Source organism: Xenopus laevis, chromosome 1L (genome assembly GCF_017654675.1).
Source record: "Xenopus laevis strain J_2021 chromosome 1L, Xenopus_laevis_v10.1, whole genome shotgun sequence".
Taxonomy (NCBI): domain Eukaryota; kingdom Metazoa; phylum Chordata; class Amphibia; order Anura; family Pipidae; genus Xenopus; species Xenopus laevis.
This window is the reverse complement of record NC_054371.1, coordinates 29,354,591-29,415,538: the sequence shown is the minus strand read 5'-3', so window position 1 is coordinate 29,415,538 and position 60,948 is coordinate 29,354,591. Positions and strand designations below refer to the sequence as shown.

Sequence of the window (60,948 nt, the reverse complement as noted above, 5' to 3'; positions counted from 1 at the left end):
GATATGGATCAGTGATGCTAGCAGCCAATGAATGGTAAGGAGGATAAGTGTGAAAGGCTGGTGAGGGATCATGGGAGATATAGGCAGGGGAGTGCTGTCATTTCAAGTTAATGAAGTATAATGAGAGCTGTGAGCTGGCAATGAATGAGAGGTAACCTTAGTGCCTTTTTTGTAACAGCATATCTTGTCTATTCCATTTCTCACCACTAGATGTCAGTCCTTAATGCTAGATAAATTCCACACTTTATATTTACTCAATGTGGAACAAAACAACAGGGTAAGTAATATAATGAGAAGAATGATCCTTAATATTAGTATAACTATTTAGTCAGATACAAACACATTTGTGGGCCCCACAGCAAAATCATTTGAAGGGGTTCTGAATAATTCCCTTGCATTAAAAAGGGGTGTTCTCCTTTAAATTAACTTTTAGTATGATGCAGAGAGTGATATTCTGAGACAATTTGCAATTGGTTTTCATTTTTTATTATTTGTGGTTTTTGAGCTATTTAGCTTTTTATTCAGCAGCTCTCCAGTTTGCAATGTCAGAAATATTGTTGCTAGGGTTCAAATTACCCTAGCAACCATGCATTGATTGGAATAAGAAACTGGAATATGAATAGGAGAGGACCTGAATAGAGAGATGAGTAATAAAGAGTAGCAATAACAATACATTTGTAACCTTACAGAGCATTTGTTTTTTAGACCCCCCCATTTGAAAGCAGAAAAGAGTCATCAGATGAAAAAGACAAATAATTAAAATATTTTAAAAAAAGAAAAAAATGAAGGCCAATTGAAACATTGCTTACAATTATCCCTTCTATAACATACTAAAGTTGTACAGGACCTCATACTGTTTCCCCATATTTCTGCACCACACTATATTCTGCTGCCTGTATGAAGACCCTCAGATTTGGGGCCTCTTGAGACAAACTGAATTGTGCTAAATATTGGCTTTAAATGAACTTTTAGTATGATGTAGAGAGTGATATTCTGAGACAATTTGCAATTGGTTTTCATTTTTTTATTATTTGTTTATTTTTTTATTTAGCAGTTCTCCATTTTTGCAATTTCAGCAATGTGGTTGCTAGGGTCCAAATTACCCCAGCAACCATGCATTGATTGGAATAAGAGACTGGAATATAAATAGGAGAGGCCTGAATAGATACAGTAGATGAGTAATAAAAAGTAGCAATAACAATACATTTATAGGTTTAGAGAGTATTTTAGATGGGGCAAGTGACCCTCATTTGAAAGCTGGAAAGAGTCTGAAGAAGAAGGTAAATAATTAAAATAATCTAAAAAAAATAATGAAGAACACTTGAAAAGTTCCTTAGAATTAGCCATTGTATAACATACTAAAAGTTAACTTAAAGGTAGACCACCTCTTTAAGGGGTCTGACAGTAACCGGGGAGGTCCTTCAACTATATCCCCAGATGGCTGCTCTGCCCAGTACCAGATATGGAACATACCCAATACCATAAATGCTTCTCTGTCTGTCTATAACAAGAATTTGGTTTCCTCTGCAGGTGCAGCCACTGTACATGAGAAGTGTTAAAGGAGAACTAAAGAAGTAGCTAGAAATGTTATACATCATATTTTGGGGTTATGTACCAGCACAAGGCAACCACAGCCCTTTAGCAGTAAAGATCTGTGTCTCCAAAGATGCCCCAGTAGCTCCCCATCTTCTTTTCTGCTGAATCACTGCACATGCTCTGTGCTGCTGTCACTTACTGAGCTTAGGGACCCACTCACAATATACAGTACACATAGAATAGAAATGTCACAATATAAGGCTGATTAGTAATTAATACAGATAATTACTACATGGCAGCACAGAAACCAGCGCAATTAGCGTCAGAATTTAATAGTCAGTCCTGTAGCATCAGCTTATATTACAGGGGAAGCTCATTTTCTGCTGGATAATTAGTGACGAGCCCTAAGCTTAGCTTCTCAACAGCTGCTCAGAGCCCACTGAGCATGTGAGTGTCACAGACACTTTCCAAGATGGTGACCCCCTGTGACAAGTTTGAAGTCCTGGATCATTGCTGCTATTGATAAGCTGAAACTTTAGCCTCGTGCAATAAGTTCAGTATAAAAAAAATTTGCATTTTTGGCCATATTCATTTTTTGAGTTTAGTTCTCCTTTAAGAGAGCAGTAAAGGAGCAAGCTAAGGCCCAAACATTAGTGGTTTTATTCAGTGTTCTATGATTGTCTGTAATTATATGTGACGTAGGTGACAAGGTAGCAAATACGACTATGGGGATGGAATACAGAGGATTCTGGATCTAATGTTCTAACCCTAGGAGTCAGGTACTCTGCCATAAACAAATAAAGGTGATAGAGATGGACAGTTCTACAGCAAGGAGATTATTGTGGTGTGTTACAGTGTGACACGTACAACAAACCAGTTCTCTTATATGATGATGTCATGACCTTGATGGCTCTGTGCATATAAATCTAGGCTTGAGCTGAAGGTGCGGCTGCTTTGGAATGAGCTTTTGAAAAAACTGGGCTTGAGATTATTAATGGTAATTACGTCTGGTTGAACTCATTAACCACATTTCCTCCACAGCATACTGTATCTATTTACTGGGAACTGTAATAGCCGAGCCCATTGTTTGTTGTTCTTACCTGTTAGCTCAAGTTCCAAGGCACTCCCTCACTTTACTCATATAGGTGAGAAAGGCTTTGTTTTACTTGAACATTGTTATTAAGAAAGTCATTTTTATTTCCACTGCAGCCCATTAGACATGTCCCTGATGTTTCAAGTCATCTGGTGGGTCACCGTATCCTATTGTATTTATTCATTCATATTTTGGAAGATAGTGTCCCTTTAACATGGTAAAATGTAAGCAGTACACCAAGAAAGGCAATACCATGTTAAAATGTGTTATTTAATGCACAATTACAGCCAATAAAGGGAGCATTATGGAGATCCATAAGTGAGCGGAGCCCAGGTTACCAGTGGAACATTCAGGGTTGTCGGGGAAGTCCACACACTGCAAGAGTCTAACGGGTCTGTAAAAAGAACACGGCCATGTTCAGCACCATCAAAACAACACACAGTTTGCTGCCCCACACCAGGAAAGTCTGACTTAAAGGAAAACTTTACCCCAAATGAATACTTAAGCAACAGATAGTTTAAATCATATTAAGTGGCATGTTAAAGAATCTTACCAAACTGGAATATATATTTAAGTAAATATTGCTCTTTTGCATCTCTTGCCTTGAACCACCATTTCGTGATGGTCTGTGTGCTGCCTCAGAGATCACCTGACCAGAAATACTTCAACACTAACTGTAACAGGAAGAAGTGTGGAAGCAAAAGACAACTCTGTCTGTTAATTGGTTCATGTGACCTAACATGTATGGTTTGTTTGGCTTGTTTGTGTGCACCGTGAATCCTACCATCCCAGGGGGTGGCCCTTATTTTTTAAAATATCAATTTTTTATTTAGGATTACCCAATTTACATTATTTATATATATGAAGAAGGTTTTTACATATGAGCTGTTTTATGCAATGTATTTTTATAGACACCTACATTGTTAGGGGGTATAGTTTTACTTGGTTAAGCAAATACATGCACTATGGAAGCAACATGTTGCAACTACCTATCAATATATACTTTTTCTTGATTTATGGGAGATCTTTGCCATAAGCCATGGCTTTTCTGCTGTAACATAATTGGCAATAAATGCAATACAATGTTACCAAGCAAAAGAGATGAATAATTGTTCCTTCCGTGAGGGGGGAGATCGCAATAGCATATGTGGGCAGCACGGATGTGTGACTGCAGCCTCTTGGGATAATAATGAGAGGCAATATACTTCTTCAAGCGCATGTGTCCTCCTGATGATGGCCTATAGTGCACCCCGTACAGTTTTATGGCTGTTTTAATAAGGCACAGATGACTGAAATATTGTCATAGGGGTGAAGCGTGGCCTTTTTATATCTTAAGATATGTGATTAATAAAATACTTTTGACTGGCCTTTATTATTACGTTTTTTGCCCAAACTGAAATCAGGAAATATAGTTATTTGCTGCCTTCACCATTAGGGGAGATTTTTTTTTTTTTTAAAAAAAAAATGCTATATGTGAGATCTGTTTAAAGGCCTGTAAAGTAAAAAGGTGAAGCTGCACCAGAACCTACAAACAAACTATTTCTTGGCAGCAATTGGTCTTTTATAGAAGGTAATTATTGTATCGTTTTGAATGACTTTAAAACACTTTATTGTGTTACTGTTCCTTTTATATGTGTCCATGGGAAATTAAATATGTCATTTAGATTTTCCTGTGGAAAATATTTCTTGGGTCCATATTGCTGCAACTTGTCATTCTATATATTAAATAAATTACCCCCCCCTAAAAAAATATATATAATAATTGTGCTTAATTGCACATGCAGCTGTTTGGATCCTATTTTGAGGTGCCACTGCCCTTGGAGTATGTCCTGATAAGCTGTTGAGTGTCCAGTTGAGTGTAGCAGTTTTGGGACACAAGTTCTAATCACTCTAATGTTATTGGCTAAACTATCTGCTCTGACAGGAGTTAAAGGCAGACCTTTGTATCAGAATCACAGGGAGCGGGGTGCTTGTTCCAAAATCTGCCATGGGGGAAGCAGTTTTTCCCCCATTTAATTCATCGCTCAGTGCCACATTGTTAAGCCTGGGTCACACAGACACTTACACCATCTCATTCACTTGCCTGTAATTATCATAGCACTTAAATGAGAAGTTTCTCGATGCCAAGATGCCTTCTAAAACTGCAATACTGTTCTTCCCACACGAGTCTCTGAAAAAGGTAACAAAGTCAATAGTGACCAGTGTTGGACTGGGACACCAGGGGCCCACCCAAAAACCTTAGACCAGGGGCCCACCATAAAACCTTAGACCAGGGGCCCACTCTCAGTACTATTTTCTTCCTCTCCTCACTCAACGTCTATTCTCCTAGTCTCTTTTCTTTACATACTATAATCAATTATTCCACCCATTTAGCCTCTTTGTTCTCATAGAAATAGGGATTGGCCATAAAAAAGGCCAAAAGTTTAGCAGCATGAGGGCCCACTGACACCTGGGCCCACCGGGAGTTTTCCTGGTATTCCTGTGGGCCAGTCCGACACTGAGAGTGACTGCTCCAAAGTCCCCCCTCTCGACCCCCAGACTCTGCAGACAGGTAATTAGGAATCCAGTTATGGAGGGCAAGGGGCAGCTGTTTTTTAAGTCATTTCCTACTGCAAATGTGTTGCCTGCTCATTCCCTTGTACACAGGGCCGCCATCAGAAATCGCAGGGCCCCATATGAGAAAATTTCCTGGGTCCCCTGGGCTGCGCCCACCACAAGCCCCACCCACAGGTCTGCCCTCCCCACCCCACAGGTCCACCCCCACCACACACTTAAAAAACAAAACATTGGTGGCTATGGTTCCCACATGTTAATGAAAAAATATTGGTGGTCAGGGCCCCCCCATTAAAAAAACATTTGTGGTCAGGGCCCCCTATTACAAAATATTGGTTGCTATGACCCCACATGGGGAAAAAAATTGGTGGCCAGGGCCCCCCCCCACGTTATAAGAAAACTGGTGGCCAGGGCCCCCCTTAAACATCCATGTGGCCCACCTGCTGTCAGTGAGCTGCCAACTACAGAAGGGAGGAGGGGAGCACAGGTGGCTGCATCTTCCAGTGACAGCATTTTCTTCCCTTATTGGTCACAGAATTTCAAGTCCTGGTGAAGCTGCATGGTGATTGGATGAGCTGGAGGAGAAGTTCAAACCTCAGCTATCCAATCCCTAAGCAGCTCAACCGGGACTTAAACTCAGTGACCAATAAGGGGAAGTAATGGACAGAAGATACCTCCCCTTGTGCTCCCACCCTGCCTTCCCAAAGTCAGCAGCTCTCAGAAAGCAGGGGGCCCGGCTAATCAAGAAAGTGCGGAGTGGCTGCCCCCCCCCCTGATGGCTGCCCTGCTTGTACATACTGCCCTTACTTTTCTATCCTTTTCATTATTTAAATGGTAAATAGCCAGTAAATTAATTATTCCTGGAACAGGTATAAGAACTGTTTTCCAGATAAGGGGTATTTCCTTAATTCGGATCTTCATGTCTTAAGTCTACTAGAAAATCATGTAAACATTACATAAACCCAATAGGCTGGTTTTCCTTCCAATAAGGATTAATATATTTGAGATCAAGTGCAAGCTACTGTTTTATTATTACAGAGAAAAAGGAAATCACTTTAAAACTTTTACATTGTTTGATTATAATGGAGTCTATGGTAGACAGCCTTTCCATAATTCAGAGCTTTCTGGATAACGGGTTTCCAGATAACGGATCCCATACCTGTATTGTAATGTTCAGATGCCACGTCAATAAGTATAAAAATAATGAAAACATCTATTACGGTATGTTCTGCCTCACATAATTCGTTTAGCCAAGCTTTAATGAACCAGCCGTGTCTGAAATAATTAGACGTCAAGCTGAATTAGAAGTAAGAGGCTTTTGCTGAGTCAGAGAAATACTTGGTGAGTGGATATGGCTTGGTGTTTATGAACGCTGATCCTTGTTTGGACAAGTTAGCAGAGCAGCCCCAGATAAGGGAGTGACTTAAACTCTGGGCTTCATTCTGTGCCAAAATCCAAAGTACTTTTCCACTGTCTCTTTGAAAAGAAAAAATATTTGGGGAGGAATAAAGAAGCATAAAAAAGTGCTAAAGTACATATTTGCTGACCCACGGTTCAACAAAGCATTCTTATATCTGAAACCCAGTGCTTATTACAGGTATGGGATCCATTATCCAGAAACCCGTTATCCAGAAAGTTCCGAGTTATGGAAAGACCATCTTCCATAGGCTCCATTTTACTCAAACAATCCAAGTTTTTAAAAACGATTTCCTTTTAGGTTGATTTAATGTTTAAATAATTTTCTAGTACAGTTTAGATATGAAGATTCAAATCTATGGAAAGATCCGAGAATTCTGGATAACAGGTCCCATAACTGTGTTTGATTTTGCCACCAGCTGTACAGTTTCATAATATATTTAGGGGCTCATTTCTAAGAATTGGATACCTATCATCACAGGTGGGGTTCAACCCTAGCAATGCAATTTGTTTTAATACACATAAATTTCTGCTCTTAGTCCAGTGCACCAGTTATTATGGAGAGTGAGTATGATATTTAACAAGAGGTTTTCAGACTTTTGGGTACAGGTATGGGACCTGTTATCCACAATGCTTGGGACCTGGGATTTTCCGGATAAGGAATCTTTCCGTAATTTGGATCTTCATCCCTGAAGTCTACTAGAAAATCATATAAACATTAAATAAACCCAATAGGCTGGTTTTGCTTCCAATAAGGATTAATTATATCTTAGTTGGGATCAAGTACAAGATACTGTTTTATTTTTACAGAGAAAAAGGAAAACATTTTTAAAAAATTGGATTATTTAAATAAAATGGAGTCTATGGGAGACAGCCTTACTGTAGTTCGCAGCTTTCTGGATAAAAGGTTTCAGAATAACAGATCCCATACCTGTACAAGGCCACCTTTGTACTCCAATATTTGAGTGCATCGCCAATACAAAAAACATTGTATCAAAACAGAGTATCAGGGCATATAATTACTCACCCTAAGGGGCAAATTCACTAAGCACCGAAGCGCCGAACGCTAGCGTCAATTCGCTAGCGTTGGGCATTTTGTTACTTCGCAAATTCACTAACGAACGCTGGCGTAGATTCGCTAGTGGTACTTCGCACCCTTACGCCTGGCGAATTTTCGATACGGACGTAACTACGCAAATTCACTAACGCGCACAGTGTACTGAACGCTACCTTTTACACTAGACTTCCTTCGCCACCTCAGACCAGGCGAAGCGCAATAGAGTAGATAGGGATTGCTTCAAAACAAGTCAAAATTTTTTCTAAGTCCCAAAAAACGCTGGCGTGTTTTCTACATTATGGGTGATAGGCTGAAAAAGATCAAAAATTTTTTTAGGGCTCCCCTCCTTCCCCCCTACATTTCCTGACTCATGGCAACTTACCTATACAGTGGGCACATGTGTAGGGCAAAATAAATTTTTTATTTGATGTTTTGAAGGTTTTCTAGGCATTTGTAGTGCTGATACGTATTCCTCCATTGAAATTTGAATTTGGCGCCGTATGCAAATGAACCATCGCTAGCGAAACTTCGATTCGCTTGGCGAATCAACGCTAGCGCAACTTTGCAAACTTACGCTACCCCTGTGTGCAACTTCGGATTTTAGTGAATTTGCAGAGCCCTGGCGAAACTACGCCTGGCGAAGTGCGGCGAAGTTGTGCCTGGTGCAACTTCGAATCTTAGTGAATTTGCCCCTAAGTCTCATGCTGTTGTCCATCAGGTATATCTAAGTTGTCAAATAATACCAGGGGTGCTGGCGGTGAGATAGTACAATGTATATACGTTGTATTTGTCTAATCAAGAAATAAAGTAATTAAAGGAAAACAAATGGACACAATCTTACACTGCTTTAGGTTTTCCTCACTGTGATCACCCCAGGGAAGTTCTGCTATGATCAACATTTTTGGTACTTGTTCCAGAATTACCTGTTTTAAACTGTTTACAACAGCACAGTCTTTACTTACATGTCAGGTCCATCCATTTCATCCATCACCAAGATACTGATATTGGACACTTGGCCTCTTTGAAAATTTGGTATTTCGTAGTCTGCTAAAAAACTAAACACATCCCATCAATAAGTGAAAAAAAAAAACAGTTTTATTATTCTTACGAAAGATTTTAAATCCATTTTCAAAACAGTGGTCTTTTGGTAATATCTTATTTTCACAGTTACACTGATATTGCACAGCAAAATCCAATATCACATTTACTATGTGAGGAAGAATAATAAAACACAGGAATGCCTTCAGTTTTATGAGCTTTCTCTTTCACACTTTCTCCTCTTTTCAGAACTTTCTCCTTATTTCAGCGCTATTTTAGCTGACCATGCATCATGTTCAGATATTGCCTGTGGACTTTCTTTTGGAAGAGTCGGCAGCCTAGGGGCTCATGTATAGAATATCATCTTGTCCTCCCTGAGTGGTTACTGATTGGTGTTCATTCAGATATCGATCAGGAAAATCAACTATGTCTATGTCTATGCAAGGAGCCCCTTGTGATATTATGACCAACCACTGTCTAGGGGTGAACAATTTGCATAAAACTGCCACTTTGTTGGCAGAATCAGGCAAAGATTACTTACTATGTATGGCTAGGGTTACCACCTTTTAAAAAAAATACCGGCCATGACGCAAAAAGGGGCGGAGCCACAGGGTAGTCCTGCAAAAGGGGCGGGGCCACGTCGCCAGAAGCCGAATTTAGCTATTTGGTAGCCTCTATGTGGACGGGCAGCCTGCAGGAGGCTCTGTTTGGCAGTACACCTGGTTTTTATGCAACTAAAACTTGCTTTGAGGCCACTGGGAGCAACATCCAATGGGTTGGTGGGCAACATGTTCCTCCTGAGCCACTGGTTGGGGATCACTGCACTAAACTATTAATATTAAATTAAACTCTGCAAACTAGGCATTTGATCTGGTGGAGAATGTAAACGTAGGAATAATGCAGGCACAGGCATAAGTCTCTTAAATTACAGAGACTTTAGTGTTACCTTGGTACTGGAAAAGCTCCCCCCGGAGTAGACCCATTCAGCATAATCTTTATTTCTCCAGAGCTATGTTTGGCATACTGCAAAGAGAATTAGAAATGCATTATAATAAGATATTTACTTTTCTGAAGTTTGTATGTACAGGTATAGGATCCCTTATCCGGAAACCCGATATCCAGAAAGCTCCGAATTACGGAATGGCTGTCTCCCATAGACTCCATTTTATCCAAATTTTTCTCTGTAATAATAAAACAGTAGCCTGTACTTGATCCCAACTAAGATATAATTAATCCTTATTGGAAGCAAAACTAGCCTATTGGGTTTATTTAACGTTTAAATGAATTTCCAGTAGATTTAAGGCATGAAGACCCAAATTACGGAAAGATCCGTTATCCGGAAAACCCCAGTCCCGAGCATTCTGGATAAGAGGTCCCATACCTGTATATATCTGTGTCCGTGTATTTATATTTTATCAATTTGTAGGGTGTTTTAATACTATGACAATACAACTAAGGGTCCTCCATAGCTTTTAGCACCCCCTTTTGATATCAAAGAGGATATTTGCTCAATTATTGTTGAAAAAAAAAACCTTATTTACATAATAATAGGGCAGCTCCACATTCAGTTTTTTATTAGAAGAGGCTTAGATCTACAGGTGCCTATGCTTCGGTTGTCTCTATTATAGCTTTATCTGATGCTGGGGCTGGAAATTTGAATCTAGCAAAATATCGGTAATGTAATTATAATGTAATTATAGTAATTAAAGTGTCCTATAATTAGTTTTTAACCTTTTTCACTAAGAAACCACATGCAGTTCATAGTCAACATGCAGGGCTTACCCATCTACAAATAGAGGCCTATTTATCAACATTGGAATTTAAAAAAAAAAACTTGAATGTTTGCTTAGTTAGAAAAAAAATTTGAATATAAAAAACTCAGTTGAATAAAATTGTTGATAAAATACTAGAATTGCAGAAAGAGATGGTGCATCTAACCTGTATAAGCACTACTAAAGTAAATGCAATTTCAAAAATAGAATATGAATTGGGAGGACATACTCACAGTTCACCACTGTCCAAGGGTGCATATATATAAGAACAAAGTCAAGAATGTGAGTTTCTCCAAAAATTGATCAGGCAGCAAGTAAAAATGGACCAACTGGTGAGAATTTACTAGCTTCAAATTAGGTTTTTTGCCTTTCTCTGGATCAACTAGCAGTTAGGCAGGTTATATATAGACTTAAAATATTGAACTTGATGGACGTGTGTCTTATTTCAACCTAAATTACTATGTGACTATGTTTCAGCATCAGAAATAATAATTTGCATGTCGTCTCTTAATCATTCATCTGGAAAGGGTTGTCTCCTTATTCATATAGAAATATAACGCAAGATGAAATAATTCCATTCCAATGTCAAATGGAATGTTAAGGGGTCTCCCCTGTGGGCTGTATAAATCTAGCAACTTGATGCAGAATTATATTTCTAAACTAGAAAAAGTATCCAACCATGTTATTTATATTCTGGGAAATAGAAAGTAAAGTAGAAATAAAAGTAAAGTAATTACAAATATAGTTACAGATGGAAATACTGTAACTATTAGATTCCAGGGAGCACAATGAAATGGAACATAATCCCTAATTATAAGTAGGTTATATATTACTATAGAAAAGCAGTGATTGGCTCAGCTTAAGCATTGCTCCATGCAGATACATAGCAAAAACATTATTTATAATTACGAGGGGGCAGCTTAGGAATGTCTCCGTTGACGCAAGTAAAAAGGCAGCTTGCATTCATATGGATAACATGTGTTAAGCTGTTGCCTCATTCTGTTCTGTTTAGCTCATTGTTATACATTAATAAAGAAACCTGGGAAACCGAAAATAATTTCCCTGCAGTGATAAGATTAAGCGGCAGAGTTATCAAAATGTGCCATTAGAGCTCAGCACAGAAAAACTCACTATAACTATGGGATTTTTAGAATGGTATTTATCAAATGGTGTACTCTAATGCAATAAAAGACATTAAAAAAATATATAATATCCTTATATATTATAATATATACACTACAGGGCCTATTTCAGAATGTTTGCTAACATTTTTCATATTTTTCTCATAGTACATTAAAGGAGAAGGAAAGCTACTCAATAGATTAGCCACAATAGTGCAAGCTATAAAAATATATTTATTTTGCAGAATGCTTTACCATACCTGAGTAAACACCTCTCTGTTTATTTAGGATAGCAACTGCCATATTAGCTTGGTGTGACATCACTTCCTGCCTGAGTCTCTCCCTGCTCACTCATAGCTCTGGGCTCAGATTACAGCAGGGAGGGGGGGGAAGGGAATGGGGAGAGGAGCAAACTGAGCATGCTCAAGCCCTAGCCCTGGAGGTTTATGCTGAAAACAGGAAGTCTGATACAGAAGCCCATGAGTACACAATAGAAGGAAAGAAATGCTGTGTTTCTTTTGACAGAGCAACATTACTTTGAGGGTTTAATGGTGTATTTATATAGACCTTTCTGGTAAAGCTTACTTAATTTTAGCCTTTCCTTCTCCTTTAAGCTAGTATTTCTTGGATACTGGATTGTTTAATCCATTATTTATGGATACAATCAGGACCGCCATCAGAAATCGCAGGGCCCCATATGACAAAATTTCCTAGGCCCCCTGGGCTGCGCCCACTGCAAGCCCCACCTACAGGTCCGCCCTCCCCACCACACAGTAAAAAAACAAAAAAAATATTGGTGGCTAGGGTTCCCACATGTTAATAAAAAATAAAAAGATATTGGTGGTCAGGGCCCCCCATAAAAAACATTTGTGGCCAGGGCCCCCCCCCATTAAAAAATATTGGTGGCTAGGACCCCATATGAGAAAAAAAAATTGGTGGCCAGGCCCCCCCCCCCACATTATAAGAAAATTGGTGGCCAGGGCCCCTTAAACGTCCATGCCTTCCCAAAGTCAGCAGCTCTCAGAAAGATGGGGGGCACGGCTAATCAAGTAAGTGTGGCGTGGCCGGGGCCCCCCTTTCCCTCGGGCCCCCTACAACTCTCTCCCCTGTCCCCCTCTGATGGCTGCCCTGGATACAATCTACGAATGCAAAAGTCAATGGAAGCTACCCTTCTTTTCTTGTAGTTTTAGGGGAGATCAGTTCATGCCTTGTTGTTTAAATGTTGTTTAAATTAGAGTAGAGTTTTTTGGGGTTTTTCGTTCATGCCTTTAATAATCCGATCTTTTAATAACTTTCATGCCATTCAAGGTTTTTAGAGAAAATGAGTATTATCATGGTTTCCAAAAGCTCTAATACCACTCAAATTCAACCTTTTATAAATAGGCTTCTAATGGAATAAAATATCTTTATTTCAGAAACTTTATAAAAAGAATTGATCAAAGCAGGCAGATTCATCAATAACAAACAATATACAGGTATGGGATCCGTTATCCGGAAAGCTCCAAATTACGCAATGGCCGCCTCCCATAGGCTCCATTTTATCCAAATAATCCACATTTTTAAAAATTATTTCCTTTTTCTATGTAATAATGAAACAGCAGCTCAATTGATCCCAACTAAGATATACTTAATCCTTATTGGAAGCAAAACCAGCCTATTGGCTTTATTTAATGTTTACATGATTTTCTAGTAGACTTAAGGTATGAAGATCCAAATTATGGAAAGATTGTTATCTGGAAAACCCCTGGTCCTGAACATTCTGGATAACAGGACCCATACCTGTATATACATAAATATGTGTGTGGGTCAGATACACTTGTATGAGAGTAAATCTCGGGGGTGTGATATATCTCCGGCCCATTCTAGTAGCAATAGCAATAATGTTTATTGAATAAACAAGGCAAGAAGTCACCATTTAATAAGAGAAACCATTTCTACTACATCGATATACCCTAATTTTTAATTCTCCTTGTCGCAATGTGGAGGTTTCTTATGAGCTTTGGTGCTTTCTGCCTTGGTTTTTTTTTTTTTCATCCTCACTCCTCAGATATTTGCTTCCTGCCTGGTCTGATGTAGCTTTTCTGCATGGGACCCTCAAGTTTAAAGACTTGTAGTCTGGCCGTAGGAGGGATCACTGGTGAAAACCTTGTGATCGCAACTGATTTAAGCTGGCCAATACCAGCTGCCAATTCTGTCACTCCTGCCCATGTCAGCACTTTACTGGCCAAACCCTGGACCGTCTTGTGATACAAGGACTTCATTGGGGTGTATGCTGTCCTCTTTCTAATGGTCTGCATGGGGCCCTTAACGTGATCTGGTTGTTGGTCTGTGGGCTAGGGTCATATTAAGGTGGCCATACACGGATAGATCCGCTCGTTTGGCGATGTCGCCAAACGAGCGGATCTCCCTCCGATATGCCCACCTTGAGGTGGGCAATATCGGGCTGATCCGATCGTGGGCCCTAGGGCCCAACGATCGGATCCTAGCGTTCGCCAAACGGGCGGTCGGATCGCGGGACCGCATCAACGAACAGATGCGGCCGCGATCCGACGGGATTTTTAACCCCATCCGATCGAGATCTGGCCGACTTTCGGCCAGATCTCGATCGGGGAAGCCCGTCGGGGGCCCCCATACACGGGCCAATAAGCTGCCGACTTGGTCTGTCGGCAGCTTTTATCGGCCCGTGTATGGCCACCTTTAGTCTGATTTGTCCCAGATCAGTAGCCAATCACTGAGTAGATTGGGGGGACCAACTACAGGGGTAGCATGCAGATCAATTAAGTGTATCCCTGAAAGCAACCCTGGTGGCAAAGAAGAGATGTGGTGAGTGATAAAGGAGGTAAGATTTTGGCTTCTAGGTTAATCATTTACAGAGAAAGACAGACAGGTTGATAGAAAAATAGATCAACTAGACTTTAGATACAATTTACAGCATTTACTTTGTAAAAAAGTTTAAAGTTTTTTCTACCTAAAACACTATGACTATGATAGATAGAAATATACATAGATAGATATACAGATGATAGATATATGATAAATAGATAATAGACAGACACAGGCAAGTTTTTTTCTACCTAAAACACTATGACTATGATAGATAGAAACATAAATTCATAGATAGATAGATAGATAGATAGATAGATAGATAGATAGATAGATAGATAGATAGACAGACAGACAGACAGAGGCAGATAGATAGGTAGATATACAGATAGATAGATCAATAGATAGACAGACAGACAGGCAGAAAGATAGGTAGATATACAGATGGTAGATAGATAAGAAAGACAGACAGAGGCAGATAGATAGGTAGAAATAAAGATAGATCGATAGATAGATAGATAGATAGACAGACAGACACAGGCAGATAGATAGGTAGATATATAGATGATAGATAGATAGATAGATAGATAGATAGATAGATAGATAGATAGATAGATAGATAGACAGATATAATAATAAGAAACATACAGTGACAGATGCGATCCTCCAGAATGCCTCCTGTGGGTTATTTTCACATTCTGCCGTCGTGGGACAGGAGCTGTACTCTAACCCTAAAGGGAAGAAACCTTTATAATTGACATTACAATTTAATTTGCTAGTATTTTATATTACTGTAATTTTAAAGAGAGGCCAATGGCAGGAATATTTAATCTTTGGGTTTAGTGGGATGCTGGAAATTGTTGCTCAGAATCCTCAGGAGAGCACTGCACTGCATTTACTCATCCTAGTTACTATCTCCCAGCCCTTTGGAACTGTCCCACAGGTATGAATGTACTATACAACTGCAATTTCACTCACCAGGGCAAATGATATTTAAGTTCAATTAAGTGCCCTGTGGGACAATTATATGCGAGTCTACTGCGAGAGGTTGTATATATATGTATATCTAATACCTTTATACCACAAAGCTTGTACGTTTCTACGAGAATGAAACAGCAATGCTAATAACTATAAGGAAGCGCATTAAAAAAAAAAACATTACTGAAAACTCATGAAAATAATGACTAATGGCAGGTTTAAAAATTGAATAATGAGTTACTCCCAAGCCAATATTCATGGCGTGCAGTAAACAGGGATCATCCTCAATTAGTGGTGTGAAGATACATGATACATTTCTAACTCTTCTGTCTGTGTAACATTCAACCATCCAGACTATGGGCCATTGTAAATTAGTGGGTACTTACCATTATTTTCAACTAGGTCACTCCCAAATGTCTCTCACACCAGATGCAGCCATATATAAAGATTGCATTTTTTCCTTTTATCAGATTTTCTCAAGTCTTTTTTCCATACGACAAAATAAATTGGGAGCTAAAATTTGCTGAGATCACATCATTTATTGCCCTTCTTTATATAACTCTACTTACTCAAAAATTCAGAGCTGTTAATCATGCTCAAGAAAATTCAATTGGCAAACCAGGATGAGAAAAATTGCATGATCCACAATCACAAGAATGTGATTTGGAAGAAAATATTCTTTTCTCCTATCTAGATACAGGTGCAAGGATGAAATTTACAGCCCCCGATCTGGGATTCTAAGGAGCTGATTTGCTAAACCTTTCTATGAATCATGTTTTTTCTCTACAACATTTTTTTATTTCTCTAAAAATTCAATATTTGTTACTTGTAATAACCATAAAAAAATCTAATACAAAACACCCCCTAGAAAAAGCAGTTGAGGTCCCATAAAAGTCAATGGGAGCTGCGTTGATCCTGTTGGACCTTTTTTGTAGGCCATTCAGAGGTATTTGGATTTTTTCTGCTAGTAATTGTCGGAAAAAGTTGAATTTTTAGAGGTTTTAAAGATATTTATATTTTTAGCACATTGGATCTTTTAATAACTTGCATGGCACTTGTGGTTTTAGAGAAATAGAGTTTTAAGTGTTTTACAGGTATGGGATCCATTATCAGGAAACTGTTATCCAGAAAGATAGCTCAGAATTACGGAAAAAATCACTTGAAATGATCGAGTTTTTGGGCAAACCCCTCAGAAAAAAACTTGAACATCATGAAGGCTATTAACATCTTCAAATGATCTTCAAAGGGACCTCTGCCATCATGAACTCAACAGGTTTTAGCTGGTGTATTTCTGGATTCTAGCTATTTACAGGGTTGGGCTATAATAAATCTTGAAAAAAAAAGTTTGGACTTTTGACCAAAAAAAAACCTTGAAAACTTGAATTTTCATGGATTAATAAATAACCCCCTTTATTTCTAGAGAACAATTTGAAAATAACTGAGCTGAAAAAGTATTTGGGAGGTGAACAACTGTATGCTGCCAGTCTTGACTTGGGTGCTATTCATTGCACAATTGTTGTTTTTATGTCTTTCTTTGTAGGTATTTAAATTAAAGCCCCACTGTAGCTGGCATAGAGTTCAGTAAGGTTCTTCCAGGTCTACTCTCTCAAGAATAGACAAATGCATGGGCACAGTTACATGTAGCAGCAGACTCAAGTAATCTTCTTGGCCCAGCTGCCAGGATATATTAGAGATATAGGATTATATAATGCAAGAGAGCCCATATTATGTTGTACAGGTGCTTATATTGTGATCAGATGGTAGAAACAATATAACTTACCTGGGTTACCGAGTGCTCCGCACCAGTCTAAATTATCAGCAATCCAACCAGCGAGTGTATCTCCCAGAGGCATGTAGCGACTGGTTTTATCCGAGTATCTGTGTACCAGCTGCTTATTATTCTCCCAGAAAAGAGCCTAGAAGACATTGTAACCTGTGTTATGGAATATTATGTGCAGTGCAAGAAACAAAATACTGTATTTTTCTGGGGCTACAATCGTTGTTGTTGGATAAGTTGATAGGATGGGTAACAAATCAATTGATCATGCCCTAATATTTTTTAATATTCGGTAAGAAAAATATCCGGCATTTCCTATTAGTGGTTTAACTAGCGAGGGCAGCAGACAGAGCCTGCTAAGGACCCATGACCACCCTCTGCCACCAGCCTCTTATGTCTCCTCTTATGTCCTGTGATGTGATCCCTGTTGCCGACCCCCTGATCCCTCCTCTTATGTCCTGTGATCCCTGTTGCCAACTCCCCAGTCTTTTTCACTCTCATCTTGTTACACCACTGTTTCCTGGGAGAATTTGTTTAGGGTCAGGGCACACAGGCAGATTTGGAGAGATTAGTCGCTCATCGACAAATCTCCTTTTTTTCGGGGCGACTAATCTCCCCTAACTGCCTCCCCTGCCTTCCAGCCGGCTAAAATGCAAATCACTGGCGGGGTGGCACTAGGAGCGATTCGTTTTCCGAAGTTGCCCGAAGTTTCCTGAAAAAAGGGCAATGGGGCATTTTGTCACCCGTGATTAATCTTGGCTACAGAGGGAGCAAAACGTAACATGTGAATTGCCACTGGGGGAAAATATAGGATTCCACCAGTCAATATTTGATAAATCTGTCCCTTAAAAGTATTTACTAAGCCATGCTACAATGAACCAAAATCACAGTCTAAAGTACAGATAACATTTTCAAAGTGAAATCCTTCAAAAGTCTTGTGCATGGGGACACTTCCCCCTGGGATCAAGGTCCTAAAATGAACGCTGTCCCTAGGAAATGGGGACAGATGGAAACCCTACTCAAGAGTGCCGATTTTCAGCTTTTTTTCCACAAGTACCTGTAACAATTATAAATAGGAAAACAATTAGAAACCTTTCTCAAATCTTTCCTAAGCAGAAGAACATAAGAGCAGCCTCTTTCTTTCTCCTGACAACTTCCTTGACTACTTGGTGATCAAACTGGTCAGAAACTGACCAGCAGGTGGTGCTGTTGTAACAAAATACATTCATATTAACAGCACATGTATCCCTTAATATCTTGGAATAAAAAGAAAATAAATAATGAATGTAAATTGCTAAAGCAATTAGAATAGCACCCTCATAAATTCTACATTCACTTATTTTAAAGGTTTACTTATTCTTTAACTGAATCAAGCAGCATGGTAACTTCAAATCAAATGAATACACTCCGAACAAGAAAAATCCAGTACCTTACTCGCGGGGATGTCATGCAGTGTCAGATTAATGAACAGCTCATAATGTTCAGGTAACAAAGTACAGGGGTCTTTGCCGACAAACGCCTTCAAAAACGCCTCCCATATCTCAGAGCAATTCTTCTTACTGTACAGGCACAAGTAGAATAATGGTGTTCAGCACCAAAGACTTGTATGTTTAAATACAACATCAGCAGCTGATTGAAATGAGGCTTCTGCCCTACAATATGGATTCATTCATAAATGAGTTTTGTTTGGTAAATTTGAATTGGAGGTTTTATTCTTTTTCTGCCTACAGAAAAGCTGTGCATCAGCCCAAAGAGTCAGAAATATGAACTAGTTATTTTTATGTTAATTTCAAGTTCAATACTCTCCATTTATCATATGTAGGGAACACAACACTTATCTATTGAAAGGTCCAAAGTCCATAGAAGGGCATTATAGGTAGCACGCTAGGGCATTGTTTTTTTTTTTTTATCCTTTTTGAATTCAATCTCTCCTTTGAATTCCAACATTTGATCAGGGCCCCGCTTACCCACTAACCAATTTACAGATATATCATAACACTATTGTACAAGTTATCATAGACTGCATATCTTTAAGGGTTCACTTAAAGACCTTCAGACTGGACTCATGGAGTATCTAAGACAGAAGCCAGTAAGCATTCTCCCAAAATTCCATGAGGCTGCCCTCCCACCATGAAATACTTTGCCTACTTAAGAACTTCCATGGACCATTCCTTTTATTCTGATGATCTATTTGCAATGGGTTTCTCAACTGAGAACAAAATCATACCCTGCATAGAATAAAGAACACCTAAAGGGGTTGTTCACCTTTCAAACACTTTTTTCAGTTGAATTGTTTTCAGATTGTTCCCCAGAAATAAAGACCTTTTTCTATTACTTTCCATTTTTTATTTTTTATAGTTTTTCCAAAACCGAAGAGGTTCCCGTCTCTAGTGTTTCAGTCTGGCAGCTCAGTAATTCAGGTGCAGATTCTTTTCTAAACTGTTACAATTTTTCAAAATGTAGTTGATAAATTTCTCAGCAGTGGAGTATTAGCAACTATTGTATCAATTCTAACAGCTGCCTGTAATGAAACCCAGGGATTCTGCTCAGCATGGACAAAGGTGAGAAATGTATCAACTAAGTGTATCAATTTAGAAAAGATTACAGGGTCGGTGACCCCTTCCCTCCCAGAGCTGCTTTAGGCTAAGGCCACACTAGGCGATAGCGCCGCGATTTGACTCGCGGCGACTTTTCGCCGCGACTTTTAAGCCGCAATCGCTGGGGAAACTTTTGCGCTGGCGTCTATGGGGAATCGCGAAAAATCGCCAGCGTAAAAACACACGCGGCGATCTTTTCTCTACTGTCGCTCGAAATTGCCTCGCTAGGCGATTTCGAGCGACAATAGAAAAAAGATCGCCGCGTGTGTTTTTACGCTGGCGATTTTTCGCGATTCCCCATAGACGCCAGCGCAAAAGTTTCCCCAGCGATTGCGGCTTAAAAGTCGCGGCGAAAAGTCGCCGCGAGTCAAATCGCGGCGCTATCGCCTAGTGTGGCCTTAGCCTTAAGGTAAGGGCACATGCTGCTATTTTGGGAGATTAGTCGCCCAGCAACAAATTGGTTCTTCTTTGGGCGACAAATCTCCCCAAACTGCCTTCACGCCGGCTAGAATGTAAATCGCTGGCGAGATGGCACTCGGAGCGCTTCGTTTTCCGCAGGTGCCTTCCCTCGGTGATTTACATTCTAGCCGACGGGAAGGCAGTTCAGGGAGATTAGTCGCCCGAAGAAGAATCGATTTATCGCTCTGCGACTAATCCCCCGAAATAGCAGCGTGTGCCTTGGCCATAAGAAAGGTGAAAATTAGACTTTACACATCAATATTAGAAAAACAGTCATACAGAAAATAGAAAGTAATTGGAAAAAGTCTTTACTTCTGGTGAACCATCTGAAACCAAAAGTTTTGGAAGGTGAACAACCCCTTTAAGAACATTAGCTCTTAAACAAATGTAACTACAGGTATCGATCATCTTCTTGCTTCACCATCACCACAACAACAAGCATTTCCATTTAATATGGGAAACTCTACTCCTGTGGTTATTGATATGGCTCAACAATTTGATGTAATGTATATGATAACCTTGTGAATATGAATTCATAACAGGTATGAACAGTCAACAGCTCTCCAGATTTATTAAAGAAAACCCTGAGAGATTTTATGCTTGGAAAGTTCTCCTCCCATGGTCTACAAAAACCCTTCTTACAGTATGAAACTCATAGCTGGAACTAAAAACTAGCAGAGGACACTTCTGCCTTAGGAACGTTAACAAAGGGGGCAAACCGGATCTCTCTGCCTCTACGACAGCTTCTCCCACTGTTTGCTATGTATGATCAACTAATAATCTAATACACTTTTGTAAAAGAAACCATGCTGAAGACACAGCCGGCTGCACAGTGGTTGCCAGGCTGGCAACATTTAAGAAACTGCACCATAATTGTGGCAAACCAACAGTCCATAACAGAAATTGAATGGAGAAGAGATGCAGTTGCCTAACATTTTCATTTTCTCTGTGCATAACAATAATGCACCAATACAGTAACCCATAGACTTTGGTCATTCTGGCGCAATTAAAATTCTGAAAGCAAATCGTCTGATTGGTTGATGTCAGATATTGCACTCAAGCAAAACTGTACCTGTATTAGCGAGATTGCTTTTCTAACAATAGTGTTTGAAGGTACCAGCTGTAAGGTTTAACAAAAGGCTACGGCATTACATGTTGCATGACATGGGACCTGCCCTCTTCATTAATTAAAGTCTTTATTTGTCTGCAACGCCACTTATTAAAAATTTATCACTTGGCTCTCTTGTATAAGATGCCCTGCCCTAGGCCACTGCCTTGTGGTTATTATGCCTATATTTAGCATTGCATTTATAAAACTATAAAATACATACGGGCCTTTCCATAGTGATGATCGGACCCCTAATTTCATAACCTAAAATACAACTCCCAATGTCCTTATTTTAGTCTAACATTTGGCTAGAGCCCCCTTGATGGTCCAACCTTTGATAAATGCCCTCTTTAATTTATTAAAGGAGTACACACATAGGAAACATTATCATATTGGTCATTGAAGGGATTCTGTCATGATTTTTATGATGTCGTTTTAATTTATAAATTAGATCTGTTTGCAGAAATGGACTTCAGTGCAGAATTCTGCTGGAGAAGCACTGTTAACTGATGTGTTTTGAAAGAACAATATCCCTTTAAGTCATAATTTCAAGAATATCCAGGACTCCAAGCTCACATTCATATCATATCAAGTTCGTCTTCTAGGTGTATCTAAGAGAGCCAATGACCATTCTTGCCAGTTCTCACCCTTATTGACCTTCACACGGGTCCCTCCTGCCAAAGTTCCAAGCCCTCAGGGGGGACAGCCCCACAACATTGCCCTACAGCAGTTGGCCAGCAACATTTGGCAAACATTGTTCCTCTGTATATGATTTCCACTTTGCTGGATCCCTAGGGGGATCACTTCTGCTTGCACCCTCTAAATAAAATTTTGAATATATGTATAAGTAATTATATTGAGCAGTTGGAGATCTCACCAATGGCACAACTAGAATCTATGGGGTCCACAGCAAAATAATTTTAAGGCCCTATACTATGGCAATAAGACATTTTTCAGAAACATATAGTGAAAATGCAGTCAGTGCTCCACTGGGCTCCCTATATCTATTGGGCTCCATTAGATTTAAATCCCTTTTTAAAGCTCAGTAGAATGAATGAAATTAAGCTGGAGGTGCATGTTTACATTCAATATCCAGTTCCTCTTCCAGATCTTACTTTTCTCCGGAGCAGTGAACAATCAGATCAGCCAATAACAACACATACACCAGCTGCCAGAGCTTCCATTGCTAGACTGTGGGCTACGGGGACTGTTAGCGGTAGGGATGCACCGAATCCATTTTTTTGTATTCGACCAGACCCCGAATCCTTTGCTGAAGATTCAGCCGAATACCATTCTGAATCCTAATTTGCATATGCTAATTAGGGGTGGGAAGGGGAAAACTTTTTTATTTCCTTGTTTTGTGACAAAAAGTCACGCGATTTCCCTTCCCGTCCCTAATTTGCATATGCAAATTAAGATTCAAATTCCATTCAGCAGAGCAGAAGGATTCGGGAGAATCCTGTTGAAAAATACCGAATCCCGAACCGAATCCTGGATTCGGTGCATCCCTAGTTAAAGGCCCATTTATTAACATTCTGATTTTAGTGTTTTGGAGGTTTTTTAATTCCATAAATAAAATTATTTTCTCTAAAACCATGAATGCCAAGATCTGAATAAAAAGTACAAAGGAAAAAAAAACCTCAAACAATTACAAGTGCAGTGTCGGACTGGCCCACAGGGATACCAGGTAAACTCCCGGTGGGCCCAGGCATAGGCGGATTTTCTATAAAGGTGGCCATACACGGAGAGATGTCGCCAAACGAGCGGATCTCTCTCCGATATGCCCACCTTGAGGTGGGCAATATTGGGCTGATCCAATCGTGGGCCCTAGGGCCCAACGATCGGATCCTAACGAATGGGAATGGGGGTCGGATCGCGGGACCGCATCAACGAACAGATGCGGCCACAATCCGACGGGATTTTTTGTCCCATCCGATCGAGATCTGGCCGACTTTCGGCCAGATCTCGATCGGGGAAGCCCGTCGGGGGGCCCCATACACGGACCAATAAGCTGCCGACTTGGTCTGTCGGCAGCTTTTATTGGCCCGTGTATGGCCACCTTTAGGCTACGGGAGGATAAGCTTACCCAAACCTGTCTGACACTTTTAAAAGTGTAAAGTAAAAAAAAAAAAAAAAACGGACGAGAAAACATATAAAACCCTTTTCCCTGACCATTGCCGACTGTGTGATGAGAACCTCCCTCCATAGACGCCATAGACGCAAAGATCCGCTCGTTTGGCAACATCGCCAAATGAGCGGATCTTTCCCCGATATGCCATTAACGAGCATGGCTATATCGGGGGTAATCTGATTGTTCGGCCGTATGGCCGAACGATCCGATTAAGATGTGCCATGGGCTCCGGCGGGATCGGTCGGGTCAAAATCAAACCTGATCGATCGAACAAACGACGAACGAAAGATGTCGGCACACGCCACACACGATCCGAAAATCGTATGAATCCTCGATTCGTACGATAGGATCTGTGTATCTATGGCCACCATTAGACTTTGAGGGCAAAACCAGCAGCATGGAGAGGAGATGTCACAGAGATCTGGAATTTCTGTTAGATTTATTACATTTCTGCTGCTGACACAGAGATAATCACCCCTCCAACACTCTCCACTGTTAGTACCATAAATAATGCCAGTTTCAGACCTGAATAAGGCAAATGCTTTGATAATCTTGTTCATAAAACTACTATTTCTAATGCTTTCTCTCCCTAAACACAATTATTATTTAGACAAATTTTGCAGCACCCATGTGTTTGCGGCTTTCTAACTTCTCCCACCATATCAACATTAACCCTTATCATGCCATTGCAAACCCTGCTGTTTTTTAACTAAAACACACCCCATGTGGATTAAACATGTTTTTTTTCGTTGATAAATAAGGGTAAATCGTGTATTCTAGTTCGGTCTGACTTTTTTTATTTTGATAAGTAACCCCCTTGCTGTCTGCCCTTCAGTGAGTGCTGCCATATCAATAATAGTTGTGGCCTTATATGCGCGGTTGGACAACAAATCAGAGGGTATTTATTGAATTAAGCACTCCCTTGCACTTTGGCACAGTTCCCACTGAAGTCAGTTATTTGGTTGATAATTATTATACAAATCCTCTTTAAGTTAGTCTGTGTATGGCCTCCCCAAACAAAAAAGTCACCCTCCGCCTATGGGCCCAGGTGTCAGCGGGCCCTCTTGCTTCTAAACATTAAGTCTATTTCATGGTCATTCCCTATTTCTTTATGGGAAAAATGCTTATGAAAGAATATAGTAAGTAGACATTAAAGACCAGGAGAATAAAGAGGTTGACTGAGGAGTGGAGGAATAATAGTTTAAGGTTTTCTGGTGGGCCCCTGGCATCCCAGTCCGACACTGTACAAATGAAATAAAAATCAGAAAACATCTAAAAGTCTGAATGGCTAAAAAAAGTCCTATAAGAGTAACACAGCTTCTATGGCCCCTTGATTGCTTTTACTTGTCCAAGTTTTGTATTTGATTTTTTTTTGTGGTTTTTACACTTTATATTACTTTTTAGAGAAAAAATTTGATTCCTGAAAAAAAAAATAGAAATTCGAATGTTAGGAAACAGGCCCCTTTGTACTCTATCCAACAGAATACAGGTATAGCATCCGTTATCCGGAAACCCGTTATCCAGAAAGCTCTGAATTACTTCTCCCATAGACTCCAGTATAATGAAATAATCCAAATTTTTAAACATGATTTCCTTTTTCTCTGTAATAATAAAACAGTATCTTGTACTTTTTCCAAACTAAGATACAATTAATCCTTATTGGAGGCAAAACCAGCATATTGTATTTATGTAATGTTTACATGATTTTCTAATAGACAAGGTATGAAGATCCAAATAACGGAAAGATCCATTATCTGGAAAAGCCCAGGTCCAAGGCATTCTGGATAACAGGTACCATACTTGTATCCCAAAAAACAAACACAATGCAAAGCTGTAAACATATTTTAGTCACCAATACAAAACCTGCAGTTGCAAATATGCATCCTTTATATAACAAAACAAAAAAACACACATGATAATAAAAATGCTCGTGCCTGGGACTGAGTGCACACATAAACCACACTGGGATAGTGAGGTAGAACCGGTTGTGAGGATTTCACTGTCCCTCCCTAGTTACCAATGTTCAGTTGAATGAGTGGACTGCTAAGCACACAATTCACGTATCACTTCAACCTCTCACCCTGTGACTGCTGTCTCAGCTCAAGGGATATCTTGTAAAGCTGAAACTGCTGATGATAAGGAATCTTCCATTTTCCTCTGCCCACAATGGAGCTCAGGTGGACATAAACTGTACATGATGGTTATTAGGTAACAATGTTCTCACCCCACTAAAGGATTCACTGTTTCAATGTAATCGTAACACCTGCCCAGTACGATGCTTTGCAGGTTAGGGGTCGTTCCTTTCCCATTCCACCGTCTCACCGGTGCTTCTTCCAACTGCACGACAGAAATGAAGAAGAAGCTTCCAAGCAGGATATGGAAATTATTCATTGTGGCCCAACTGTGTACAAATCTAGGAATACAATATCAAAACTCAGATTTCTGTTTCTGTTCCAGGAAAGGATCGCATTACCTGATTTAGATGTTGTCAAACTAAAGTTTCCATTTTGGAAACAGAAAGATTTGTTGTTTGTAGCGCGGCAAAATTTGTTGACCACACCCGTTTTGTGGCCCACCTCCTAATATTATCATGTCCATTTTACAAAATTTGCCAGGTTATGAAAGTTTAAACACATTTCTGTGGTTTTTATGTGTTATTACATTTTTGCTAATGAAGGTGAATTGTGAGTCTTAGTTTGCCCAAGTTCGCCCAAGAAACCTCCTTATTTAAAACTGTTACAAAAGTATCAATCTATTCTAAACTCTCTGCCAAAAGCCAATTACGTTAAAAACTTTGTACCTTTTTCTGGCTGATCAGTACAGGAGATCAAATAGAAAGTCGGAACATTTCACTACAAATGCGGAACTACGAGCTGTCAAAAACGGGACTGTCCCGCTCAAAGCGCGACAGTTGGGAGGTATGTTCCCAGCATTTCAATGTTAGCCCAGTTATAGTGGTCAGGAACATCTGGAAGGCCACTGGTTTACAATATGAAACAAAATTATGCTGAATTACTGTCTATAGTTGTAATTCATCTGTATTCAAATCGTAAAACACAAATAGAGGCTTTCTTTAGTTGCATTGTAATATTTAGCATTATTTTTACTATGTGTTTGCACGCTAGCCAAAGGGAGATAGAAAGAGCTGTGACTTTTTTCACTTTTGTATCTGCCTGGTGCCTCAGTCAGTCTCCCTAAAGGGACATAGGTAAAAATAGTCTCTCCCAGATGCCAGACATGCCGCGTCAGTCAGTGGTAGAAATCCAGCATCTAATTATCTAGTCATGTATGTTGAACTTACCCAAGAGCCTTAGAGCAATTTAGTAAATTACTAATCGTTTAAGGACATAATATTGTCCCATAATTAGGGTGGGGTACGACGAATCCACTATTTTAAGATTCGGACGAATCCTGAATCCTTTGTGAAAGATTTGGCCGAATACAATACTAATATGTAAATGAGGAAAACAATGGGAAAAGAGGGTAAAAAAGGTTTTAACTCCATGTTTGGGTGATGAAAAGTCATGATTTTTTGGATTAAGATTCTGCTTAGCAAGGCACTTGGATTCGGCCAAATCTGAATCTCGATGCATCCATACCCATAATATCTTTAGAATAGAGAAAGGAATGAAACAAAGCTGCATGAAAAACAGTATATAAATTACCCCATTTCAATCCTACATAGATATCATTATCATAACCAGTTTTTCTTCCAACACTTATTGACGTCATGACACATTACATACTCTATTCAGGTACAATTACAAGAAAGCTTGGATGACAACCATTAAAACCCTAGTTTAAAAACATAACCCACTAATCCAAAAATCCTTCAAGATATCGTTGGGACGGGAAATCGGCAAACTGAAAATCAAAGTGCGGCTCTTGCGTGTGGCTTGCCTATAATTTCAGTCTAGTACCATAGACAAGAAGCAGATTAAGACAACATACATAATAATTAAATTACAGAACAAAGCAGCATTACTCACCACAGTTCTGTAGCTGTTAAGCTTCATTGAGTATAGAAACGTTTTCTATGAAGTAAGGAAATGTTGTACTTGCTTAGAGAAACCCCTGAAACTGCACTTTGATCCCCTCCTGCTGCACAAAGAAATGATTCACACACGAGAAAATCAGATTATTTAAAGGTATACACTATATAATTTAACATAATGTCAGAGGACAGGTGCCAGTTTTAGGCACAGTGACATGTGCAATATGTATACAAAAAGGTGGGTAACACAAGCAAGAATGTGAATCGCCGGAGATATGGCATACATATCACTACGGTTTTCCGAACTCGCCCGAAGTTGCCTCACGAGGAAACTTACAAGGCACTAAAGTCATTTTTTTTCTACAGTACGGCTTCGCCGACAAGGTACAGTGACAGTGTAGTGTTATAGGGTTGCCACCTTTTAAAATCATATTTACTGGGGGCTGGGGGGGGGGCTCCAGTGTTAGGGGCTGGACTGGTAATATCACTTGGGAAAATGATGATGCAAGTAAGTGGGGTGATGATGTAAGTAGACCTAATAATGACATAAGCTGGCTGCATGGATGGCAGTTTCTCCGCTGATTGAGCAGAGAAGGTGGTACTTGGATAAAGGCTTAAACGGGCAGGCCAGAGGTGGAACAAGGGGACATTATAAATGTACAACTATATTGCTGTAAAATCGTAATACTAGCCTCATATTTGGCTGCACTAGGGACAGCATTTACTGTCCTCTCTAGGGTTTTATGGAAAAAAATACCGGCCTTCCTATACATTTATCTTTTTACCCCTATTAATAACTTTGGGATAAACCATCATTTTTACCGGTCAGGAGGGAACCCTAGCCAGCACATACCTGTGTCTCTCATATCATTCAGGGTGGGGGAGGTCAGGGAGTGCTGGTAGTTTCAGGCAAGGAGCAGGTCCTAGGTCCCACTGGTAGGGTTGCCACCTTTTCTGGAACAAAATACCGGCCTTCCTATATATTTATCTTTTTTCCCTATTAATAACATTGGGATCATCCATCATTTTTACCGGCCAGGCCAGTAAAATACCTGCCAGGTGGCAATCCTAGTCCTCTCTGAAAATCCAATGCGCAACCCAATAAATGATTTTTGTATGGCCATAGGAGGTGCAAAGTAACTGAAATTTACAACTGGATATTCATGTTATTATCATTTTAACAGCTTAATATCTCTAACAATAACATTTGCAGATGTGATATAACTATAGTCCCACAGGTCCAGGTGCAAACATGACCCCTGCCTCCCCCATCCTCCTTACCAAAAAGCCTTTTTATATGGGGCAATGGTATCACCCTCGTTGGCTCCATGGTGGGCACCCCCTGAAGCCTCATATTTATGCATTTGTTTACAGGGGACAAAAAAAAATATCTTAAAGAAAACCAGGGCAATTCTTTGTGGTAAAATGCAGGGTAAAGTGGTGTTAAATCAGGGAAAAGCACCAACTGTTGTATTGGAAAAACATAAGGGAATGTAAACTCTAGGTTATGGTTATTTTTATTAGGCATTAGTTCTCCTTTAGTAACACATCCCATGGGGTTTTTACATTTAGGGGCAGATTTACATAGGGTCGAATATCGAGGGTTAATTAACCCTCGATATTTGACTGCCGAAGGTAAATCCTTCGACTTCGAAGGATTTACCGCAATTAGTTTGATCGAACAAAAATTGTTCGATCGAACGATTAAATCATTCGAATAGAACGATTCGAAAGATTTTAATCAATCGATCGAACGATTTTTCTACAACCAAAAAAACCTTAGAAAGCCTATGGGGACCTTCCCCATAGGCTAACATTGAGGTTCAGTAGGTTTTAGGTGGCAAAGTAGGGGGGTCGAAGTTTTTTTTAAAGAGACAGTACGTCGACTATCGAATGGTCGAATATTCGAACGATTTTTAGTTCGAATCGTTCGATTCGAAGTCGGAGTCAAAGGTCGATGTAGCTAATTCAATGGTCGAAATAGCCAAGAAAAAAGTTTTTTTTATTCTATTCCTTCACTCGAGATAAGTAATTGGGCCCCTTACTGTAGAAATATAGAAATGCTGGTGTTTTTTTTATACAGAAAAAGTGGCAACCCTAATCTCGTTACTGTTAATTGGCCATTTATTATGACTGAAAAGTTGTTGAGGCTGACCCAAGACTAACAATAAATAAATCCTACTGATAATAAATATGGAGTGTTTTTCACATTAATTATCCGCTCATCATCAACACAAATGCAACATCACTAGGGGGCAGATTTACATAGGGTCGAATATCGAGGGTTAATTAACCCTCAATATTCGACTGTTGAAGTCGAAGGATTTACTGCAATTCGTTCGATCGAACGATTAAATCCTTCGAATCGAACGATTCGAAGGATTTTAATCCATCGATCGAACTATTTTTCTTCGACCAAAAAAAGCTTGCGAAGCCTATGGGTCGTAGTTTATTTTAAAGAGACAGTCGAACGATTTTTAGTTCGAATCGTTCGATTTAAAGTCGTCGTGGAAGGTTGAAGTAGCCAATTCGAATTTTCAAAGTTTTTTTTTATTCCATTCCTTCACTCGAGCTAAGTAAATGTGCCCCTACCTGTTTCTTTGGGTTTGACGAATGGTTTTTCCCTGAAATGGCAGAGATTGCTAGGCGCATGCGCAAGTTCGTGAGGCTCGTCACAGGTGCGAATAACAATCCTCAAGGTGCCAAAAAGGACTGCGCGTGCGCAGTATATTACACTGCTGCTACGGTGGACGTTTTAGGTTGTCCTCCCCACATAATTGCATCGGCTTGTAATAGAGCGCATGCTCAAAGTATATTAGGTAACCGGCTAGCTAGGTAAAAGTTTGCGGCTGCGCAGTTGCTTCGCTTCTCTTTGTTTACGTGACAGGTTGGATTGCGCACGCGCGGTAGGGAAGTGTAGGCCGTAGTTGCGCAGTTGTGAGGAGGAGGAGGGGAAGGTTTGTCGTCGGGTTATTCTGCGTGAGTTCGTCGGTCAGTCTGTGTAATTGGGAGCACTTGCATGGAGAGGCGGACATGGCTCCATTTCCGGACGAGGTGGATTTGTTCACTGGGCCTCACTGGAGGATGAAGCAGCTGGTGGGCAGGTATTGCGAGAAGGTAAATTCTCTAGGCTGGAATTATGGGAAAGCTGAGACTACATCTCCCAGCATCCTCTTTGATTGCAAGTCAGTGGTACGCAATATGTTGGCGCTATATAAATACATGTTAATAATAATAATAAAGTCAGAGCTGTCAACTTACGTTATGTTATTAGAGTGACATTGATCCAGTCTTGGCTTTGTTACACAACTTTACTCCTCTTCCTCTTATATAATAACATGGAATAAGGTGTCAGCCATAGCTGCTCTCTGTTATTCACCTGTTTATATAGTGAATAAAGTACCCCCTTTTGTAAAATATAAGGATATTATAAGTTACCGAGGAGTTTCATGACCTTCTGCCTCGTGTTTTTATACAGGTCATGGAACTCCAAAGTAACTTCTAATATCCTCATATTTTACAACTGGGGGTACTTTATTTATTATAATACACAAGTTTCAGTGAGTCATGTGACAGAAATGACATCAGAACTCACCGTTTATAACTGATGACATCAGAACTCACCGTTTATAACTGATGACATTTGTCAGCAAATTGTTCACCCAGGTTAAAAAATTTTCATCGGTCACAGTGAAATCTATGTTTGCAGGGCCAAGCCCTCAGTTTTAATGGCTTCAACTAGACAACATCGCTTGAAATGGTCTTTTAAGTTGATGGACAAATCGTACATTTAAACGATTGTTTCAAGATAATCTTGGTCTCACGATAACAAAAAAATCTTTTAAAAATCTTTACATTTATGGTCAGCTTAAAGCGATCCTGTCATCGGAAAACATGTTTTTTCCAAACGCATCAGTTAATAGTGCTACTCCAGCAGAATTCTGCACTGATATTTCTCAAAAGAACAAACAGATTTTTTTATATTCAATTTTGAAATCTGACATGGGGCTAGACATTTTGTCAATTTCCCAGCTGCCCCTGGTCATGTGACTTGTGCCTGCACTTTAGGAGAGAAATGCTTTCTGGCAGGCTGCTGTTTTTCCTTCTCATTGTAACTGAATGTGTCTCAGTGGGACATGGGTTTTTATTATTGAGTGTTGTTCTTAGATCTACCAGGCAGCTGTTACCTTGTTTTAGGATCTGCTATCTGGTTACCTTCCCATTGTTCTTTTGTTTGGCTGCTGGGGTGGAAATGGGAGGGGGGGTGATATCACTCCAACTTGCAGTACAGCAGTAAAGAGTGATTGAAGTTTATCAGAGCTAGGGATGCACCGAATCCACTTTTTTGGATTCAGCCGAACCCCCGAATCCCTCGCGAAAGATTCGGCCGAATACCGAACCAAATCCGCATATGCAAATTAGGGGTGGGAAGGCAAACACATTTTCTACTTCCTTGTTTTCTGACAAAAAGTCACACAATTTCCTTCCCGCCCCTAATTTGCATATGCAAATTAGGATTCGGTTCGGCCAGGCAGAAGGATTCTGGTGCATCCCTAATCAGAGCACAAGTCACATTATTTGGGGCAGCTGGGAAATTGACAATATGTCTAGTCCCATGTCAGATGGGGCCTTCGGCCTCGTGTTTTTATATGGTCATGAAACTCCTCGGTAATTTATAATATCCTTATATTTTACCAGAGGGGGTACTTTATTCACTATATAATAGTCTATAGGAGTTTTTTTTCTAATTCGAAGCTTTCCAGATAACCGATCCCATACCTGTAATGTTATTTTTGATACACAATACAGAAGTGATTTCTAAATCCATTGCTGGTGTTAGGCTGAAAGTGTTTTGATATTGGTGAAATGACAAAATAAAAGCTATATCTGAGACTGCAGCACTGTCTGACCTGTAAAGTAGTGGACACACTGACTGGTGCTGGGGCCCTGTGCTGTTGGGTGCTGGGGCCCTGTGCTGTTGGGTGCTGGGGCCCTGTGCTGTTGGGTGCTGGGGCCCTGTGCTGTTGGGTGCTGGGTGCATCAGTAGATGAGAATGTGACCCATCGTTGTGGCCATTGGCCCCTGGGTTTTTCATGCCTAGTGGAGCTGAATTGCCTACAGACATGGGATATGTGTGAGCAATATATGTACTTTCAGAGCTAAAACAGCATGTTGGATTAGACAGGACTGTGTGGTGCCTACTTTGTGACTTATGTACAGTGTGTGCAGTGGAAGTCTGTTGGTACCAACCATCATGCTCTGTATTTGGCAGAACAAAGCTAAGAATGGATAGATTAGCTGGAATCGTATGGAATTATGAAGCATAGGCAAGTGAATATTTGGAAAATAGTTTATTGAAATACTAATAAAGATGTGTTCTGAGCCTATTACGCCTCACAGTCTTCTGCATCTTTGTAGGCCTGATAGCAGAACTTTAGCTTTCTGCCGAGTTGTATTTGTAATGGAGTCTACTGACCTGCTCCAAGATGGCGTCCAAAATGGCGATTCCTCTTCCCTGCACATGGCTCCGGGTGGTCGCAATCATCCTGCATCATCTCCTTCTTGCCCTGTGATTGGTCGCCGGCGACGGAACGGACGCCGGCGTCAGAATCGGGCGCCGGCGTCAAGGCGTCAGCGTGGGGACGCTGGCGTCTGCGTCTGACGCCAGCGCGTCAATTTTGGCGCCAATAGACTGGACTATAAAGACCCTCATTTCCATCCTGACCTTGCCCAATTATAGGTCTATTTCATATAGTTCCTGGGTGCGATATATTCTGTCTTGCTTATCCGTGTTTGAACCTTGCCTGTTATCGACTTTGAATCTGTACTGCCTGTCTTGACCATTCTGCCTGTTTTACGACCATTCTTTGATAAACCCTTTTCTGTACCGCGATCTTTGGATTGTTGCCTCCTCTTTGGTCCTTACTTCAACTGCGCCTTCGGGCCTTACAGTATAATTGGGCCATGGACCCCTCGGAGGAGGCCCAAGTACCCCTCGATGTCGGAGGGGCCATTCGTGGATTGGCTTCTCGCATGAAATCCTATGAAGCCCAGCAGTCTCAAATTGGCCAGGCAATTGATGTTATCCTGGAGAAATTGACTGCCATGTCTCCAGCGGCTCCTGCGGCTGTGCCTGTTCCTGCCATTCCTGCTCCTCTCCAGGTGTCTGAACCTCGTGTTCCCGCTCCACCTCTTTTCAGCGGAGACCCAGAAGCTTGTCGTGGTTTTATTAACCAATGTGAAATTCAATTCACTCTGCAGCCAGGCCAGTTCGTCTCCGAGCAAGCCAAGGTTGGTTTTGTCATCTCCCGTCTGCAGGGGAAGGCTTTGGAATGGGCGTCTCCCCTTTGGGAGAAGAGAGACCCGCTGATCGACAACGCCGGGGCCTTTCTCCAAGAACTCCGGACGGTGTTTGACGCTCCTGGTCGTACTACTGCAGCCTCGGCTCGACTGTTCCAGCTTCAACAAGGCACTCGCTCAGTTCCCGAGTATGCCATTGAATTTCGTACCCTGGTGGCAGAGACCTCCTGGAATAACGATGGTTACCACGCGGCCTTTTACAACGGCTTGGCTATACGCATTAAGAATGACCTCGTTTCCCGGGAAATTCCTTCTCGGTGGGAGGATCTGGTGGCATTGGCGGTGAAGGTGGATACCCGGCAGAGGGAGTTCCAGCTTGAACTCGACCGAGAGCGTACAAAGAGGTACCCCCGGTTCCAACCTTCTTTGGCCCCCCGCTTCCAGAGACCCCTGCTTCTCAATCCAGTTCCCCCTGTGCTTCCTCCTGCTCCTATGGATTCTGCTTCTTCCTCCTTGCCGGCTGAAGAACCCATGCAGATTGGGCGGGCCCGCCTGTCCGAACAGGAGAAACTCCGGAGAAGGGCTGCCGGCCTGTGCCTTTACTGTGGGGGTAAAGCCCACTTTGCCCAGGAGTGTCCAGTGAAGCCGGGAAACGCCAAAGCCTAGGTAAGCTCGGGGAGACTTACCTGGGTGGGATTTGTCATTCTCCCCATTCCTCTACTCTACGTTTCCTTCTTCCCTGGGCGGAGTTTGCCCATAACAATTCTTTACATTCTTCTTCCCAGAAATCTCCTTTCTTCTGTGTGTATGGCCGGAATCCTTTGGCATTCCCTCAGGATCTCTTACTCACAAATGTTCCTGCTGCTAATGATCAAGCCGCTCATATGCTGGCCATCTGGCAGGCCACCACTGCTAATCTGGAAAAGAGTTCATCTTCTCAAAAGAAGTTTGCCGACAGGAAAAGAATTGCCGCCCCACCCTATGCTCCTGGTGACAAGGTCTGGTTGTCTACACGGAATATTCGCCTCAAGATTCCCACTCCTAAACTTGGCCCCAAATTCATCGGTCCCTTTCCCATCATCGAGGTCATCAACCCTGTGGCAGTTCGTCTTCTTCTTCCTCCCGAGATGCGGATCCCTAATGCCTTTCATGTGTCTCTCCTTAAACCTGCAGTGTCTTCCCCCTCTTCTTCTTCCACAGCTCCTGTTGTTATCGATGACCATTTAGAATTTGAAGTCAGCAGGATTCTGGACTCTCGTTTTTCCAGGGGCGCTCTCCAGTACCTTGTCGAATGGAAGGGTTTCGGTCCCGAGGAATGCTCTTGGGTGAAGAAGTCTGATGTCCATGCCCCCATCCTTGTTCGCAGGTTTCATAGGCAGTTTCCTTCCCGTCCTGGTCCCGGTGGTCCTGAGGCCCCCCCTAAGGAAGGGGGTACTGTAATGGAGTCTACTGACCTGCTCCAAGATGGCGTCCAAAATGGCGATTCCTCTTCCCTGCACATGGCTCCGGGTGGTCGCAATCATCCTGCATCATCTCCTTCTTGCCCTGTGATTGGTCGCCGGCGACGGAACGGACGCCGGCGTCAGAATCGGGCGCCGGCGTCAAGGCGTCAGCGTGGGGACGCTGGCGTCTGCGTCTGACGCCAGCGCGTCAATTTTGGCGCCAATAGACTGGACTATAAAGACCCTCATTTCCATCCTGACCTTGCCCAATTATAGGTCTATTTCATATAGTTCCTGGGTGCGATATATTCTGTCTTGCTTATCCGTGTTTGAACCTTGCCTGTTATCGACTTTGAATCTGTACTGCCTGTCTTGACCATTCTGCCTGTTTTACGACCATTCTTTGATAAACCCTTTTCTGTACCGCGATCTTGGATTGTTGCCTCCTCTTTGGTCCTTACTTCAACTGCGCCTTCGGGCCTTACAGTATTGTGGTACTTGTCACAGTATTATTAGTCTCGAGTCAGCTGCTCTATGGGGATGTTTCCATTCCATAAAACATTAATAAATCCTGCTTGTTTTACACTGGCATAACCCTATTTCTGCTGACTGTCATTTTTCTCTTGCCACAGCTCTCCAATACCAATTTCTCCAACAACAACGACTTATTGGCTCTACTGCAGTCGCTCTATGAAACCTTTAAGGAATTTAAAATGCACGAGCAGATTGAAAACGAGTACATCATCGGCCTTCTTCAGCAGCGCAGCCACACCGTGTACAACGTTCACTCTGACAACAAGTTGTCTGAAATGCTGGTGCTGTTTGAGAAGGGAATGAAAAATGTAAAGGTGACATTTCTTAATGGGTTCTAATGCAGGTTCCCATAGAATTAAAGTCTTAGTCCAGTGGTATAACTAGAGGCCTAGGTGCTCGGCTCCCCTACAATTATGTTAAAATTATCCCACCCCTGTGTTCAGGACTCTGCTTTAAATTATTCATTTTGTTTTTCATTAAGTTTGTAAAAGGATTTCATTATTTGTTCCCAACAGGAACACTGCATCTGCATGAATTGTATTTTGGCCTAAAGTTTTTCATTTTGGCAATTAATTGTGTGGTTGGAATTTTTAGTAAATGATTATTTATTTATTTATTTATAATTTTTCTGCTAAAATGATGAGAAATAGTTGCCAGATCATCTCTTTTTAAGCAGTGCACATCTAAGTTACATTTTCATTACTGATTAAATATGATACCTGTCCTTTTAAAGTCGACCTGTCACCAAGACATAAAAATCTTTTTTTTTTTTATTAAAGCATTCATAGCTGTTGTAAACTCTCAGCTGTCAATCAAATATTGCCTGCCCCTCCTCTATGCCTTAGACATAGAAAAGGAAACTACATTCAAATAATTTTTTACAGTGAAATTGAAGTTCATTTTGCTTGACTAACATTGCAAAATAGGATTTGGAATTATTTTTGGGGGACAGGTCATCTTTAAAACTGGGCATACTGATCAGGGTCCTGGCCCTTTGACCTCCCCCCACACAAACATGTAAGGGGTTATTTATCAAAATCCAAAAATATCTAATTTATTTCTAAAATCTACTCCAACCAAATCCGCTGGGTTATTTCCCCTTTTTCATCAGTACATTTTCCCGAAAATTTCCTGTGCGGGAAAAAACTTTAAAAATTTGTGAAAGATTCGGAATCGTACAAATTTTTCGGATTTTTCTCCTGAATACTTTTTTCGGATTTTTGTCGGAAAACCATGAAATCTTCACATTATTGCACAAAACCCAGTGCAGATCAGGATATCTTTAGGACTCTCCTTGTGACTTATATACAACTTCGGCAGATCTGAGATGCCGGATTTTTGGATTCAGACGATTTCCATCCTCGGGGTATAATAAATCCCGAAAAATTCTAGTTTTTTTTCCATTAAAAATGTGGATATTATTGTAGGGATGCATCAAATCCAGGATTAATTTTGGGATTCGGCGAGGATTCTGACTTTCAGGAGGATTCAGATTCGGGTGAATCCTTCTGCCCGGCCGAACCAAATCATAATTTGCATATGCAAATTAGGATTTGGTTCGGTACTCAGCCGAATCTTTTGTGAAGGATTCTGGGTTCGGCCGAATTCAAAATAGTGGATTCGGAGTATCTCTATTTTATAGTTTAAAAAAACTAAAAATTTTTAAAATAAACCCATAGCCCTTATATTCACATGCGACAAAGTGCATAGTCATTTGTTCATATATGCATTTAATGGCTGCATAGAAACCAGTGCAGTCAACCACGCACCATTATACACTTATTTCTGAATATCACACACACAATTTCAGCGTAGCCTTTGTTATTTAGTGTAATGAGTGAGTTGGTCATGGTTCATGAATACTTCTGCAAGGCACTGAGTTTATTTGTGCAACAGCCCTTCAGATACTAGGACAATGTATTAATTGACTTACAGGGGCAATAGGCATATTTTGATTCCTGTGTGAAAGCTAAATAATGTGTTTTCTTATCCACAGAATGAATATAAACAGCTTAATTATGTTCAGCAGCTAAAGGAGAGGCTGGAAGCTTTCACCAGTGATTTCCTACCTCACATGAAAGAAGAAGAAGAGGTGAGTAAAAGTCATATGGCTGAAGTTTTAAAGTTTTTGAAGTTAAATTTTAGTATGATGCAGAGAGTGAAATTCTGGGACCATTAGCAATTGGTTTTCATTTTTTATCATTTGTGGTTTTTGTGTTATTTTGCTTTTTATTCAGCAATATAGACTGGAATATGAATAGGAGAGGCCTGAATAGAAAGATGAGTAATTAAAAGTAGCAATAACAATATATTTGTAGCCTGACAGAGCATTTGTTCTTTAGATGGGGCCAGTGACCCCCCATTTAAAAGCTGGCAAGGAAAAGAATTTAAAAACTATGAAAAAAAAATGAAGACCAATTGAAAAGTTGCTTAGAATTGGCCATTCTATAACATACTAAAAGATAACTTAAAGGTGAACCACCCTTTAAATAAACCTTCCATTGCCTCACAGTGAGGGTTTCATACAGATAAAAGTTTGTCTCCTCACTGGATTTTCTGCTTAGGTTTTCCAGCCAATGTTGATGGAATATTTCACTTACGATGAGATGAAGGATATTAAAAAGAAAGTGATTGCACAGCACTGCTCCCAGAAAGACACCACAGAGCTTCTTAGAGGTCTCAGTCTGTGGAATAAGGCAGAAGAGCTGCAGAAAGTGCTCAAGTATTCAGTAGATGAGAAAGCAGAGCGAAGTAAGTTACAGCGATTAACATGTCCGGTTTTTGGGATTCTATATTCTTTCATCCATCCTGTAGAAATGCACAACATGCAAAGTGAGGCAGAAATTAGCACTGCATGTGCAGCTTGTAGGGGACCCCTAAACTGGTCAGTCTGGCAATGACCTCAGTCTATGTAATTTATCAATGTATGTGTGTTGCTTTTCTCAGTAATGTCATTGTGTTGAGCTTTAAGCCAAAATTCAGGGTAGTACAGGTATGGGATCTGTTATCCAGAAACCTGTTATCCAGAAACCTGTTATCCAGAAACCTGTTATCCAGTTATGGAAAAGCTGTCTCACATAAGCTCCTTTTTATCCATATAATCCAAATTTCCTTTTTATTTGTAATTATGAAACAGTAGCTTGTACTTGATCCCAACTAAGATATAATTAATCCTTATTGGAAGCAATACCAACCTATTGGGTTTATTTAATATTTATATGATATTGAAGTAGGCTTAAAGGCGACTGTCACCCAAAAAAAACAATTCAAAATCCTATTTTATCACATTAGTCAAGCAAAATGAACTTTAATTACACTGTATAAATTATTTGAATCTTGTTTCCTTCAGTCTGGGAACTCATAATTATAGCAAGCAGGCAGCAGCCATTTTGTGGACACTGTTATTAAGACAAGCCTTGCATCATCTCAGAATGTTGTTTGTGCACCAGAATGGGGGACCTGATATCCATCCCCATGCCCTGGTTACACAATTAAATGGTGAAGAGAACGAGGGAATGTGGGGAGAGCAGTGACATCTAGGAAGTGCTGAATGGAAAGTGAAAGTAACTGTCTGCCCCGCCTCTATGCCTAAGGCATAGAGGAGGGGCAGACATTTGATTGACAGCTGAGATTTTTAAATGAGCTTACAACAGCTATGAATGCTTTAATAAAAAATAGAAATTGGATTTCATGTTTAATTTGAAAAGGACTTTTATTATACAGCTTTTTGTGTCTGGGTGACAGGTCCACTTTAAGGTATGAAGGTCCAAATTACAGAAACATCCATTATCCGGAAAACCTTCGGTCCTGAGCATTCTGGATAACAGGTCCTATACCTGCAGTAGGGCAAGCATAATTGTATAATAACATAATTGAAGAAATCCGCAGTCTTGGAAACCCTGCCTCATTAACCTCCAATGCTTGTTACTTTTGCAGACTCAAAGACTCAGAAGAGTTCTTCATCCATTTCCAGTCTTCCTCCGGAGGTAATGCTGAACATTTTTACTTACCTTAACCCGCAGGATTTATGTCGCTGTAGTCAAGTGAACACTGAATGGGCCCAGCTGGCCAAAACTGGATCACTTTGGAGACATCTGTATCCTGTTCTCTGGGCTAGAGGTGAGACAATTTGTTTTTAATTGCTGAATCCGCTTAACACTTCATGCCACGTTACTTTTATAGCACAGCCTTGCCCATCCTTTTTGCTGTGTTAAAGGAGACGTACCAGTGCATTATACTCATTTAGATATAGTAGAATTGTGCTTAAAAAAAGTAGTGTTTCAGGCTGATTTATTGAATATTTCTGCAAAAACCCTTATAATTCCTCCATTCCCTTCCTGCTCCCTGAATTCCCAGGCTGTGCAGGTGAGCGGGCAGCTCACTGCACTGTAGGGCAGGAACCAATCCGCAGCTAGCAGGACCTGATTGGGAACTGAAGCCTGTCTGTGCTTGTGTGACTGCAGGGCTGTGATTGGCTGTCCCCTCCTACTGTACTTCTGGCAGGGACCATTAGGACATGCCCACCCCTTATTTGATACACAGACAGGGACCAGAGAACATCTATAGGAAGCTCCAATAAAGGGACTATTTTTAAAGATATTAATTTTAGGAATCCAGGATTCAGTTCGTGACTCTTCCAGGATTTGGCCTTTTTTTTAGCAGGATTCGGCCGAATCTTTCTGCCCGGCTGAACCAAATCCAAATTCTAATTTGCATATGCAAATTAGGGACTGGGAGGGAAATCGCCTAACTTTTTGTCACAAAACAAGGAAATATAAAATGTTTTTTCCCCATCCCACCCCTAATTTGCATGTGCAAATACGGATTCGGTTCGGTATTCCACCAAAATTCGGCCGAATCCAAAATAATGGATTCGGTGCATCCCTAATTAATTTTTAGCCCCATGTAAAAGCAACATCATATATTACTTATAATTGCCTTATTTATCATATATGTCTCCTTTAATTAGCAGAAGGTTTCCTTTTTATCATCTTTACCTTTTTTATCCTTATTCTATCTAATTTAGCATTTCAATGGGTATTGCTTAATTTTGGAGATACATGTATTGTGTAGTGCCCTTTTAATGAGATTGGATAACAGATTTAACACCTCTGCAGCTATTCAGCACCATCAGCAATAGCGAGTTACAATTGTCTTCCCAGCTGTTTCTTTGTAAGATGCTGCTATTGTTACATTGTCCTTGTAACTGTAAGTTAAATTCACTCTCATTAAAACAGAAACTTACTCTTTATAGATAGAATCTAACATGTAGAGGTTTTCCACTGTGCACAGATTTGTTTCCATCATGGCCGAGTTTATAGGGGAACTATTGTGAAAATTAAAATTTAATATAGGCTTCATCATACTGAAATAAGCAGCTTTGTAAATACAATCAATTAAAAATTCAGTACTGTTTCTGAAATTATCAAGTTGATCTTCACTATTCCTCTCTCAGCATCTGTTTCTCTTCATTCCGTCTTTGTGCAGCAGTTGGGTGTCAGATAATCATTGACAGTTAGATCCAATATATCTTATAGGGAGGCTCCTTTTGCCTAGAAGATGTATTAGAGCTCACTCTATTAAAATTACCAGAAATCATGTCTCTCTACATGCAGGATTTGTGCAGTTACTCATCTTTATTCTTTTTTTTTTTTTTTGTTACTTTAACAATGTTTAGAATTGTTACTCATCTTTCCTTCCATTCTGTTTATTGTAAATGTGTATGATGTGCTGCCTTTACTGTCTGCCTCCCATTGTACTGCCGATGGGCATTTTATTCTGTCACTGTCTATTGATAACTGTATTGTTTATATAGTATTTAACTTGTGTTCCTTTAATAGGGGATTGGTATAGTGGATCACATGCTTATCTTGACAATGAACCAGATGAGGATTGGATATCGAGAAGAAAAGATGAAAGTCGTGCTTATCAGGAGTGGGATGAAGATGCAGATATTGATGAATCCGGTAAGAGTATATTTCTAGAATCAGCATTTCAGTCCATAATTTGTATCTTCATACCTTAAGTCTACTAGAAAATCATATAAACATTAAATAAACCCAATAGGCTGGTTTTGCTTCCAATAAGGATTAATTATATTGTAGTTGGGATCAAGTACAAGGTACTGTTTTATTATTACAGAGAAAAAGGAAATCATTTTTAAAAATTTTGCTTCTTTCACTATGACGGAGTACATTGGAGATTGCCTTTCTGTAATTTGGAGCCTTCTGGATAACAGGTTCCCGAATAACGGATCTCATAACTGTGTGTGTGTGTGTGTATATATATATATATATATATATATATATATATATATATATATATATATATATATATATATATTATATATATATATATATATATATATATATATATATATTGCTGCTTTAAAAAAACCTATGTTCAATATTTTAATTTAACAGAGGAAACTGGAGAGGAGGAGGATTCTTCCATAAGTATGGCTCAGCGAGAAAAAGAATTGCTAAACAGTTTGGTACATTATATACTTCCATATGTCGGCCATTCAGTGAAAACACTTGTGCTTGCCTATAGTTCTGCCACCAGCAGCAAAGTGGTGAGTAGGGTTTATATTACGCTGCTGTTTGGGGAAAAAATCCTTCATGTATATAAGATTTTTGCTCTCTCCCACTCCTGATAGATTCGTCAGATGCTGGAATACTGTCCAAACTTGGAACATCTGGACCTTACTCAGACTGACATATCCGACTCTGCATTTAATGGGTGAGACAGAGGAAAGCACATTCACGTGTAGTTAACCATAATATTCATATGGCTTTTGAAAATAACCATCATCCTTTTAAAGAAGAAGAAAAGCTACCAATGCAGTTTATTGCCAATAGATTAGCCTCAACAGTGCAACCTAAAACACCATTTTTATTCTTTAGAATTCTTTATCATACCTGAGTAAACCGCTCTACACACTCTGTTTGTTTAGTATAGCAGCTGCCATATTAGTTTGCTGTGACATCACTTCCTGCCCGAGTCTCTCCCTGCTCACTCATAGCTCTGGGCTCAGATTACAGCAGAGATGTGAAGGAGGGAGGGGGAGAGGCGCAAACTGAGCATGCTCAAGCCCTAGCCCTGGAGGTTTAAGCTGAAAACAGGAAGTCTGATACAGAAGCCCATGAGTAGACAATAGAAGGAAAGAAATGTGGTGTTTTTTTGATGGAGGTCTCATAGCAGCATTAGGGTTTACTGGTGTATGTATATAGACCTGTCTGATAAAGCTTATTTAGTTTTAACATTTTCTCCTCTTTTAAGGGCAGCTAAAGCCAGAGAACCAACAGATAGGAGAACCCTAGAGAAGTGCTACATATAAAATAATAAATCCTTTCCTTCACTCCTTTTCCAGGTGGCATTTTGGTGCTTGTCAAACTCTGCACCATATTGACTTGTCAGGCTGTGACAAAATCACAGACTTAACCCTAGAGAAACTGTCAGTGGCACTCGGAATACCGTCCGCTCACAAGAAGCGTCTGCTCAAGTGTTACCGCAACAACAGGACACTTAAGGACATTAGAAATCAGATGCGATGCAGCAGTTTGGCACAGATTACAGGGGAAAGCACAATCTATTCTGATGCATTCTGGGCAAACTCTGACAGGTCACAGGATTATACATCTCCCCCCATCTGGATCCTAGACTCCGGAAATCCGGGCGATATCGAAGATGCAGCAGACTGGAAATTCAGAACTACTGATGGACTTTGTGTTTTAGAAATGGCCCCCAGTGTGACTTGTTTCAGCAATGGCTGTTGCAGCAGGGCCAGGCCTGGGAGGTGGACTAATGTTGGTTGGCAGGAACATTGCAAAGCTGCTACTGTCAGCTACTGCGGCCATACGTTGTGTGGAAATACACTAAGGACTATACACACACTCCCAGAAGCCTCTGCTCTGTGCAATATTGGAACAAGGACTCTGCACTCAGACATTACAGACTGTTTCCCTGGGAGCGCAAAATCAGATCAGCAAGCGGCACGTGCTCTGCAGTTTCTGAGCCTCTCAGGATGCCATCAGATCACAGACCATGGACTAAGGTAATGGTTTTTATTATTACTTGAAAGAAGCACACGGATATATCATTTTCTTCGAGGTTCCTATGCCAGTTTTATTGCAATACTTAGATATGTAAAATGATGTGAACTACTGTGGCCGGCATAAATTAGGCGAAACATTCCAAATATAATATTGGGTTATTTAAAGGAGAACTAAAGCCTAACTAAAGAAGTAGATAGAAATGTTGTACATTATGTTTTGTGCTTTTGTACCAGCCCAAGGCAACCACAGCCCTTTAGGGGTAAAGATCTGTGTCTCCAAAGATGCCCCAATATAAGGCTGATTAGTAATTAATACAGATAATTACTACATGGCAGCACAGAAACCAGTGCAATTAGCATCAGAATTTAATCATCAGCCCTGTAGCATCAGCTTATATTACAGACCAACCTCATTTTCTGCTGGATAATTAGTGACGAGCCTTAAGCTTAGCTTCTCAACAGCTGCTCAGAGCCCACTGAGCATGTGAGTGTCACAGACACTTTCCAAGATGGTGACCCCCTGTGACAAGTTTGATGTCCTGGATCATTGCTGCTATTGACAAGCTGAAATTTTAGCCTTGTGCAATAAGTGCAGTATATAAAATATACCATTTTTAGCCACATTCATTTTTAGGGTTTAGTTCTCCTTTAAGGTATCGTACATGGACTGTTGTCATAAACATAAGAAGTGGCTGCTGTTTTTGCCTTATGGGTCCTCCTTTGTTTTCTATGGGAGTTTTATTTCTCTTTCTAGCAGGAGCTTCACATACTTGAGCATTCCTTTAAGAAACTCTAGTTCTGTAACCTGAATCTGTCTGCTCCCTTCTCTTTAACTTCTGATTTTGTCTCATTGTGTGTCCCAGTTTCTCTTTATTTCCTGAGGCTGGTGCCACACTGTGTCTCTCAGCTGCTGGAATCTGCTTTCTCCTGTATATGCAGCAGAGACACAGTATAGACCTGGGAGCAAACACGTGGATTGGATTTTGGTGTGAAAATGGGAACACAAGTGTTGCATTGCCAAAATCTGCTCTGTGTGTTTGCACTCAGGTTGATGTCAGTGGATTGTCTGATAATCCACTCTGTGTGGCATTAGCCTTATTATCTCTGCTTAAAGGGATACTGTCATGGGAAAATTTTTTTTTTTCAAAATGAATCAGTTAATAGTGCTGCTCCAGCAGAATTCTGCACTGAAATCCATTTCTCAAAAGAGCAAACAGATTTTTTTATATTCAATTTTGAAATCTGACATGGGGCTAGACATTTTGTCAATTTCCCAGCTGCCCCATGTCATGTGACTTGTGCTCTGATAAACTTCAATCACTCTTTACTGCTGTACTGCAAGTTGGAGTGATTATCACCCCCTCCCTTTTCCCCCCAGCAGCCAAACAAAAGAACAATGGGAAGGTAACCAGATAACAGCTCCCTAACACAAGATAACAGCTGCCTGGTAGATCTAAGAACAACACTCAATCGTAAAAACCCATGTCCCACTGAGACTCCTTCAGTTACATTGAGAAGGAGAAACAGCAGCCTGCCAAAAAGCATTACTCTCCTGAAGTGCAGGCACAAGTCACATGACATGGGGCAGCTGGGAAATTGACAAAATGTCTAGCCCCGTGTCAGATTTAAAAATTGAATATAAAAAAATCTGTTTGCTCTTTTGAGAAATGGATTTCAGTGCAGAATTCTGCTGGAGCAGCACTATTAACTGATTCATTTTGAAAAAAAAATTTTTTCCCATGACAGTATCCCTTTAACCTTCCTCTTACCACTTTTTCTGCCTTACCCATTGTTCCCAATCCCCTCATTCCTTGCCATCTCTATTCTGCTTCTCTTCTCTGCTTCTCTCTTTCTTTTTTCTTTTCTTCTGTCTGAAACACATTTCTCTCCTTTTTACACTATGATTTATCCTTTAGGGTGAAGACACACAGAGCTTCTAGTAGCAGCTACTTGTCACGGCTACAAAATAGACAATAGTGATAATTGGCTTTGCTAAGACACTATGGGGCAGATTTATCAAGGGTCGAATAGTAAATTAGAATTCAAATTTTCGAATGTAAATTATAATGTGAGATTTATTACACCTCGACCATGGAAACAGTCCTTCAATAATTGAAATATTCGCCGCCTAAATCGTGCTGAGTTCATGTACAAGGCAATGGCAGAGGTCCGTTGAGCCATTTGGAGATTTTAATAGCCTTCCTGACATTCTAGTTTTATTTTTTGGGAGAAAAACTCGATTAGTATGATTCGAATTTACGGGTTGAAACCATTCGATCGAATATAAGACATTCTAATTTTTGTTGTTCACCTTCCAAACACATTTTTTCAGTTCAGTTGTTTTCAGATTGTTCCCCAGAAATAACGACTTTTTTTCAATGACTTTCCATTATTTATTTTATACTGTTTTTCCAAAATCTAAGTTTAAAGGGGAATGTTGGTGTCTCTGGTGTTTGAGTCTGGCAGCTCAGTAATTCAGGCTCAGACTCTGAACTGTTACAATTTTGCAACATTTAGTTGATTCATTTCTCAGCAGCATCTCTGGAGTATTAGCAACTATTGTATCAATTCTAACAACTGCCTGTAATGAAACTCAGAGATTCTGCTCAGCAGGGACACAGATAAGAAATGTATCAATTTAGAACAGTTTACAGGGTCGGTGACCCCCCCCCCAAGCTGCTTTAGAAGGTGAAAAATGACACTTTACACTTCGATATTAGAAAAACGGTGACACATAGAAAATAAAGTCATTGGAAAAAGTCGTTATTTCTGGTGATCTATCTGAAAACAATTAGTTGTTTCAATAACAAATCCCTTTAAATAACATTCCAGTCGAATTGTGAGTATATTTGAATTTTAAAAAAATTCACACAAATTTGAAATTCGACCTTTGATTAATGGGCCCCTGTGTGTTTTAGTAGAGGCTCTTCTCAGTATTGTCTATGGCAGGGTATAAAAAGTAGTTGCTGCTGCTAGTAGTAACTGTGTGTGTCTTCTCTCTTATTGTCCACTTTAATCTCATGTTCCCTCCATGTCCCCATTTTATTGTCTTTTTTTTTTTTATATATTCCTTGACACTGTTCTCTCTTTCTTTTGTTTTTATGCATTTGATTTTTTCCCCTGTTATTTTTATGTCCCCTTATTTAATCTATTGTCACTTTTCCTGCATTTCCAACTCTTTCCACATTATCTTGCCTATTCCTGTCTCGTTGCCTTTCAGAGTCTTCCCTTCCTACAGGTTGTGTTATGAATTACAAAGGCACTTGCATTAGTGATGTGCGGGCCGGCCCAATACCCACGGGTCGGGTGGGTTCAGGCGATATCGCAACCGGGTGTGGGTTAAGCTCTTCTTCTGCTCTCCCCGCCCACCACCGTCAAATGGCGGTTTCCGACTTCATCTTTTATAGATTCTGCGCCTGCTCACTCCGCCCCTTTTATGACATCAGCAGGGCGGATGGCAGGGGTCTATAAAAGCAATGCGGAAGTCGGATGCGGCCGGACGCGGGCCAAGGGAAGGGCGGGTGTGGGTCGGGGAAATCCTGACCCACACATCACTAACTTGCATAGCTCTGTTACAAGACTGATACAAGGGTGCAGCACCTGTATTTGACTCTCTTGTATGAGCAGGGTGCGGGAGCATTGTGTTTGTAGTTCACAGGGAAGGGTGAAACATTGGGCTACAAGTTACTCTAGTAAAGGTTTACACTGTTCAGTTCTATTTACAAGTTACACAAATGTTGCTTTATAAACTATTCATAGATGGGGATGAAGCCATTGGGACGGAGAGACCTAATACATTTCAGAAATATGTTGCAGAGAATGAAGCCGTTGCACTTTATGCTTAATATGAACACAAAAGCTTTTGAAATTGGTGCAATAGTGAATCCATACTATAAAGTCATTTTTGCTTATACGTGTATGGGACCTGTTATACAGAATGCTTGGGACCTGGGGTGTTCTGGATAACAGATCTTTCCGTCATTATGATCTTCATACCTTAAGGGTCAGGGCACACAGACAGATTCGTGGAGAGGAGTCGCCCGGTGACAAATCTCCCTTTCTTCGCTGCGACTAATCTCCCTGAAGGGGTGGTTCACTTTCAGTATGTTATAACGCAGCCAATTCTAAGCAACTTTTCAATTGGTCTTCATTATTATTTTATAGTTTTTCAATTATTTGCCTTCTTCTTCTGACTCTTTCCAGCTTTCAAATGGGGGGTCACTGACCCCATCTAAAAAACAAATGCTCTGTAAGGCTACAAATGTACTTTCTATTCAGCCCCTCTCCTATTCATATTCCAGCCTCCTATTCAAATCAATGCATGGTTGCTAGGGTAATTTAGACCCTAGCAATCAGATTGCTGAAATGTCAAACTGGAGAGCTGATGAATAAAAAGCCACAAAACTGAAAAATCACAAATACAAAATGAAAACCAATTGCAAATTGTCTCAGAATATCCCTCTCTTCATCATACTAAAAGTTAACTCAAAGGTGAACAACCCCTTTGTCTACTAGAAAATCATATAAACATTAAATAAACCCAATAGGCTGGTTTTGCTTCCAATAAGGATTAATTATATCTTAGTTGGGATCAAGTACAAGCTACTGTTTTATTATTACAGAGAAAAAAGGAAATCATTTTAAAAAATTTGGATAAAGTGTAGTCTATGGGAGACAACCTTTCTGTAATTTGGAGCTTTCTGGATAACGGGTTTCCATATAACGGATCCCCTACCTGAAATGATTATTTATTTTTTAGAGATACAAATGCCAAACTGCTAATAAAAAATAGAAGAACATGTATAACCCGTATGACTGATTAAGGCTCACACTACAGCGGGTGACAAGTCTCTTAAAATAAAGTAAATCAGCGGTGGGAAAACACATGCATTGCTTCATTTTTCTGAAATGTTCTTACGATTTTCAGGATATTTGCCGCCTGCTTAGTACAGATTTTATCGTGGGCATCAATTCACCCTGAAGTACTAAACAAACATGTGATGCTTTTATTTCCCCTTGTTTCTTTAAAGGGCACTGACCATAGGAGGAGGGTTACCTAAACTGGAACATCTCAATCTGTCTGGATGTCTTAATGTGACTGGATCGGGGCTACAAGATCTGGTGGCCACTTGCCCGTCTCTTAACGACGAGCATTTCTACTACTGTGATAACATCAGCGGTAAAGTGCATCTTGCAGAGAACATGGATTTCTTGCACTTTTTCTATGGCCTCAGTAATGTCTCATAAGAGAGGGATTTATTCCCACTAATATCTGAGGGCACACTGACCCCCCAAAGGCATTTTACATTCAAGTCAGTGGGAGGCAGAAAGGGGAATTGTGAGCTTTGCAGACAAAAGTGCTTTGTATGCCATTATGCCAAGTCTGTTTAATGCAAAAAAAAAAGTAAGAATCTGGTCTCTTCACACTGTAAAGTAGAGTCCTGCAGTGGGTCGGGTACCTGCGGGTTACCTGCAAAAAAAACGGACACCTGCGGAATTAGGTGTGGGTATAGCCGCGGGTCTGCAGGTCAGGTTGTGGGGTCTCTTTTAAATTTCTAATCTTATGTAATATTGTCTATATTTTAATCCTTTAAAGTTTTACAAAACTTGTTTCTGTCCCCGCCCACTTTTGATGACATCACTTCAGGTTTGCAGCAACATCACTTCCTGTTTGATGGTGGTCGGGGGGTTTGCGGATAAGGCAGTTGCGGGTCTGGGTCGGGTAGTGGATCAAAGTGGGTAAATATACGGGATGCGGGTTTGGGTCGGGTCCGGGTCTTAGAAAGTGGTTCCGCGCAGGACTACTGTGAAGTACAATTAGACTCTCAAAACTTTATGGTGTGAAAAGAACAAATTATTAGCATAGAATTGTAGGACTGTCTGACTATTCCCTAAATGAGAAATGAGCAGGCTGCAGGATAGGTTGTTGGCAGAATGATGCCTAAAGGTAGTGGCACACGAGGCTACTGTGGGAGATTTACATTGTAGCCGGCGGGAAGGCATTTAGGGGACATTAGTCGTCCGAAGAAGAGGCGATTTGTCGTTGGGCGCCTAATCTCCCACAGTAGCCTTGTGTGCCACTACACTAAAAGTGGTCATACACGGACCGATTTAAGCTTTGGATTCAGGTCCTTTAGACCACCCAAAGTGGACCTGTCAGAGGGAAGACCTAGCCAAAACGAGCAAATCGTAGAGAACGTTCATCAAAGGTCGAAATTTTGAATTCATGTGAGTTCATGTGAGTTTTTAAAAACTATCAAAAGGTTGTATTTTCTCAGCAACTTATCACCTTAAGAAAGGACACAGCGGGGTACAATCACCAATTTGATATATTTTATTAATTTAAAAAGAGAAAAGAAAAGTAAAACCCCGTATGTCTTTATATTCTAGAATCACTTAAAAGAGTTTACACTGCTGCCAATAATTGACTAAAAACCTCTAAAGTGCCTGTGCTTATCTATATGAAGATCACCAAAGTGCTATGTGCTAAATTATATTATATGGTCAAATTAATAAAACTGCAATAAAAACTCCCCTTAACTCCCATAAATTTGAAATTCGACCAATCGAAATCACATTTTTCAAACTAGGATGAATTCGATTTACCTGAAAACTTGAGCTGAATTGGATTTGAATTTAAAAAACTTGATTTGAGTTTTTTCTCCGAAAGAATGTCAGGACGGCTGCAAACAACTCCAAATTGATCCCTGGACCTCTCCCATTGACTTATACAGCAATTCGGCAGGTTTTAGGTGGCGAATAGTCGAATTAGAGTTCTTAAAGGGCCGAATATGATACCTCTCGAAATTCAATGTTTTTTAAAAACTCAAATCAAATTTGAAAAACTCCCTAGTCGAATTTGACCGTATTGACCATAAAAAATTTAGAATTCTCAATTCATCCCTTGATAAATCTGCCCCTTAGTGTATGGCCACTTTTAGGCCTGTAACAGACAGGTCAATTCTAGACAATCTGTTGTCCATGTGATTAAGAACAATCTGACCTCTGTCTGCTGGGCCTTTCCCTTATTCTCACCACTGTATCACTCCCACTGTTCCTAAACTGATTTATTTGCATTATATTCACTCAACCCCATCCATTATCCCTTTACTCTCTCCCTCCAATTAACCTTTACTTCCTCTAGTCACCTCTGTGAAGGGGAACTATCATGAACAATGTAATTTAATATTCGCTTCAGCATACTGAAATAACAGGATTTTTTGATACTCACCGTTAAATCCTTTTCTCTGTAGTCGATAGGGGGACACAGGGAACAGCTGGGGTTAAGCTCCACCCTCCGGAGGCAGGACACTTGAATAATTGATTAAAGGGGCGTGACCTAGGGTCTGGCTTAACCCGGTGCTACGCCAACCTAATCAGTTTGTACCAAAGAGACTGCTAGCATAAGAAAAAACAAAACTGAATGAGCAGAACGGTAACTTAGGGAGTATTCCCTTATGGACCAACTTGGTCAACATCTCGCCGCGGGGCGGGAAGCCCTGTGTCCCCCTATCGACTACAGAGAAAAGGATTTAACGGTGAGTATCAAAAAATCCTGTTTTCTCTGTCGTCTCAGGGGGACACAGGGAACAGCTGGGGACTTAACAAAGCAGCCCCGAGAACAGCAGGGTGGGAGCGGAAGAGATCGGTACACATTATTGTACCACAGAATGTAACACCTTACGGCCAAACGAGGCCTCAGAGGAAGAAAAGGTGTCAAGTCTGTAGAACTTTGTAAATGTGTGCACAGAGGACCAGGTGGCCGCTCTGCAGATCTGATCCAGGGAAGCCGAGTTGCGCCATGCCCAGGAAGCTCCCATAGCTCTGGTGGAATGAGCACGCACTCCTTCGGGAGGAGATCTTCCTTTAGAGACATAAGCTAGATGGATGAGTTCCTTCAGCCAGCGTGCAATGGAAGTCTTAGAGGCTGCCATGCCTCTGCGGGATCCTTCGGGAATCACAAACAAACGTTGGGAACGTCGAAAGGCCTTCGATTTCTCTATATACCAGCGGAGCGCTCTGACGACATCGAGACTATGAAGTCGTCTTTCTTTAGTGTTAGCCGGATCCGGGCAAAGGGAAGGTACAATAATTTCCTGGTTGATGTGGAACGAAGACACAACCTTGGGTAGGAAGGAAGGAACAGTGCGCAGAACTGCCTTATCCTTGTGGAAAACCAGGTAAGCTGGATCACAGGAGAGAGCACTGAGTTCGGATACTCGGCGTGCCGACGAAATCGCCACCAGGAACACTACCTTCCAGGTAAGCAGCTTGTCAGAGATAGTACCCATGGGTTCGAAGGGAGGATCCAGTAAGGCTGCAAGGACAAGGTTGAGATCCCAACCTGGGATCGGAGGGCGGAACGGTGGTGCCGCATGGGCAACACCTTGCAGGAAGGTATGAACGGTATCTTCGAGGGCCAGTCGAGAATGGAAGAGGGCTGATAGTGCCGACACTTGTACCTTCAGTGAGCTAAGCTTGAGACCCAGTTGAAAACCCTGTTGCAAAAAGGACAAGATTCTTGGTATGTCGTAATCCAGAAAAGGGAACCCGGCTTCTTGGCACCAACTCCAGTAGCTGCGCCATACCCTATGGTAGGCTTTGGACGAGGTAGGTTTGCGAGATTTCAACATTGTGGTAATGACCTCGTCAGATATGCCTCGTCTCCGCCAATTGTCCGCTTCAATAGCCATGCCGTCAAAGCGAAGAGGCCCGGATTGTGGTGTGCTATGGGCCCCTGGAGAAGGAGATCGTCCCTGGCTGGTAGTCGCACTGGTGGAGACACCGACATCTCTTGAAGATCGGAGAACCAAGTTCTTCTGGGCCAATATGGGGCTATGACAATGACCTTGATGTTCGATCGTCGTATCTTTTTGAGGACCCTGGGCAACATGGGCAGAGGAGGGAAGACGTAAGCTAGGTCGAAGTGCCAACTTTGAGTCATGGCATCCACTCCTGCTGCTAACGGATCCCGGGCGCGAGCGAAGAACGATTGTACTTTGCGGTTGTTTCTGGAGGCCATCAGGTCTATCTGGGGAAGGCCCCACTGACTGACTAGGAGGGAGAACACCTCTGGGTGAAGCTCCCATTCTCCTGGGTCTAGTTGGTTTCGGCTGAGGAAATCCGCTTTCGTGTTGTTCACCCCTGGAATGTGGATGGCTGACAGCCTTACTGAGTTTAGTTCTGCCCAGCTTAGAATCTGTTGGGCCTCCGCTAGAGCTGCCTTGCTGCGGGTTCCTCCTTGTCTGTTTATGTAGGCGACCGTGGTGGAATTGTCGCTCTGAACTCTCACTGATCTTGTCTGCAATTGCTGCGTCCAGTGCTGGAGAGACAGTCGGACTGCCCGAAGTTCTAGTATATTTATTGGGAGAAGTATTTCGGGAGCGGACCATAGGCCTTGCACGGATAGGTTGTCCCATGTCGCCCCCCAGCCTAGAAGACTGGCGTCGGTAGTTATCACTGTCCAATCCGGGATTGCCCAGGACTGGCCCGTTGACAGATTGTCCCGTTGCAGCCACCACAGGAGGGAGTCCCTTGTCGACTGTAGAAGAGGGATCTTCTGAGAGAGTTGACCTCCCTTCCAGCGGGACAGTATGTTGGCTTGGAGAGGTCTCAGATGAATTTGTGCGAATGGTACCGCCTCCATGGACGAGACCATCGATCCCAATACTTTCATGGCCAGATGAACTGTGGGAAACTGGAGAGAAGCTAGATGGCGAATTTGATCTCTCAACTTTCTCTGTTTGTCCAGTGGAAGAGTAACCCGCTGGGAAAGGGTGTTGAACTCCAACCCCAGAAATGTCATCTGATAGCTGGGAATGAGATTGGATTTGTCCCAGTTTATGGTCCAGCCGAAGTCTTGCAGTAGTAGGATCGCCCTCTGGAGATCCGATTTTCCTTGTTCCATTGTCCTGGACTTCAAGAGCAGGTCGTCCAGATAGGGGGTCACTGATATCCCTTGAAGGCGCAAAGAGGCTGCCGTCACCGCCATTAATTTGGTGAAGACCCTGGGGGCGGAGGAGAGGCCAAATGGCAGAGCCACAAACTGATAATGGCGATTCTTGAAGGCAAACCTCAGGAAGCGATGATGAGGTGGCCAGATAGGGACGTGGAGGTAGGCGTCCTTGATATCCAGAGACATCATCAGTTGTTCCGGTTCCATTCCTCGGATTACAGACCGTAACGTTTCCATCTTGAATCGAACAGACCGTATGTGTTTGTTGAGGTACTTTAGATCGAGTACTGGTCTGAAGGAACCGTCTCTTTTGGGAACCAGGAAGAGATTGGAGTAAAACCCGGAGAATTTCTCCTGCGGAGGTACCGGGACAATTACTCCGTTGTGTTCCATCTTGGAAATACAGTCCAGAAAGGCTTGAGCCTTGCTTGGGGCGGATGGGAGCCTGGACATCAGAAATTTGTTGGAGGGGGGGGAAGAGAAGTCCAGATGATACCCCTCCGACACAATCTCGTTGACCCAATTGTCCGAAGAATGTCCTGTCCACACCTCCCGGAATTGAAGCAACCTGCCCCCAATTGGTTGCCGTGACCCCGGAGGGGGTGACCCGTCAAGCTGAAGTGGACTTGTCTGCTGGAGGCTTGTTATGGAACTTGTTCGGTTTCCACGCTGAACGTCCCTTATCGCCGGTCTTTGTTCGGAAGTTGGAACGGTGTGGGGAATTGCTACGCCTGGTGTAACGACCACTTTGGCCACGAAAATTTTTGCCTCGCTTGAAGGAGGAAGGTGTTTTGGATTTAGGCTGAGGGAGAAAAGAGCCTTTTCCTCCAGTGGCCTGAGAGATGATCTTCTCTAATTCCTCTCCAAAGAGTTTCTGACCCTTGAAAGGCAGTGAAGTAAGGGACTTCTTGGAACTGATATCTGCCGTCCAACTCTTAAGCCAAAGGGTTCTACGGGCTGCTACTGATAGAGCTGAAGTGCGAGCCGTAATCTGGGCAGCATCCAGAGTAGCATCACACATATATGCAGAGACTTCAGCAATCGCTTGTGCTGTGGAGAGAAGTTCAGTTCTGGGAACTCCCTCTTGAATGTCCTTGACGAGAGACTCAGCCCATGTCTGTATGGCCCTGGATACCCAGGTAGAAGCCAGGACAGGGCGTAGTGTAGATCCGGCAGATGAGTATAGGGATCTCAAGAAACCCTCCAGCCGTCTATCGGTAGGGTCCTTGAATGCCGCCGCATCAGTGACTGGAAGAGCTGTGGTTCTTGAAAGCCTAGAAACTGGAGCGTCAACCATAGGTGGCATGGACCACTTGTCCACCCAGTCCTTTGGAAAGGGATAGGATTTGGAGAATTTTCGGGAAGCCTGAAATTTTCGTTCGGGAGTATTCCATTCGTCATTAACTATGGCAATGAGTTGATCGTGAGCCGGAAAAACCGTAGAGGCTTTTTGTTGCCTCTTGAATAAGCTGGCCTCTTGAGATTGTTGATCAGGTGAAGGAGTAATTTTTAGTACTTCTAGAACACTCCTGATAATGTTGTCAACGTCATGTTGAGGTTCACGGTGTCTGGACGCTTCGTCCTCATCCTCTTCTCCAGAAGACACGTCAGAAAGAGGAAGTTCGCCTTCGGAGTGAGATGAATCTGCTCCTGCTGATGAGCAGTCCGAATGAGGAACAAAGGAAGACTCCCCTTTAGAGGGGTCTGCTCTTTTGCGTTTGCCGCTGGATTTCTGGCCTAACTTGGCTAGAGCCTTTCCCAAGTTGTCTGCAATGGCGGGTAAACTTTGAAGAGAGGCCAATGATTGTGAAAGCTGAATAGCCCAAGGAGGAGCCGTTGGAGCTGCGGAAGTGCTTGCGCCCCCATCTAAGGTGATGTCTTCTATATTAGAAATATCAGATGGAGGCCCTGAAGGAGAGGTTCCTGGAATGGAAACAGAACCCTGCCCCCTGGAACAGGATTTGCAGAGAGGCTCGCCCTGACCCCCTGAAGTTTTAGCATTGCATTTGGTGCACATGAAATAAGTGACCGTAGCTGGTGCTGCCACTGCTGCTGCTCTCCCCCCCGGCCTTGGGAATAGCCCCCCTGACTTACCTTCTGCCATTGCACTGTCTATGGTACCTGCTGAATAGGTTTGGCAAAGGTACTGGGAACCTGCCGAGAAGTGCCACAGCTGTTATTGTTAAGGCTGAATACTGCTCTATTAGTGGTAGAGAGTATATCCCAGGACTGAAGGACTTGTCCGTCTATGCCCCTGCTGTAACCCGCAGCGTGTGAGAGAATGCGCTGCTTTCGGCGCGAGTGAATCCAAAATGGCGCCGTGGAACGCATGTGTGCGTTCCAGCTACGGCGCGCAGCGAAAATGGCGTCCACGCGCAGGGAGAAGAAGCAGGGAGACTCGCGTCGCTGCTGAGAGCTACGAGTCCGTCCTTAGGGCAGCGTGCAGGCAGGGCCATGCCAGAAGTAAGCAAACAGGCTCAAAACAGTTAGGAGTCCTGCCAGTCTGCGCCTGTTGTGAGTCCCATAGAAGAACCACGGCAGGCATAAGTGCAAGGCAGAGGGGGGGGGGGGAGGTTGAGCAGGCAAGTGAGTGTGTTAAGATAATTCTGGTTATCTGGTTACTCACAGAAGTCATACCGGCCCAGAGACCCTGTATCCTTAGCAGGAGTGGGTATTAGTGGATGGTCGTTATAGCCCAAGGGCTAGGAAGAGACCCCGGTATGAATCCAACGAAGGAGGTCCCCTGTTGAAACAGGTAGCCCTGCTCTGGGGAGACCCCTTGTCTGATGAATTCTTCTGTAGATATATGTAGAAGTGCATGTCCTACCTCCAAGCAGGACACTTAAAAACTGATTAGGTTGGCGTAGCACCGGGTTAAGCCAGACCCTAGGTCACGCCCCTTTAATCAATTATTCAAGTGTCCTGCCTCCGGAGGGTGGAGCTTAACCCCAGCTGTTCCCTGTGTCCCCCTGAGACGACAGAGAAAAGAAGTTTTCTAAATATAATAAATTAAAAGTTCTGCATTGTTTGAACATAATCAAGTTGATCTTCACTATTCCTCTCTCAGCATCTGTTTCTCTTCATTCTCTCTTCATACAGCAGTTGGGTGTCAGATATTCACTGACAGTTAGATCCAATATATCTTATAGAGGGGCTCCTTTTGCCTAGAAGATGTATTAGAGCTCACTCTATTAAAATCACCAGACATCATGTCTCTCTACATGCAGAATTTTTGTTAGATTTTGTTTGTACTGGAATCAGTTATTTGAGTGAGCTCTAATACATCTGCTAGGAAAGGAGCCCCCCTATAAGATATATTGGATCTAACTGTCAATGAATATCTGACACCCAACTGCTGCATGAAGAGAGAATGAAGAGAAACAGATGCTGAGAGAGGGATACTGAATATACATAGTAACATAGAAAGTTAGGTTGGAAAAAAGACACACGTCCATCAAGTTCAACCTTTTAATTTTTTTTTAACCTGCCTAACTGCCAGTTGATCCAGAGGAAGGTAAAAAAAAAACCCCATCTGAAGCCTCTCCAATTTGCCTCAAAGGGGGAACAATCCCTTCCTGGCTCCAAAATGGAGTCCCTGAACTATTCCCTGGATCAACTTGTACTAAGAGCTATCTCCCATAACCCTGTATTCCCTCACTTGCTAAAAAAAATATAAACTTGATTATTTAAGGAATGATGCAGAATATTTAATTGATCATATTTACAAAGTTTCTTATTTCAGTGTGATGAAACGTATATTACATTTTCATTTTCACTCTAGTTCCCCTTTAAGATAGACTGAGTTGCCGCCGTTGGCATGTGATGTACAGTAAAATCCTCAGGTTGACGTTTCTCTTTGTTTTGGTGCAGGTCCTCATGGTGCCACAGCCAGCGGATGTCAGAACCTGCAGTGCGGATTCCGAATGTGCTGCCGCTCCGGTGAATGATCCGCCGCTATTTTGACGTCTCATCTTTGCAGTTCCTCTTCTTTATATGCACTTTACTCTCCTCTCACTCCTTTGTGCTGATCTCTGAGTTCCTGTGGAATTTCCCCACTCAGTATCATTCTCCATAAGAGTCCAGCATAGGAACAGTTTTTGCTTAATAAAAACCTCATTGTCTAAATCATCTCTAAACCTTGAATTTGGCTCAACTCTTTTCCTAAAACAAGGCACGTAATGAAGGTGAAATGATTCTAATTATATTCTGTCACATGGAAATGTTCCTCAGATTCACATTTACCCTGTGGATAAAATAATGTGCAGTGGAGCCCGTAATGCATTAAAGGGACAGTGTACTAATACCCCATTAGTTCATTCAACTTGTGCTGAACATACTTTTTGCCTGTTTTTTAATTTGGAAAGTTTATGTTTATTGTATTTGTTATAACTTGCTCTAGACAGGGCACAATTTGCCTAAAGTCAACTTCTACTTCTGATTCCTAAAGAGCAATGTCACACAGACCAGCAGCCCATTGAAAAGCCTCTAGCCTTTACTTAAAGGGATACTGTCATGGGAAAACATGTTTTTTTAAAAACATATCAGTTAATAGTGCTGCTTCTGCACTGAAATCCATTTCCTAAAAGAGCAATTTTGAAATCTGACATGGGGCTAAACATATTATCAGTTTCCCAGCCGCCCCCAGTCACGTGACTTGTGCCTGCACTTTAGGAGGGAACTGCTTTCTTGCAGGCTGTTATTTCTCCTGCTCAATGTAACTGACTCAGTCTCAGTGGGACTTGGCTTTTACTATTGAGTGTTGTTCTTAGATCTACCAGGCAGCTGTTATCTGGTTACCTTCCCATAGTTTTTTTTGTTAGGCTACTGGGGGGGGAGGGGTGGTGTCACTCCAACTTGCAGTACAGCAGTAAAGAGTGATTGAAGTTTATCAGAGCACAAGTCACATGACTGAGGGCACCAGGGAAACTGACAATATGTCTAGCCTAGGGTTGCTACCTGGCTGGTATTTTACTGGCCTGGTCGGGAAAAATGATGGCTGATCCCAATGTTATTAATAGGGAAAAAAGATAAATATATGGGAATTAATTTTTTTCAGAAAAGGTGGCAACCCTAGTCTAGCCAAATACAAGAGTCCTCTGCACTCAACCCATTATCAATATATTTAAGACAGCGACATTTTGTGCATACTGCTACTAAAAAATGCCTTACCCATTTTTTAGTAGCAGTATGCACAAAATGTCGCTGTCTTAAATATATTGATAATGGGTTGAGTGCAGAGGAATCTTGTAGTTGACTATATGTATTTTGTGGTCACAGCCTCATTGCACCCCCGCCTAATGGTTTTAAAAAATAGTGGTGAGCACAACTTTCCCTTGTTTGTTATAACCCTAGTCTAGCCCCATGTCAGATTTCAAAATTGAATATAAAAAAAACTGTTTGCTCTTTTTAAAAACAGATTTCAGTGCAGAATTCTGCTGGAGCAGCACTATTTACTGATGCGTTTTCCCATGACAATATCCCTTTAAACAGGTAATGCTAGGGCCAGACCCCATACGGCTTCACCCCGTCACTATGGCGGATTTTGGTACAAAACCTCTAATTTCGGGGCTGAAAGTGTGCTAGTGGTCGGGGGCTGAAATCAGTCTGTGGAATTCAGCAGGCCAATTTCTGCCCCGCGTGTCCCTAGCTTTATGGACTGTAGCTGGGGAATGCAAAATCTTGTGAAGATGCCAAAGTGTCTGCACCCGAGCCCACGTCATGTATTTGGGGTCAGGCACATTGAGGAGCGGATTCTTAGAGGCTTAGGGGCAGATTTATTAATGGTCAAGGTGAATTTTCAAATGAAAACAAAATCTAGGGAATAGTTCAAATTCGATTTGAATTTGAAAAAAATTAGAAAATTCGGATCTATTCAACCAAAATAAACTTTGACTTCATTTCGGTTGGTCTTTTTGAATTCGAATTTAGAAGTTTTTTTCAATTCAAAATTCGACCCTTGATAAATATGCCCCTTAAATTTGAATGAGTTCGACTTGGGGAGACTTATTAAAAAAATTTTAATTTGTAAAAGTCGGACAAATTTAAACGACCTGAAAACTGAATCGAATTTGATTCGATTTAACTCCGAAAAAAAACTTGAATGTCAAAATTGATCCTGAAACTCAAAATTGATCCTGGACGTCTCTTATTGACCCCATTTTTTTTTTTAAAACAAAAACTTGAATCGAGTTTGGATAATTCGCTAGTGAAATTTGACCGTTTTGACCATAAAAATGTATGACCATTGAATTTGAATTTTCAATTTGACCCTTAATAAATCTGCCCCTTAAGGTGGCCATACACGGGCAGATAAAGCTGCCGATATCGTTCGTTTGGACCGATTTGACAGCTTATCTGCCCGTGTATGGGGGCTTCTTGGCGCATCGTTCGAATAACCCCCGATATAGCCATGCTGTTTAGTGGCATATCGGGGAAAGATCCGCTCGTTTGGCGATGTCTCCAAACGAGCGGATCTTTGAGTCTATGGCCACCTTAAGTCTGCGTTTCTCTGAGATCAGCTGCACATGGCACCAGTCTTATTTATACAGAGGACTACTACTTTGAATTTGCTCTTTGGTATCAGGAAGTAGAATGCTGTTTGTTTCATTTTCAAAGCAAATTAACTAGATATTTCTTAATTAAGTGCAAGGCCAGACGTGGCGTTTTTACATTGCATTTTTAAAAAAGAACAGCCAGGCGTAAATAAGCATAAAATTCACTACCACTGAAACTAATGGAAAACGCACTATGGCAATTCACACAGGGCGAAAACTTGTATTCGAATTCGATCGAATGCGCTATTACTTCGATTCGTACCATTCTAATTCGCTCGAATATGGACCTATTCGATCGAAAACGGACCTGTTAGGCCAAAAAAACCATCAACTTAATTTCGGTTGGTCTTTTTGAAGTTTTTCAAATTCTAAATTTGACCCTTGATAAATATGCCCCTAATAGTTATGTCAAAGGTGAACCACCCCTTTAAAGATCCACAGGCAAGAGTCATTGGCTGAGCACTGGGCCAATCCAGTATGTAGAGCTGAGCAGCAGCAGGATCACATGATGCTACTGGGCTTGAATATAATGAAGTGCATCTAAAGCAGTGACTGAGCTCTATATACATTGTCATAACCAGTTGATTGAGGAAAAGCTTCATATGAGATGAGGGAAATGCCTATAAGATAAAGTGATTGTATAGAACATGCTGT

General features: G+C 41.3%; 2 protein-coding genes across 7 annotated transcripts; one reads left to right on the top strand and one right to left on the bottom strand.

Annotated features, from left to right (window-relative positions):
• Nucleotides 1-2,880: 2,880 nt before the first annotated feature.
• bst1.L (bone marrow stromal cell antigen 1 L homeolog) lies at nt 2,881-30,252 on the bottom strand. Of its 4 annotated transcripts, none has more exons than XM_018253190.2 (10): nt 30,046-30,249; nt 27,449-27,560; nt 25,684-25,872; nt 18,594-18,723; nt 17,168-17,303; nt 15,058-15,140; nt 9,640-9,716; nt 8,618-8,710; nt 4,713-4,799; nt 2,881-3,023 (listed from the first exon to the last, which is right to left on the bottom strand). In XM_018253190.2, exons 3-10 carry the CDS (start codon nt 25,848-25,850, stop codon nt 2,900-2,902), a joined length of 897 nt encoding a protein of 298 aa, XP_018108679.1. In that variant the 5' UTR covers nt 25,851-25,872; nt 27,449-27,560; nt 30,046-30,249; the 3' UTR covers nt 2,881-2,899.
• A 58-nt stretch (nt 30,253-30,310) lies between these two features.
• Nucleotides 30,311-57,876, top strand: fbxl5.L (F-box and leucine-rich repeat protein 5 L homeolog). Of its 3 annotated transcripts, none has more exons than XM_018244658.2 (11): nt 30,311-30,570; nt 35,828-36,037; nt 37,726-37,821; nt 38,294-38,480; nt 39,666-39,848; nt 41,570-41,695; nt 42,152-42,303; nt 42,388-42,470; nt 43,102-43,785; nt 48,816-48,964; nt 57,611-57,876. In XM_018244658.2, the coding sequence occupies exons 1-11, from the start codon at nt 30,487-30,489 to the stop codon at nt 57,685-57,687; spliced, it is 2,031 nt and encodes a 676-aa protein (XP_018100147.1). In that variant the 5' UTR covers nt 30,311-30,486; the 3' UTR covers nt 57,688-57,876.
• The last annotated feature ends 3,072 nt before the right edge of the window (nt 57,877-60,948 follow it).

Bases quoted from the DNA above. Each gene is read 5' to 3' on its own strand.
- bst1.L (XM_018253190.2), bottom strand. From the start codon at position 25,850: ATGAATAATTTCCATATCCTGCTTGGAAGCTTCTTCTTCATTTCTGTC. The intron at 18,724-25,683 runs GTGAGAACATTG...GTGCCTGTACAG, and splicing joins ACAGTGAATCCTTTAGTGGG to TAAGAAGAATTGCTCTGAGA. The intron at 9,717-15,057 runs GTATGTTTCTTA...TTCTCTTTGCAG, and splicing joins GGAGGATCGCATCTGTCACT to TATGCCAAACATAGCTCTGG.
- fbxl5.L (XM_018244658.2), top strand. From the start codon at position 30,487: ATGGCTCCATTTCCGGACGAGGTGGATTTGTTCACTGGGCCTCACTGG. The intron at 36,038-37,725 runs GTAAAGGTGACA...TCTTATCCACAG, and splicing joins TTGAGAAGGGAATGAAAAAT to AATGAATATAAACAGCTTAA. The intron at 42,304-42,387 runs GTGAGTAGGGTT...CACTCCTGATAG, and splicing joins CTGCCACCAGCAGCAAAGTG to ATTCGTCAGATGCTGGAATA.